This window comes from Amblyomma americanum, chromosome 1 (assembly GCF_052857255.1).
Source record: "Amblyomma americanum isolate KBUSLIRL-KWMA chromosome 1, ASM5285725v1, whole genome shotgun sequence".
Classification (NCBI taxonomy): Eukaryota; Metazoa; Arthropoda; class Arachnida; order Ixodida; family Ixodidae; genus Amblyomma; species Amblyomma americanum.
Window position 1 is genome coordinate 495,507,392 of NC_135497.1, and position 72,089 is coordinate 495,579,480.

Here is a 72,089-nt window from a genome sequence, read left to right on the forward strand (position 1 = left end):
CTGAACCTCCCTCGTCATACACCAAATCAAAAACTAATACAGTTAGGAATTCATAACACCTTAGCGGAAATGATGGAAGCACACCTCACCGCACAATACGAAAGACTATCAGGCACTGAAACGGGACGTTTCATCCTAAAGAAGGCAGGAATACAATATGAAGGAATCCGTGCACACACCTTGCCAATTCCAAGACCGTGCACGAACACTTAATAGTCCATCCTCTGCCCAAAAACATGCATCCACACTATGATACAGACAGAAGAAAGGCTAGGGCACAAAAACTTCACGAAAGATTTTCAGTTCAGAAAGACACGGCGCATGTGGACGTGGCAGAACATGCGGACAGAGACGCCTTTTCCCTGGCAGTTGTAGATCATAGAGGTTCTCCCGTCGTATCGGCGACAATCGATAAAACAAAATTTCCGGAGGAGGCCGAAGAAGCTGCCATAGCTTTAGCAATTACCTCCACCACTGCCAAATACATCATCAGCGACTCTAAAACCGCAATTCGAAATTTTTGCAAAGGAAGGGCCCACTCAGCAGCCATCAATATATTACAAAAAATCTCCAATACCCGCCAGATCACATTGATCTGGGTCCCCCCCATTCAGGTCATCCTGGAAACGAGGCGGCGCACCAATTTGCCCGAGGATTCGTAGTTAACCGGGAGGTGCGTTACCCCGAGCTCAGGTCGGCCAAGGAGAGAATGACGACCTACAAAGAAATTACTACACACTTCAAGAAAGAAAGACAAATCTTCCCAGACCCACATAGATCTCTAAGTAAAACACAACAAATCAGTTGGCGGCAGCTCCAAACACTTTCTTTAATCCGTACATGTACTCTATATGGTTCCCAGAGCAGTTCAGCCCCATCTGTTCTCTCTGTGGGCACAATAAGGCAGACACACCCCACATCCTATACTCAAGTCCTCAAGACAAGGCGTCGAACAGTCTGCAGCTCTCTACCCAATCGCAGTGGGAGGCCGCGCTGCTCAGCTCGGACCCGGAGGTTCGACTCCGAGTCACGGAGCGGGCCGAAGAGGTCGCCGAGCGACATCGTCGGTCGGCCACCTGGCGTCCGGCCTAGAAGAGGTGACCACCGCGGGGAGTTGAAGGTCACCCCAACCCGCGCCAAAGACCTTTTCTTTAATAAAGTTTACCTCCTCCTCCTCAAGTTTAACGAACAAAGTGGACATGATGTCGGAAAATTTCGATAATGTGTAGAGGTATTACGAACTTAGACTAAGTTACTGAGATGCTTCAAAATTGTGCAACTGTTTCCACCCTTAAATTATTTTGGGTCATTGCCAGCCCTTGCACTACAGAATGGATTGTGGAATCGGTTCAGTTTACAAACGTATTCGCGTCAAACCCTGTAGCTGATGCAAAACATTTCGTGGAAGCAGATATGCAGATTGAATTAATGCGATTTCGAGCCAACTTGCGCAAAAAAATTATTTCCGGGATATGTCTTTTTCAATAAAAAGAATACAAAATATACATACACGAAAGGCGCAAATTTTCTGTGCAAGAAATAAAAAACGTCCATACTCATGTCCTGGGATAATACTCAGCCGTACGTACCTCGTACGTACGCTTCGTCTCCGACGCACTTATCAGTAAGTCCGATGAACGTACGGATAAGTATATCCGAAGCCCGATTCTGTTCGTACGTCCGACGGACGTCCAATCTCGCCATTGGACGTTCGGATCTAGTTCGGACGTCCGACGGATATCTGTGGGTTTTTTTTTGGGGGGGGGGGGCAACCGCCCCCTTAGCTGTACAGTCCCTATATATATCTTCCAATAATTTGGCATAAGGCATGCTAAGCCCCGTCGTGGCACCTCGGTGTTTGAAGTATTCTGCTACTGATCTGGAGCAGGTTAACTTTCGGCCATGGCGGTCACATTGCGATGGACAAACAGTGCGCGTGTGCTGCGCAATGTGTAGACACGTTCAAGAACCCCGTGGTGTAAATTAATCCGGAGCCCTCTACAACAGTGTCCCTACAAGCACGTGTCTCACATCGGGTCGTTAGCGCACACAATTAAGTGAATGTGCGAAGGAGGAAAATAAATGAACATATGAAAAACCAAACACTGACTAGATATTGCATACCTTCTGTGTCTTGCAGAAGATAAAAACGTAACATCTAAAACGAAATCAAAATAAATAGTACATATCGCACGCCTTGTGCGTCTAGCAAAAGGTTGCAAGGTAGCATCTAAAAAATTGGCGCACACTTCACACTGGTATGTGCGGGAATGCGAAAGCATGTGCGTATGACACCACCGAGAACGCTGTACGAGAAATGTTTGGTCGCAATTTTCACAAAAATGTAGTAGGCAAAAGTGGCGCCATATTGAGCTCAGCCAGTTGGGGGGGGGGGGGGGGAGGGGGGGTGTATAAGGCGAATGTCATGTATATGACCATCTGCAAAGGCGGTGCTCAGCTTGCTGTGTGAGCCATGCGACCACTTAATAACGGCGTATTTATTTTGACATGACTGGGATTTTCTATGCCGTCTGCGAGTATGCATACCGTCAAGTTTTCTCGTAATGGGACTAGCAATGCGTCCACCTTGAAACACGAAACCAAAGTGGACAACGAATCTTGCACAACCTGTACACCTCACAGAAGTTAATAAGTACAAAAAAAATCATACATAGGCCTCCTGCAGCTAGCAGGAATTAAAAAATGTATACACACCCTGCGCCTTGCAGAAGACAAGCAAAAACATTCATATGTACAGTTTCTGCATCCTCCAAAAAACAGGAAAGAAGAAATGCGTGTTGTGTTGTGTATTGTACTTTATGGCACATGGGCAACTGAGGCCATCATGCGCCAAGAACAATGTATAGGAAAACTCTTTTTTTGAATATTATAGAAATGTAAGAAGCTACCGTGCTCAATAGGCCCTCAAACATTAATATTACCCAGTGAACACATACACAAATTTTATAAATGGCTACAAGTAAAAGCTTTACAGAGGGCCGGGAACCTCAGTAGCCTTCCTTGGCTGCGGAAGGATATCGGGGCAACCAATCAAAATAAAAGCCTCAGCTTTCTTCTCAGGCATGAGAAATTGCCTTAGTTGTACTAAACCTCAAACAAACCAGTGGGTAAAGAATATAGTCTCTTGAGAAATCCCGTTTCGTTAAGAAAGATAAAAACACGTGATATATCAACAATTGCATCATCTCCTAAAAGCAGTGCGGGATGAAAAGGAATGAATTTATTATAAAATTCAGTAAAATACGTTTTTCTTAGTTCTTCCAGTTCCACACAAGAGAATAAAATGTGGTAAACCGTGAGTTCATCTCCACATTCTTGGCAATTGCAGGTCTGTCTTGTTTTGTTAGTAGGAAGTTGTGCGTAAGGTGCGTGTGGCCTATTCGGAGACGGCATAAGATCACTTCCTTGAAACATTCTTGGTGCACACACGACTTAAATTCACCTAAAACTGGTTTTACCAAGTGTAGTTTATTTTTGACCCCATTGTTCCAAGCCGACTGCCATTTTTTTCTTAGTTTGCTTGCTACTAATTTCATGCAATCATTAAACGGCATATTTACTTTCTCTGTTTCTTTGCCACGAGCTTTAGCAGCACACATATCTGCTCTCTCATTGCATTTTATTCCCACATGACTCGAGACCCAGCATAGCTTTATATTTTATCCTTGAGCTGTGGCAGTTACTATGTTGTGTATGATGTCACCAAGCAGAGGGGAGCTTGCATTTTTAGAATGGAGAGCTCTAAGTACGCTTAAGGAGTCTGTGTAAATAATAGCATTTTTGAGGTTCTCACTTAGTATTTTTTCTATGGCCATACATACTGCGTAGCACTCGGCGGTGAAGATGGAGGAACACTGTGGTAGTCTTACTATTTGCTCCTAATTCCATCGCACCACTGCGCTTCCTACGCAACTATCTGTTTTTGATCCATCAGTATAAAATTCTGTAAAACTACTGTTTTTTCTTCAAGGGCACGGAATTCTTGTATTATATGTTGCTGTGGAGTTCGCTTTTTACCGAAATGTGCAAGATTGAGGTCACAGATTGCAGAAAAATTGAACCATGGAGGCAGTTGACCACGTCTTCGAGCAACGCCAGGTAATGCATTAATTACGCCGAGGTTTTTGCACATATCTTCAAAACGCAGGATAAGTGGCCTTATAGCTAATGGTTTGTTATTAATTAGTGTTCTAGATGGGCACTTTGTGGCTATTTGGTGACAGATATGTTTAGGTAGTGAACGGATTTTTAAAACGTACGAGCATGTGAGCATGGTTCTTCTTCTCTCTGTAAGTGATGGTTCGTTGGTTTCCACATAAATACTGTTTATCGGTGACGTCCTGTATGCCCCGGTGGAAAGACGCAAGCCTAAATTGTGTACTGTGTCTATCCGTTTAAGGTACGATTGCCTCGCTGATCCATAAACTATGCTTCCGTAATCTAATGTAGAATGTACTACAGAGCGATTAATCTGTAAAGGACAAGTCCTATGGGAACCCCAATGTTTTCGGGAAAGTATGTTTAGTATATTCAGAGATTTAGAAGCTTTCTTCTTGAGTATGTTTATGTGTGGTAGGAATGTGAGCTTTTTGTCATAAGTTATTCCTAGAAATTTGTGTTCATCTTTAATTGGTAGTGCGACTTATTTAAATACAGGGAGGAATAAGTGTGCAGTCCTCTTCCAAGCGAAAAAAGAACAGCTACTGATTTTTGCGTAGAAAACTTGAAACCGTTTTTGTCTGCCCATGTTAGTTTATTTACTGTCATCTGTATTTGCCCCTCACACGATGTAACGCTAGAGGATGTGCAAGCAATGTGGAGATCGTCGACGTAGACAGAATACATGATAGAATTTGGGATTTTTTTTGCTAGGGAATTCATTTTTACTATAAAAAAGCGTGGTGCTTAAGATGCACCCCTCAGGCACGCCGTTCTCTTGAATGAGTTGTGTTGAGTTGAGTTTAATGGCGCATAAGCGACTAATACCCCTGTCACACGGGACTTCTTCTCGGCCTTTGCCGTAAAGTTGTCTTATTGCACTAAAGGAGGAAAACCGAAAAGGAGCAGCGGCGCTGCTACACGGCAAATCCAAAGGAGCTAGAACGCGGCCTCCGTGAATGCCAAAAGTCACCGCTGTGTGTGAAGGAGCGCTAGTAACATTATGAAATTAAAGCAGACGGTAGCACTTCAGCTAAGAGTGCATTCGTTTATGTTGGAAAAAGTAGCTATCACGATAATAAATGAGCGTTCTGACGGTGAGAAACGGATATTTTGAAACAAAGTTTCTTTTTTTTTTCATCGTTCTCGGCCCGACCACGGTAGGCGCACTTTTCCGTTCGGCTCCTCGTTGTGTTCGAGAAGCGTGCTTTGTTGCTTGTGCCTTTGTGCACACAAGAACACTCAAAACACGCACTCAACAAAGAGCAAACGAAGAAAAAACAGCAAAGCGAGATGCGCAAGCACGTGTGTGTCGATGCGGCTGCTGAAAAGCGTTCAAGTCCTTTCTTAGCAGTGTGGATGTCTTTAGTCATAGCCTCCTCTACGTTTAAGTGCACTGTAACGCAAAATTAACCATTGAATAAGATAAATTAGATATTTTTTACGGTTTCAAAACTAAAAATTGCGTCAATTTTTTTATTCTTTGCGCTCGCTAGCTGGCGCTGCCGTCTGGGTTGCTCCTTTAAGCAACTTTAAGGGCGCTGACGGCCGCCTTTATTGCTACGAAACTTTATCGCAAAGGTCTCGACGCTTTGCCGTGTAGATGCGCGTCACGTGCCTTTGGGGCAAAGGACCTTAATTTCTAAGGCCTTACAAGTGCCCGTGTGACAGGGGTATAAGGCTATCATGCGCCAAGCTCAAGGTATAAGAAATCGTTTTCTGGATAACTTTACAAAGGTATAAAAAATATGGGGGTGTAGAATGCCTAAAAGGTAATACCCTTCTGCCCAGTATTGAGAGCAAAACAAGATATTAAAGGTTTCAAAGGAGGCTGGTTACCCTCATCAGACGTCCTTGGCTCGGCAAGGACTGGAGGCCCCCAACCAATCAAGATAAAAACCTCCCTTTTCTCTAGAATGCAAAAGTGGCTGAGGTGCATCAGGCAAAGTACTGGGTCATGTTTTATATATCTTTAAGAACACCAGCTTCTGTTAAAAATCTAAAAACACATGACATGTCCACAATTGCATTTTCACCTAAAATCAGTGATGGATGAAAAGGGATGCGTTGGTTATAAAACGGAGAGAAGCACTTTTTCCGAAGCTTTTATAGTTTAGAACATGAAATTAAAATGTTACTGACTAAGTTCGTCTCCACATGTACAAACTGGTTTGTCTTATTTTGTTGGCAGGAAGTTGTGAGTAATTCTGATGCACACATGACTTCCATTCACCGAGCACTGGTTTTATTAAGTGTAGCTTGTTATTTAATTCGCTGTCCCAAGAGGACTGGCAAATTTTCCTTGCTTTACATTCTAGTAATTTCATGCAATCTTTATAGGGCACATTTGCATTCTTTATTAGCTTGCCACAAGCTTGAGCCGCACACAAATGTGCTCTTTCATTGCCCTTTATGCCGACATGACTGGGTACCCAACAGAGCCTAATGTTTTGTCCATTTGCTATGGCTGTTGTAATGTTGTGTATAAGGTCCCCAAGCAGCGGAGTCATTGCATTTCTGGAATGAATGACTGTAAGCACACTTAGTGAGGCTGAGTAAATAATACTGTTGGTGAGGTTCTCATTTACTATTTTTTCTACGGCTACACAGATAGCGTAAAATTCCTCAGTGAAGATTGAAGCACACTGTGGAAGTCTTACTATTTTGTACCAATTCCCGTGTACCACTGCACTTCCAACGTAAGCATCTGTTTTAGAACCGTCTGTATAAAAGGCTGCGTAATTACTGTATTTTCGTCAAGAGTGAGGAATTCTTGTATGATATGTTCTTGCGGGATTTGTTTTTTACGAAAGCCTGTAAGTGTGAGATCACAGATCTCCGGAAAGTTGTACCATGGCGGAAGTGGACCTCGTCTTCGAGAAATGCTTGGCAATATGTCTAGTACGCCAAGGTTCTGACATATGTCTTCGAAACGCAAAAGCGGTGGACGGGTAGCTTGTGGTTTATTGTTAAAGAGTACTCTGGATGGGCACTCTGTAGCGATGGGGTAACAAATATGTTTGTGCAGTGAAGTAATTTTTAGAATGTACGAGCATGTGAGCATGGCTCTTCTGTCTGTAAGTGACGGCTCGTTGGTTTCAACATAAAGACTGCTTATAGGTGACGTCCTGTAAGCACCAGTTGAAAGGCGTAAACCTGAATTGTGCACTGGGTCGAGTCGTTTCGAATAAGATGGTCTTGGTGAACCTCATACTATACTGCCATAGTCTAAGCAGGATCGTACCACAGAGCGGTAGATTTTTAGGAGGCTTGCCCTATCAGAACCCCAGTGTTTATGTGAAAGGACTTTGAGTATATTCAGTGATCGGGAAGTTTTCTTTTTTAATGCATTAATATGAGGCAGGAAAGTGAGTTTTTTGTCAAATGTTATACCTAAAAATTTGTGTGCTCATTTTTTACGGGCAACTCGGTGCCGCTCAGATGTAGGGTCGGATCTGCCTGTAATCCTCGTTTTAATGAGAACAGAATTGCCACTGATTTTTGTGGGGAAAACAGGAAACCATTTTTATCCGCCCATGCTGCTAGTTTATCTATTGTCAATTGTATTTGTCTTTCACATGTCGATACATTGGAGGATGTGCACGCTATTTGAAGGTCGTCTACATAGACCGAGTGCATAACGGACCTTGGGATTATTTTCGTAAGAGAGTTCATGTTCACAACGAAGGGAGTTGTGCTTAAAATGCAGCCCTGATGTACTCCGTTTTCCTGAATGAAATTTCTCGAAAAGGTTGTACCCAGGCGGACATGAAATGAACGATTGGATAAGAAGTCTTTTAGGCAGTTCAACATTCTTCCTCGGATGCCAAGCTCGGCAAGGTCTTGAAGAATCCCGAACCGCCAGGCCGTCTCGTATGCCCTTTCTAAATCGAAAAATACAGCGAGACAGTGTTGCTTATGAATGAAAGCTTCTCGAACAGTATTTTCAAGACGGACTAGGTGATCTGTTGTGCAGCATCCCTTTTTAAAACCACACTGATGGGCATCAAGAAGTTCACAGGATTCAAGAAAAAACGTTAATCTTATATTAAGGACACTTTCAAAAGATTTTGAGAGGCAACTAGTCAGGGCTATGGGTCTCTAACTACTAGGGGAGGTTGGGGGTTTTTCAGGTTTAAGGAACGGTACAATAATAGCTTTTTTCCAGGCTTCGGGTATTTTCCCTGATACCCATACTTTGTTAAAGAATCTTAAAAGTGCCTCTACAGCAGGGTTGGAAAGATGGGCAAGCATTTCGTAGTGTATTTGGTCGGGTCCTGGAGCAGTTTTCTTACCGGCAGACAGTAAGTACACTGCTGATTTCTTGGAGTGTAATAAGAGTATTATATTTTTCATTAGTACCTCCACTTGTTGGGAGCCTTCGTTTTTCGGCTATATTTCTGTATTTAATAAATGACTGCGTATAATGTTCTGAACCGGAAACTACAGCGAAGTGCTCCCCCAGTATGTCTGCCTGTTCCTCTAAACCCGTTTGCGTGCCGGGTGTTGTGAGAAGAGGAATTGTGAAAGGTGAGTAGCGGCCATTTAATTTTCGAACTTGCTCACACATTTTTTTTATGTGGTTGAGCTGTTTATAGAAGAGACGTAAGTTTGCCATGATGTTTTCTCGGCCTTGCGCCGGATACGCCTCGCATGTGCTCTCGCCTTTTTGAAACACATAAGATGCTCATGAGTTGGGTATATGCGAAAGACTACCCCAGGCTTTATTCTGTAGTTTTTTTGCCTCCTTGCATTCTCGTGTGTACCAAATTTTGTGGTTTTGGCACACCACTCCTGTGGATTTAGGAATTGATACATGTGCAGCAGAAAGAATGCATGTTGTGAACATTTCCTTTATGTCATCTATGCTGTGGGTCTCTAAAATTATAACCTGTAAACTTGCTTTTTCTTCAAACAATGCCCAATCAGTTAAATGTAGTTTCCAACGCTGCGGTTTTGTTGGAATAATTATTGGCGAGAATGACAGACCTATTAAAACAGGGAGATGATCGCTTCCATATGGATTGTCTAAAACACTCCAGTTAAAATCGCTAAAAACAGACGGTGAACTAAAAGACTAATCTAAAACACTCATTCTTCCCGAGGATGGGGAACAGTATGTGGGTTTACCCGAGTTCAGCAAACAGACATTAGTGGATAGAATAAAATCCTCGATGAGCTGCCCTCTAGCGTCCGTTTTCTCGCTTCCCCAAAAAAGAGAATGTGCATTAAAGTCGCCAACTACCAGGTATGGCTCTGGTAGCCGATTTAAAAGGCCCTCTAAGTCAAGGAGTGTTAATTTCAACTGTGGCTCAATATATACAGAGCACACCGTAATCGTTTTATGTGCAAGCAGCGTGGCTGCTACTGCCTCAAGTCTTGTTTTTAGTTTAAGCTCTCTAGCCGGGACACCGTTTTTGACTATAATTGCCACACCTCCTGACAGCCTGCTCGCCTATTCTCGGTCGTGGCAAAAAACAGCGTAATTCTTAAAAAAATTATTGTTTTGAGGCCCTAAATTTGTCCCTTCTAGACATAACGCAACAGGAGCGTGTGCTCCTAGGATATCTTTTATGTCACTGTAGTTATTCATAAGTCCTCTACAGTTCCAATGCATTATGAAAGCCATCTTAATTTTGTTTTCCTATGTAGTTAAAACTAGATCAAGTTGTTTGTGGCCCTTTGATTCGGGGCCTGTCTTTTTTTTGACCGATCCAGAGAGCTCTGCCGACCACCCGACGTGGATGGCACGGGGCTGCCCTGGGTCGTGTCCATCGCCTCTGCAGAGGCGCTGGACGACCGTGCGGAGGGCACGTGGACATTAGAGTTGGACCTCGACCTGTGGGAGGAGGTCTTGGGGGCCACAGACACGGGGGTCTGCGAGGCCACTTTTTGGGTTGGTGGGGTAGTGTTACCTACTCCACCTGGGGGCGCGGATGGCCCCACCACAGGCTCACTGCGAGTGGCCTGGGCAGGTTCCGAAGCCTGTTGTGGTGCGCCGCGCCCACACATTACATCGCCAAAGATTGTTTTGGCTGTGAAGGAGAATGTGCTTGTTTGTGTGAATCGCCTTCTTGCTTTGAACGAAATGTTTTCAGTAGTTTTGAGTGTGATTATTGCTTTTTCTTTCTTCCAGGACGGACACGCCCTGGAGTATGCAGCATGGTCTCCCTCACAGTTTGCGTAGCGTGGGGCGCCGTCGCAGTCATCAGAAGAGTGATCTTTTGAAGCACATTTTGCGCAAGTTTTACGACCGCGGGAACTCCCTGAGCCGTGGCCGAACCTTTGACAGTTAAAGCATCGTCGAGGGTTAGGAATGTAGGGTCTCAGATTTATATTTAGATAACCAACTTCAATTGAGTCTGGGAGAGAACTATGTGCAAATGTCAAGACTATGTGCTTTGTTGGTATTTCTTTGCCGTCTTTTCTTAATTTTATCCTGTGGACATCAACAACGTTTTGTTCAGCAAGCCCTTCTTTGATTTTTTGTTCAGTGAGGTGCAGAAAATCATTCTCTGAAATTACACCCCGGACTGTATTGAGGGATCGGTGGGCAGATATGGATACAGGGATGTCACCCATGAACACAATGTTGGAAAGTTTTGAGTGTTGGATGCTATCTCGGAGTTCCAGTAAGAGATCTCCACTGGCCATTTTTGTAACCTTCCAGCCAAAGCCCAAGGCACCCGTCAAACATTTTTCTACAATGAATGGGGAGATTATTCTAGCAGATTTCTCATTTTGCTCACTATGAATCACATGAAACTTAGGAAAACTTTGTTTCTTTTTGTCATGACATTTTGAGTTACCTCGGTCCGCCCTCTCTTGTGAGGGCGATCAGTTGCTGAGAGAAGGTTTGCCATAGGATAAGTGTGTTTTTAGGCTACATTGCCAGCCACCCACAAGGGAGCCCAACTTGGGGACGGGACAGGAACTTGCAAACAAGAACTACCCTCGCCAGCTGTACACCTCAACTATAACCCAATATGACGCAACTCAGGGTGGTTGGCCACACAAGGTTAACCCTCGCCGCCAGGAAAAAAGGAAGAAACTAGAAGTTAGTAGGAGACAGGAGAGTTGTGAGAAAGGGGTAGGAAAGTGAAAGATAGAGGGGAGGGTAGGAAAAGGCGACTGCCAATTTCCTCCGGTCGGGTCAGGCCGGAGGTGCCGTCTACAGGAAGCTGGGGCCAAAGTGGTGTGTTGCCTCCGTCGAGGGAGGGGCCTTAAAGGTCCAAACGCTCAGCATCGGCTCATCCACCAGGACCCCCTTTTCCCCGAACACGGCGATGCCACGCACGGCTATACGCGGGTGCTCGGGTCCGTGGTGATGCACTGTTCACCATCATCCCTTGTGGGGATGTCCCTGCGGATGCTCGGGAACCCGCGGTGTCGCCACTCACCGACGCCTGCAAGCTGCAGACGTCCCCCTGCGGGGGGTTCTCTTGATTGAAATTCTTAGAAAGAGTGGCACCCACGCGTACTTGAAATGAACGGTTGGTCAAAAAGTCACTCAAGCATTTTAGCATTCTAACACGGATTCCGCGGTCTCCAAGGTCCCGCAGAATGCCAAACCTCCATGTGGTGCCATAGGCTTTCTCTAAATCGAAAAAGACCGCAAGGCAGTGTTGCTTGTGTACAAATGCTTCTCGGACTCTGTTCTCTAGGCCGACTAGATGGTCGGTTGTAGAGCACGCCTTTTTAAACCCACAAGAAGATCACGGGATTGTAATATGAACATTAATCTAATGCTAAGGACGCTTTCGAAGGATTTGGCAAGTACGCTTGTAAGGCTATATGCCTGTAATTGCCAGGGGAGGTAGGTACCTTTCCCGGCTTAAACAACGGTACAATAATTGCTTTTTTCCATTCATCTGGAATCTCTCCTGATAATCATATTTTGTTAAAAAATTTCAGAAGCGAGTCTACAGCATGTTCGGACAAGTGGGCAAGCATTTCGTAATGGTCTTCATCTGGTCCTGGTGCAGTCTGTTTACCCGAAGAAAGTACACTTAATTTCTTGTAGTGTAAATGGGCTATTATATGCTTCATGAGCACTGCCCTTTATCAGCAGTCTTTCGTTTTCGCCTGTGTTTTTATATTTTAAAAATGATAATGTATAGTTAGAGGAACTAGATACAGTGGAAGAATGTTCACCTAATATGTCTGCTTGTTCTTTTATATTTGTCTGTACACCAGGGGCGGTCAGAAGAGGAACTGTGAACGGAGAGTAGCGACCATCCATTTTGGGAACTGCCTCCCACATTTTTTTCGAAGAAACTTGGCTCTCTATCGAGGAAATGAAACGCTGCCAGGATGATTTTTCAGCATTTCGACGTATGTACCGCGCTTTTGCTCTTGCTTTTTTAAAGTTTATAAACTTCTCCTGTGTGAGGTATCTGCGAAATATACCCCAAGCGTTATTTTGTTGTTTTTTTTTTGCTTCTTTGCAATCTCGTGTCCACCACTTTTTATGGTTGCGTTGTACTATTCCTGAAGATTGGGGAATAGCCAAGCGTGCGGCAGAAAGATTGCAATTTGTGAACTTTTCATTTATTTCTTTTACATTAAGATTTTCTAACGTAATATTTTATAACGTGGGTGCTGTTCTAAAAAGCTGCCAGTCTGCTAAACTGAGCTTCCAACACCGTGGTTTTGTCTGGGTGACTGATGGTGGGGATGACAGGACGATTTCAACATGGAGATGATCGCTTCCGTATGGGTTGTCTAAGACATCCCATTTAAAATCGTTAAAAAGTGCTGGAGAGCTAGAAGACAAATCTAAAACACTCATTTTTCCTGAACTAGGGGAGCAAAAAGTAGGTTTACCGGTTTTCAAAAAACAAATATTGTTGGATAGTATAAAATCCTCAATAACCTGACCTCTGCTATCGGTTTTCTCACTGCCCCAGAAACCAAAGTGTGCATTAAAATCGCCAACTATCAAGTATGGCTCCTGTAACTGTTGTAAAAGGTTCTCAAATTCAGCTGAGGAGGAACTGGAATTAGATGAGGAACAAAACTGGGTTGACAGCCACATGAGACAACTGTGGGAAAAGAAAAAAAGAGGCAGAAACTGAGCTCGCCCAAAAAAGGGGCAACCGTAACCTGAGAAGGAGAATAGCTGCTCTCAACAAGGAAATTGAGAGCCATGCCCAAACACTAAATAGACAACACTGGAACGACATCTGCGATAGACTAGACGGCCAATTAAGCTCCGTTACCACCTGGAAACTATCGCGACACTTCCTGGACCCAGGCAGCACCAAAGCTGAGACCAGGAGAAAAATGTAGACTAACCCACAATTTCCAGGGATCGGAGGGGGAGATCATCAACCAGATAAAAGAGAGGTACATAGGGGAAACAAACACCGAAACATTGCCCGACTATAGCGGCGAAAACAACGAGGAGCTAGGCCAACCAATCTCCATAAGAGAGGTCCAAGCGGCCTTAAACAAGCTACGCGGAAAAACTGCGGCTGGCCCAGATGGGAGCAGCAATAAGATGCTTAGAAATCTTGATGACGACTCCTTCCAGCAACTAACAGCATTCATTCAAAAGTGTTGGGAACAGGGGGAGATACCCGGGGAGTGGAAAACAGCAAATCTAGTCCTCATCCCCAAACCTGGAAAAGAACTCAAACTTGAGAACCTTAGGCCAATATCGTTAACCTCCTGTGTAGGCAAGCTCATGGAGCACGTCATACAGAATAGGCTCAACGGATACTTGGAAGGTAAGGAACTCTGCCCAGACAGCATGGTCGGATTGAGGCAGCAACTGTCCACAAACGATGTCATGCTACAAGTCAAAGAACAAGTATTGGAAAGGAAGACTAGCGACTCGAGAGTCATAGTGGGGCTTGACGTTTGCAAAGCGTTTGACAACGTCAAACACCAAGCGATCCTGTCGCACCTCAATCACCTAAATGTAGGACTCAAGCTATACAACTATATCAAAAGCTTCCTCACGGACCGAACGGTAAACATAGAAATCGGGGGCACAATAAGAAAAAAACATTATGCTAGGCAACAAGGGAACACCGCAGGGATCGGTGCTCTCTCCTATTCTTTTTAACATTGCAATGATCGGGCTGCCAGAACGACTCAGAAAGCTAGAGGGCCTCTGCCACACTCTCTATGCTGATGACCTCACCCCTTGGGTTGACAGAGGGGGGAGAGATGGGCAAATAGAAGACACCTTACAAAGGGCAATATGGGAAACGGAAAGCTATCTGAGACCCATAGGGCTAAAATGCTCACCGGAAAAGTCGGAGATGCTAAGCATGAGCCAGCAGCAGGTTAATATCCAGCTCCTGGTCACCATCACCCCGGTCCCAAGGGTGGACAAGATCAGGATACTGGGTATGTGGATACAACAAAATGGGAGAAACACCGAAACAATAAACAGACTTGAAGCCACGACCAACCAAACATGCAGGCTTCTCAAGAGGATAGAAACAAAAACGCGGGGATGAAGGAGGCGAACCTACTTAGGCTTGTTCATTCTTTCATTATTAGCCGAATCACCTACGCTATCCCGTACGCTATCCCGTACAACTAATGCAGAGAGAGACAAGGTAGACATTCTCATCAGGAAAGGGGTAAAAACTGCCCTAGGTTTACCAGCGTGCACATCAACCGAGACGATCCTCCACCTAGGAGTGTCGAACACACTAGAGGAAATGTGCGAGGCTAAACTCACGGCACAATATGTCAGACTAACTGGCAGCAAAACGGGCAGATCCATCCTTAGGAAACTGGGCTACAAAAACCCAGAATCACGAGAGGGGCTAACCACCATCCCCAAAGAGATTGCCAACAAATTAAGAATACCCCCCATCCCAAGAAACATGCACCCCATACACAACGAGGAACGCAGGATAAGCAGAGTCCAAAGACTCCAAAGCTCCCTCCTCCAAAAACAAGGGGTTGTGTACACCGATGCGGCAGAGTACCCAGAAGGCCACTACGCTGCAGTAGTAGTGAGCGACAAAGGCGAGCTAATCTCAGGCTGTAGCGTAAGACACTCTTCACCAGAGGAGGCAGAGATGGCGGCCATTGCCCTGTCAATCACAAACCCATCCACCAGAATTATCATCACCGATTCTAAAACTGCAATCAAAGCCTATGACAACGGTCAAGTGTCCAAAGAGGCCGGCAAAATTCTGCAAGCAGGCAAGGAGAACGTACCTAACGACCTAGTTAGCATAATAAGGGCACCCGCCCATAGTGGACTCACAGGGAACGAGATCGCCAACGAGGTCGCCCGAGCACTCACACACCGGGCCCCAGCGCAGGCAGAATACTCCCTGTCCAAAAAGCGACACTTAATCACTTAGAGTGAAATTCTAGAACACTACAGAATGGGGAGGAGAACCCTGCCTCCCCCCATACATCTCTCACAAAGAAGGAAGAAGTAATCTGGCGAAAACTGCAGACGGGTACTTTTCCAAACCCGTATGTCCTACACAAATGGCATCCTGAGGTGCACTCTTCAATTTGCAAAAACTGTGAAGACATAGCGACCCTAAATCACATGCTGTGGGCTTGCCCAGCGCTAAATGGTCGACATGAAAACAGAGAGTCATGGAAATCCTCCCTCCATAGCCAGGAAGAACAAGTACAGCGACAAGTCATCGGTGATGCCCAGGCCGCCGCCGGAAGTCAACTGATTCCGGCTGACGTCTAGGGGGGAGGCAGACGGTGAAAGGGGAGCTGCGTCTCACCCATCACCCATACTCTCTGACGGGTGCAAATAAAGTGCTTTCTCTCTTTCTCTCAAATTCATGCTGTCTTACTTCGAGATGTGGTTGAAGATATACGCTACAAAGTGTAATAGTTTTGTAACTAACCACGGTGGCTGCTACGGCTTCGAACCTAGTTTTGAGTTTGATCTCGCTAGTTGCTACGCCGGGTTGCACAATGATGCCTACGCCTCCCGAGAGTCTGCTCGCCCCCTCTCGGTCTCGGCGGAAGACAGTATACTTCTTTAGCACCTTTGTGTGCTGAGGGCCTAGATTGGTTTCCTGCACACATAAAGCAATATGAGAAATTGTGTTCAAAATGTCTTTTATATCGTTATAGTTATTCACGAGACCTCTGCAGTTCCAGTGTATTATAAAAGCCATCTTAATGTTGTGTGCGTGTGTGCAGATAAAATTAGATTAACTTTGATTTGGCCCCTTGATTTGGAGCCTCACATTTTTTTGATCGATCCAAAGACCTCCACCGGCCGTCCGATGTGGACGGCACGGGGCTGCCGTGGGTCGTGTCCATCGTCTCAGCAGAGGCGCTGGACGACAGTGCAGGATGCACGCTGACTTTTGAGTTAGACCTCGACCTGTGGGAAGAGGTCTTGAGGCCCGCTGACCCGGGGGTATGCGCAGCCTGCTTTGGGGTTGGCGGAGTAGTATCAGCTACTCCACCAGGGGGCGCGGATGGCCCTGCCATAGGCCCACTGCGTGCGGCCTGGACAGGTGCCGAAGCCTGGTGTGATGCGCCGCGCCCACGCACCACATCGGCGAAGGTCATTTTCGCAGTGAAGGAGAATCTGTTTGTTTTGGAGTATCGCCTTCTTGCTTCCTTTAAAGAAATGTTTTCAGTGGTTTTCAGACTAATTATTTCTTTTTCTTTTTTCCAGGACGGACAAGCCCTAGAGTATGCAGCATGGTCTCCCTCACAATTTGTGCACCGCGGGGCAGCAGCACATTCTTCTGACTGGTGATCCTTCGAAGAGCATTTCGCGCAAGTTTTGCGGCCGCGACAACTCTGTGAACCGTGGCTGAACCTCTGGCAATTGAAACATCTGCGTGTGTTGGGTATATATGGCCTTACATTTATTTTCAGGTACCCGACTTCAATGCTTTCAGGTAAGAAGCTGGTGTTGAAAGTGAAGATCATGTGTTGCGTATCTATCTCCTTGTTATCCTTCCGGATCTTTATTCGCTAAACATTTATGACATCTTGGTCGGCAAGGCCTTCAAGCATTTATTTTTCAGAGAGGTGAACAAAATCAATTTCTGATATGAAGCCTCGGACTGTGTTCAAAGATCGGTGTGACGTGATGGAGACAGGAATCTCCCCTATCGATACAATGTTTGCAAGTTTCTAGTGCTGAACGGTGACACGTATTTCGAGCAGTAAGTCGCCACTAGCCATTTTTTATACCTTGTACCCAAAGCCCAAGGTATCTGTCAGGCACTTTGCTACCAAGAATGGGGAAATCAGTCTTGCTTGTTGTTCTTCAGCTTTGCAGTGAATGACATGAAATTTTGGGAATGACACTTTTCTTTTTTGAAAAAAATATTCATCGTTCCGCCCTCTTGTTAGAGAGCGATCAGGTTGGAAATGGAGGGGAGCCATAAAAAAAATTTAGTTTTTCAGCCGCGGTGCAGCCACCCACCACGAAGGCCAACAAGGGGATGGGACAGCAACTTACACGCAAGTCCTGCCCACGCCAGCTGTACACCTCAACTATAACCAAATATGACCAAACCCAGAATAGTTCGCCACTCAAGGTTAACCATAGCCGCCCATGAAGAACTGAAAAAAAAACGAGAAACGACGAGGAGACAGGACAGCAGTCAGAAAGAAGATAGGAAAGTAAAAGATGTCGAGCAGGACAGGAAAACGCGACTGCCGATTTCCCCCGGTCGGGTCAGGCCGGAGGTGCCGTCTACAGGAAGCTGGGGCCAAAGTGGTGTGTTGCCTCCGCCGAGGGGCCTTAAAGGTCCAAACGCTCGGCATCGGCTCAACTACCAGGATCCCCTTTTCCTCGGACACGGCGATGCCACGCACGGCGAGGCGCGGGTGCTCGGGTCCGTGGTGATGCACTGTTCATCATCATCCCCTGCGGGGATGTCCCTGCGGATGCTCGGGAACCCGTGGTGTCGCCACTCACCAACGCCTGCAAGTTGCAGACGCTCCCTGCGGGGACATCTCCTGAGTAACTTAGCAAAGCGATGTCATCAGCGAAACGCTGATTACTAAGGTATTCACCATTACCTCTTATCACCAACTGTTCCCTATCCAAGCCTATGAACACTCCTGGACACAGGGAATGAATAGGATTGGCGAGATCATGTCTCCCTGCCCGGCACACTCACTTTATGGAATTTGATTGCTGACTTTGGTTGGTAAAAGCAGCGCCGATCCATAAACGGCATAACAATGTTGCGTCGCGACGTGCTTTCCACCACTATGCTATGCTTTCCACTATGCTATGCTTTCCACTATGCTATGCTTTCCACTATGCTTTCCGGATGGGGATGAGCGACAGTCCTGCCTGTGAAAGCTGCGGTTGTGAGGAGACCATCGCTCATCTTCTCTGTGAGTGCCCTGTATTTGCGAGTGCAAGACATACACTGTGTTGTGCCCTGGACTGCCTCGATCCTCGCCCATTAACAGAGCAAAAGATCCTCGGTCCGTGGCCACAGCAGTCGACTGCTCTCAATGCATACAAGGCACTCTTTGCCTACTTGAGAGCGACTGGATTGACTGACAAATTGTGACAGCGTTGTGCGTGTGTGTGTTATGTATTTTTCCCCTTCTCTCTTCCTCCTTTTAGCCCCCTAATCCCTCTTCCCCAGTGCAGGGTAGCCAACCGGAACCCCTTTATGGTTAACATCCCTATCTTTCCCTCCTCCTCTTTATCTATCTATCTATCTATCTATCTATCTATCTATCTATCTATCTATCTATCTATCTATCTATCTATCTATCTATCTATCTATCTATCTATCTATCTATCTATCTATCTATCTATCTATCTATCTATCTATCTATCTATCTATCTATCTATCTATCTATCTATCTATCTATCTATCTATCCATCCATCCATCCATCCATCCATCCATCCATCCATCCATCCATCCATCCATCCATCCATCCATCCATCCATCCATCCATCCATCCATCCATCCATCCATCCATCCATCCATCCATCCATCCATCCATCCATCCATCCATCCATCCATCCATCCATCCATCCATCCATCCATCCATCCATCCATCCATCCATCCATCCATCCATCCATCCATCCATCCATCCATCCATCCATCCATCCATCCATCCATCCATCCATCCATCCATCCATCCATCCATCCATCCATCCATCCATCCATCCATCCATCCATCCATCCATCCATCCATCCATCCATCCATCCATCCATCCATCCATCCATCCATCCATCCATCCATCCATCCATCTATCTATCTATCTATCTATCTATCTATCTATCTATCTATCTATCTATCTATCTATCTATCTATCTATCTATCTGTCCATCTATCTATCCATCTATCTATCCATCTATCTATTGTTGACTTTATGGAGCGCTATGGTAGCTGTGCACCCTCTATATAAATCGTCCACTATATTTAGCTGAGGCTCCTCTAGAGCCAAGTTGCCGAAATGCCTGCATGACGGCTGAAGTTTTGGTTGAATCAAATGGCTTCCTTTAATCTATACAAGCTACATATAGGGGTTACATAGACCCTGCGCATTTGTCTATCACCTGATTGTTAGTGCAAACAGGATATATCGTGGAATATCTTTTATGAAAGCCTGCCTAATTATTTAGTTAAGTGAAGACTAAGGTTGTCCTGATGCTATTAGTGAACACTTTAGTAGATACCTTAAAAGCTGATCGACATGTAATTGTTCGAGTCCTTGACGTATGCTTTCTTATGAATTAACATGATGTTGGCGTTCTTCCAAGCTTCTGGAACGCTGTAGGTCATAAGGCATTGCGTATACACGGTGGCTAGTTGTTTTGGCACAATCTCGCCTTCGTCCTTCAACAGATCTGCTGTTAACTGATCCTCACCGCCTGCTTTCCCCCTTTCCATTGCTCCTAAAGCTTTCTTTACCGCCTCTGCCGCTCCTGTCGGAATTTAGCATTGCTGCGTGATACTGCTTATCTGGCTTATATCCCGATTACTTTATCTACTGTATAGGTTTGTGTAGAACACTTCGGCTACTTTAGCCATCTTATACATATTACTGATGACATACTATCACGATCGACAGAAACTCGTACAATGCAGCGCCTTCAAGCTGCGCTGTTCGAATTTCTCTTGATCGCATTTCTACTCCAGTGATAACAAAAATACTCTATAGTCGTCCGTAATACATTCCAGGACGACTCTAACGTCTCTTTTGTACCACCGAGGTAAAAGCGCGATGAAATTAAATTCGCTTCTTTCGATCGTAATAGTATATCGGCTTTTGTCTTCAACGCTTTTAGGCCACCTCCGCTCTTTAGTGCATGCTTGATTGACACTTGATAACGACAGAGAATAGTGACGGAAGTGTGGTAACAGAGAACTGCGGGACGTTCTCTAGAAGGCGACCAACCGGCGGAGGCTGCGTGTGTCCTGCCACTCGAGAGTAAAGCCCCAACTCGAACACATCCTAAGCGTACGCTGGAGCCTGTCTGCGCATGCGCGAGCCGGGAGCAGATATTTGCATGTCAGATACCGGCGCCTGCGCACGGGCGCTCACGCGCGCGTCGGAAGCTGGTTCCAGTTTTTCAATTGGAGGGCCGCTTACCGCTCGGTACTTTTCTTCATGGCTTGAAGCTCTTCCAGGTTCCGCAAATTTTTTCGAAAACTTTCAGTTTCCTAACCTCTTGTGCTCACGGCTTTTCGTTCTTTCAGTCGGCTCAGGGGGGACGGGAAGGGTAGGAGTGATGGTTGCAAGAAACCTTCCTGTAAGTTACTTTCCCTGAAGTGTTGCAACTTGACCATTATAAAAGGTGACGACATCTATCCATGCTAGATAACGGCACCAGCGCACGGCGCGTCAAAAGCGGGGTCTGGTTCCAAAGACCAATTCCAAAAACCACTATTTGAAGATTGGGGCCAGAGATCTTACCTGAACAATGTCTTCAATACTGCTCGCTCCGGGAGACTCCACTGCGACATCTTTCACTGGTCTGCGCTTCAGATCTGTGGGCGAAAAAACCAGCATGCTACAGCACATTCCAGCGTTTATGAGCAACGCATTCACCTTGCCTATAATTACTGCCACAAAACTAAGGACGCATGGAAGTTATCGTTACGATCAGGCACTGGCAATGTTATGCCAGCAGCTGCAAGGCCTTCAACCAATCTAGCCGCCGCGGTGGCTCAGTGGTTATGGCGCTAGGCTGCTGACCTGAAAGGCACGGGGTCGATGCCGGCCGCGGTGGTCGATTTTCGATGGAGGCAAAATTCTAGAGGCCCGCGTACTGTGCGATATCAGTGCACGTTAAAGGACCAGAGGTGGTCGGAATTTCCGGAGCACTCCATTACGGCGTCCCTCATAGCTTGATTCGAGTTGGGACTTTAAGCCCAAATCGTATCCGCAGCCTAGTGGTTTGGTCGCCCGCGTAAGCTGCGGGAGGGGGGACGTCCGAAACCCACCGGATGGATACCCACCGGACGGGTACAGGCGCTCCCTAACCTGGCGACTGGTTTGTTCAGGGGATGCTGTCCTGGAAGAGGCTCCGTAGATCCGGCTACGCCGTTCAGGGAGATGCCCTGTTTCGAACACCCGCCTGAAAAAGGCGGCGCAATATGTGTTTATGTGCTTTCCTCGTGTTTGTCTCAGTGGCGTTTAAGTGTTACGTGTTAACCCCTCTTAGCAAGCGCCCTTACGCAAGCGGAATCGCATATATAGGCCGCTTTACCATGCGTTGTCCAGATACCGCTAACAACCTTAGCAGGCACGGCCGGACTGACAGCACAGGTGAAAGCCAGCGCGTTGGATCCTGATAACGTGTCTGCCGAAGGAAGCAATGTAGGTACAACACGGACAGAATGCAGAAGCAGGCGTACATGTGAGCAGAATTTTTCAGCAGCCAACTATCACACACACTATGTGTATGCTGTAAATAGATGACAACCTGTTGTTGCTGCTCCAGCGATACAGTTCAACACATGCACTACCTGGAGCTCCACTGCACCAGGGGATCGTGGATCTTGCAAAGCGCAGCAAACAGATGTTCCTAAACGTATTCCTAAACATGGTTTACGTCCTGGAGAGACGAATATTGGGACAAAACAAAGAGAAAATGTCTCAATAAGCACAAACTTGCACGTTCGGCCAGACACCTGTCAGCGCAGGCTGCGTATATTAGGGCAATGTGGGGCTTACAATCCCCACTGACAAATCACCACAAGAATTGCATGCGCGATGTGCACAGTCACATTTCATGATTCGGCGATCAGGAAACAGCAAGCGCAAGACAAAAAAAACAGAAGAAACCAAATCATAAAGTAATGCAGCTAATAAGCCGCAAATTAGGGCGCGCGATCCTACCAGAACATCAGCGGTTTTAGTGAACATTAGCGTCAGAAATAATTTACTGCTTTCTCAGCTTTGTAAATGCGGCCAATGGAAATATGTGGGTCAAAAAACGAGCATGTCTTCAGCAGCCACACCCCCGCCTATTTAAGAAAGACGATATCTCCCCTCAAAAACTGTCGGACCATGATTCTTCGGTCCTCGGGTCCGTAAGTAGCCCGTCACCGAGTGGAGACGACTAGTAGCAAAGGGATGCTTCTAGCTTTAATCACGCAGTCAAGAATTATGCGCACTCCAACAGCAACCAAAGCGCCTATAGCCACTCGCAGCGTCAAAAACACGAAAGTCTCGGCACACCCAGGTTCGGCTTACCTGACCGCTTTCGCAGCAGCAGGCCTGAAGACGCCCGTTGCTTCCAGCACAAAATGCACACCGCTAGCCCCTCGAAATACGCTTCAGCACCGCGCAGCGACGCCCCCTCCTGTCCAGTACCCGGTGTTAAGTTTGGAGACGCCAACATGCCAAGAATATTCAAGCCACTGGGAATCATCAATCTACAGAGGCTTCAAAGGGCCGTCGATGTGGTTGCAGCGCCACGAGTGCAGGTGGTGGCGTCTACAAGGGTCCTTCCCCCCCCCCCCCCTGCTGTTTACGGGGTGAAACGGCCCTCCGCTGTCTGAGAACGGCTTTGGTGAACCTGTCTTTTGTTCTCAACGCCGGACCCGCCCGGGACATGTTCCTCCCGGAGGGGACGACGGGCGAGCCGGCGAGCGGCGGGACTGCAAATGAGCCGTGGCAAATGCGGCCGGGTTTGACTAAGCCAACGTCGCCGGAATCCTCGTGCTTCGAAAACAACTTCGTCTTAGACTGTGCTTTTCCTTATACGTGGAACCTTCTGCAAACTGCAGTGACAACCTTTCGGTCCCACGCTCCACGTGAAAGCTTCTGCAAACTGCGGTGGAAACCTTTCGTTCCCACGCTACCGCTGTGAAGTGCAGGTGACTGACCTTCGACGCTGCCATGGGACCCCCTTCGGGCTATTCATCACTGAAGCCTGGACAGCGCGGACCATAATCTGCCAGAAGTGGCAAGAGTGTGTGGCTGGGGGCGTCCTGGAAGGCGGACCCGGAAGACTGGACACGTGATCTACATCACAGTGATTCGACGCATTTTTAATGAACTAGATTCCCCAACTAGGGACCTGGGGACAGCGGACCCTATTTAAGCACCGATCTGGCGTGTGATCAGCCAGCTCCCGATTCACTCTTTCGAACTTTGTAAAAATGTAAATAAACCCTTTCAGTCTCTTCTTCACCTCGAAGCCCCTCTCATCTCTTCGTCACCCCCACAACAGCAGTCTGCCGATCCGGAACCCTGGGACACCGACCGTGGCGAGAGACGGCACAGGCAAACCAGGGGCCCGCATCTAACACCGGTCACGTCGCCGGTCGTCTCTGTATCACCTACCCGCCGCCGCGCCATCTAGCAATATCTCTTGCAAGGTCATACATCACCCAGATAAGCGTTCGCTCCGGGGCCCAGAAACCAGCAATTCGTGTGCCGCTGACAATTTCGCAATCACGGTGGTCATGACCGCAGCTCTTTTAGGTCTTTTAGGTCAAAGCCGACACACTGCAGTCGGAAACAACCCACTACGTCGCTTTTCCGCAGCCGAAAAATATAGCACCCTACTCAGACTTCTTTTTTTCGAACATTTTTCAAGTTTCAAGCATTCGAAAAAATTTTCTTAGAAATTTTTCAAAACAAAAGAAGAGTACGAATGGAAGTTTTTTTCGCTCCGGCAAAGCTAGCAAGATTCCGTATGCGCGTCAAGAATCTTCCGCGGGCGCTGTGTTCAGTGTCAGATCTTGTAGGACCGCTCGTACCTCGCCTTGACGACGTTCGAGTCGGGGTGCGGGTTAGCCCTGCTGGTGAACAGATAGTCTGCACACTGCAGTCGTGGTGCCGTGCTAATGTATCTGTTCTGACACCTTTTGAGAAGTTCGTTGGCGCAAAAGTCTTCTTATGCACAAGCTTCGTTATCGCTTTCGTGGGCTCCGATTTTGAGTCTGTTTTGGCCCAGTGGCCCAGTGCGGCCTGCAAGCGTATGCGTTGTTTTAGCATCCTATTTTGTTTTTACGTTCTCCGGCGCCTGATCAATTTTAGACCCTTCCCACTGAGCGAGTATGCTGGGTTCGAGGCCCGTAGCTGATTACTTTTTTTAATCTGTGTAGTCGCCTTGTGAAGGTCTGTCTAGAGCTACTTAATCAAGAGTCATAGAGACGTCCCCTCTAAAGATACAGACAGACATTTTATTATGAGCGTTTTTCAGCAGCAAAATCACTGTGACGAGCACACACTAGGTCAACTGCAAACACCATACAATAACAAAATTAATCGCTGGAAATTAAATTCACAACGAAACTGCTAAAACAAACATCCAAAGAAATCAAAAAACAAAGCATTAAATGTGAAAAATGAAGGCAGTGTGTGCGTGTTATCAAACGTCGAATTATAGGTAACTTGAAAACGAGTTATTTGAAGAATAGCATGCATGTCAGGATAAAATGTGTCGAACAATTTGGCGGATTTTCTCTGAAGCACAGCAAACCAGTGACATCAGCAACTGGTCACCGTCAACGGAACTGCGCACATGCAACTTTCTAGAAACTCTTTGTCACGCACGAGTCGCCTGCAATGAGGATATGCATACTGAGTGCTGCTAAGAGAAAATCATACTCATAGAAACGAGGGCGGCCATTATAACACGAACCATGAATGTGAGCTTGCGGCGAACATTTTATATTGTATTGCTATAGCTGCCAGAGACGCAATTCCAGGCTATACAGATGCGAACTGTGCACGTGGTACCACGACAGGTGGTATTGTCTTGAAGGATCAGTAAACAAGATTTCTGTCTGAGGCTAGACTGACAGGGTAGGCTTACCTGTTAGCAAATATGTCATTTGTGGTGAAAATAATGCTTTCGTAAGGCAGAAAATTGCGTAAAAGCGAGGTGAACGTGGCGCCGCACTGGAAGTTTCGCGCAGCGGCGGCGATTAACGTATTCAAGTGCGAACACTCTTTGTCCGCTTCAATGGGCATTTACCATCGCAATACGAGCAAAGCAGCGTGGCGGGCATAGCCGACAGTGCGTAGGGGTTGTAAACAAAACAGAGGAAAACGGACGATGGAGAGACAAGTTGGTGACAACCACGAGCGCTGAAGCTCTCTTCTCTCAATCTGTTCACTCAGTTTGCATCAAGCCGCTGTATGCAGTAAGTTCAAAACCGCAAGCTCTCAACGACGTTTACGCTGTGTGTGCTTGCTAATTGGCCGGCGGAGTATCGGAGGTAGGAGTCGGCCGGCGCATATAAAAATACCTGAAAGACTTGTCAATCCGCACGGTGGAGCTCAATGCGGGGCATACATCGTTAGGAAGCAGGGGTACGCCGCAGGGCTCGGTCTTGTACCCCTGTGAGGTGCACAAGATATCCTCGGAGGATTCGTGAACGCGGTGCGTCGACAGTGGGGCGCCGGACAGCGGAGCGCTGCGTGTGCCAGCCCAGCGTTGCGCGTGTGCGCGTGCGAAGGGTGTGTTCGAGGCGACGGCAACAAAGACCGTGGCGAGCACGAGGAGCGGAGAGCTGAGGTGTCAAAAAACCGTGGTGTGACATTCCGTGTGTGCTACGAGGATCCACGTTCGACGGCGCGGCGTAGACGGAGACCCGTGACAGCGGCATCATCAATTACCCAGCCATGCTCTTTGAGTGACGACCAGAAAAACCGGACCCGCCGCCGCCCCGGGGAAACAGGCTTTATCCTCCCCAATTTCCGGTTACATTCCAGGACAAGGGAGCTGTCAGCGGGCCAGAGCGCGCCGTACCACAGCCGACGCTATGCGATACCGCGAAGACGACATTCTTTCCCTCCCCCCCCCCTTTGTCGGGGGCTATCGCCGGGAAGGCACCCACAGCTTCCCAGAAGGGCCGCGACGGACACCTGTCATGGCGGACAGGCAGTACTCGCCAAGAATGTGGAAAGACAGGCGCTAGTGAATTAGCTCCGAAGAGAGAGCCTGTGTATACTCTCACTTGAGAGAGAGTGGTGGCGTTTTTGTTGTTTATTTAGTTTGTATTGTTAACAGACTCTGGGTTCGAGGCTAAGCCCAACCCAAAGGGGTGGTCCCCATCTCGCATGTTATTTTGGATTGGAGAATTGATGCTTTGGGCGGGCCACTGGAAATGACCGCCCTTAGTCCTTTGTTAATCAAGTGCTTAAAAGCACATGTAAACGGATGCAGTCCAGTCTGAGCTGGGGCTCCATGCTTAGCATGTAATGTGATGCTACTTAGGCACTAACCTGCCCGGTCGATGAGTAAAGTAGTGCAAAGTTTGTTCTTTTGTAAATTCAGTTCTGCTTTTTTCCAGTTTAACTCTCTGCATATGTATGTTGAAAAATATGCTCTGCTGTCATCATCTACAAGCTCGCCTCCTGTTCATCTTCCAAGCCGAACGACACTAGAGGAAGGGTTTGTGAACCATCCTCGAAGAAACGGACGACTATTGAAATTCTACTGCAAGCACGCTCAGGACGACATCGTTCGCCAAGAGGGCCTTCAGCGCCGAAGCCCGTCGGCGTGCAGCTTCTGCCAGCAACCGCTCGAGCCCAACTCCGGAGCCACTCCATCGCCCCCATGAAGTCGTCGGCACGTAAGCTCGGACGCCCCAGCCTCTGATGTATAACCTTAATGATGTGTAATTACTGAATATACCTGTTTGTTTAAACTGAGCCATACGGTGTCTCTTTGCCTCTCCGTCCCGTGTGGACCTGCGCATTATGGGGGTCATCACACTGGTGTCAGAAGTGGGGTCTCAAAAGCAAATGTCCTCTGAATGCTGTGACATTCATGACTTCAAAATTGTAATCAAAAGGGAATCACGGGACTGATTGTGGGGCTTTTACCCCCATTTGAGAGGCTTGAGGCACTGGAGGGCTTGAAAAAAAAATGACTGTATCTGAGGGAGCTCCCACTCCACAGCCGTCGCTCGGAGCAAGCATGCTGGCATTAGGAAGCGTCATTCCGACGTTTACGGGAGATAAGACAGGGGTTCCAATTTGCGATTTCTTTTCCATGCTAGAAGAGATTGGGAAAATGGGGGTATGGTCCGATGCTCAAATGCTGGGAATGGCGAGGTGTAAGATGGCAGGAGCTGCTCATGATTTTGCCTGGCGAGACGAAAAAGTAAAATCCACAAAATCATTTGCGGAATTTAGGAAGCTCGCGTTTGAGCATTTCGACACTGAACCACGTCACGTGCGGGTACAGAGGTTCCGTGACGCCGGACAGATGGTAGGGGAGGACGTGCGAACATTTGCGTCGCGGCTTCAGCGCCTAGCACGCGATACGTTAAGCAGGGAGGAGGAAGGAGACCAGTTAAGGAAGAAATACGCGGAGGATATACTTAAAGAGGAAATGACCGCTTTGTTCGTGGCTGGTCTGCAAGACCCCGTGCGCCGGTTCGTGCTCTCGCGCAAGCCGAGAAATTTCGACCAAGCCGTGGAGGCCGCATTGGATGAGGAACGAAATGAGGCGTTAACGACAGCCGCAGCGAGAGTACGCGTCATAGAGAGAGCGGTGCTCAACCCTGAGGTTGCTCTCTTGACAGAGCGGTTAGATCGCTTGGAACAGCTGCTAACTCAGCAGGTAGAACGCCAGGTTGAAGCGCGCGCTCAACAGCGCCCATTCGCTGGAAACCGGAGACCGCCACAAAGCTACAGGCGCGGTATGCGAGATTTTGAAGAAATCGTATGCTTCGCTTGCCAGGGTCGCGGACACATCGCCAGGTTCTGCCAAAACGTGCGCCGTGGGGAGCCACAAAGAGAAGCAGGCGAGACACGCCCTAAGCAAGCCGACAGCGGGGCTCCAGATACCGAGTCAAAAAACTAGTTAGTCCTCCCCAGCCTGAGGAGCGTGGGGAGGGAGCAGTAGATGATGAGGTGGTGGTAGTTTGTGTGGCCGACGAGGCATGCCCTGTTGTGCGTTGCAAGTTAAATGGCTGTTGTATGGAATTGTTGATAGATACGGGGTCAAAGGTGACATTGCTTAAGGAGAGCAGTTTTAACACGCTTCGAAGGAAGGGGGACCGCGAGGTGTTGGAAGCGTCTGGTGGTATGGCAACCAAATTTGTAGGCATAACGGGGGATCCTCTTGGCATAAGTGGACTCTACCGGTTACACTTCTCTCTCGGCGGAATTGCATTGGAGCACCCCTGCTACGTATGCCCGGACACGGTGTCTCTGCCAAACGGAGTGTCAGGTATATTAGGGCAGGATTTTTTGAGAAAAGGGAAGGTAGTAGTCTCATTCTCTGAGGAAGAGGTTAATGCGGGCGGCTCAAAAGTTCCGTTTTTGAACAGGAGAGGGGCTGAGATTCGCATTACCGATATTGACACCCGTCAAACAGTGGGATCATTGGAGAAGGTATATTCGCGGGTTGCCGTCCGGCTGGTCGAGGAGGCGGTCGTCCTTCCTTGGTCGGAGCACATTTTGTACGCGTTTGTGCCTTCAGATGTAGATAGCGGCGCCGTGGGAGTGCTTGAGCCGGTCGACTCTCTCAGCAATGGCCTGAAGGCAGCCGCGTGCCTCGTGGCAGTTAATGACGCCCACAGAGTGCCCCTACGGGTGGTTAACTGTAGCCAGCAGCCACTGAGCCTTCCCAAGAACAAAACATTGGCTTTCTTCACCTCTGCGATAGAGCAACGTGAGCCCACCGATACGGTAGTCGCAACTGTAGAGCATGCTAGTCCTTCGGCTGCTCCAAAGGTGTCGTTCGATCTTTCTCACGTAAAATCCAGGGAGAGGGAGGCTCTGGCTGGTTTGCTGAACGACTACTCGGAGGTATTCGCCGCGTCCAACCTGGATTTGGGCTGCTGTGGCGTTATAAAGCACAGGATAGAAACCGGCACTTCATCGCCCGTTTACCAGCGTGCGTACAGGATTCCTTACTCCCAACGTGAGGAGATGGAGCGGCAGGTGCAGGACCTGATTGATCGCGGCATTGTCGAACACTCAAAGTCACCCTGGGGAGCACCAGCACTATTGGTGGAAAAGCCAGATGGCTCGTATCGATTGGTAGTGGACTACCGCAAACTAAATGCCGTAACTCGCATCGATCCATACCCCATCCCCAATATACAGGAGACGCTTTCTCAGCTGGGCTCTGCCAGGTACTTCACGGTAGTGGACATGGCGGCGGGATTCTGGCAGATAGCAATGGATCCGGCAGATGCCGAGAAAACGGCATTCAACACGCCCTCAGGGCACTATGAATGGAAAAGAATGCCGATGGGTCTGGCCAACAGCCCTGCTGTCTGGCAGAGAACCGCTGATGTTATCCTGGCAGGTCTTCTGGGGAGGCTGTGCTTCGTGTATATGGATGACATTATCATATACAGTGGCAGTTTTGATAACCATTTGCGCGATATTGAGCAGGTTTTGGTGCGACTAAGAGCAGCGGGTCTCAAACTGAAGCCCTCTAAGTGCCAATTCCTCAAAAACGAGGTGAAATACCTCGGGCACGTTGTTTCAGCTGACGGCGTGCGACCGGACCCTGAGAAACTAAGGTGTGTCTCGGATTTTCCATCCCCGACTAGCGTCCGCCAGGTCCGGCAGTTTCTCGGCCTGATCGGTTACTACCGAAGGCACATAGAGGAGTTCGCCAAGCTCGCTAAGCCGCTCACCGCCTTAACAGCCAAAAATGTCGCCTTTCGTTGGGACGAAAACGCGGAGAATGCTTTTGGGGCCCTGAAAAGGAAGCTAATGAGTGCACCGCTGTTACGCCACCCGGATTTTAGTTTGCCCTTCGTTATGGCCACAGATGCGTCAAAGTTCGCAGTTGGTGCCGTGCTATCTCAGGTTATCGAGGGCAAAGAACATCCCGTTGCTTTTGCTAGCCGACAGTTGAGCCCCACAGAGCAAAAGTACGGAGCTACGGAAAGGGAGTGCCTCGCCGTTGTCTGGGCAGTAAAGCACTTCAGATGCTACCTTTACGGCCGCAAATTCAAGCTAGTCACAGACTGCCATCCTCTGAAATGGGTGATGAGTGTCAGGGACCCTAGCTCGCGACTCGCTAGATGGAATCTACACCTGCAGGAATACTGCTTTGAAGTTGAGCACAAGTCAGGAAAGACACATCTGAATGCTGATGCACTCAGCCGCACAGCTGACGTGGCAGCTATAGAAGAGTTTGTCCCCGTAGTCGACCCCGCCGAATTACGCACAGAGCAGTGCAAAGATCCTGACCTGAAGCGAATAATCGAAAGCTTAGAGGGCGCACCGTCTCATCCCGAACAGCTAGGTTATTTCATTGACAAAGACGGCACCCTGTGTCGGCGCACGAGGCCAACCAGGAAAGGGAGACCAGAGAAAACCGCTTGGGAGAGAGTCGTCATACCTCGGTCGTGGACAGAAAGGGTTCTTCGCGCGTTTCACGATGCGCCATGCGCCGGTCATTTTGGCGTAGCGAAGACACGCAGGCGTGTGGAGCGTTTGTATTTTTGGAGTGGCATGCGACAGGATGTTAGAGACTACTGTGCGAAGTGTCATTCCTGTCTCGAAAGAAAAACACCCAAGGGACGAAGACCAGCTCCAATTCAGCCGTTCCCTGAGGTTTCGGCTCCCTTCGAGCGGACAGGTATGGACATAATGGGCCCATTGCCCACGACCACTTCCGGAAACAAGTACATTTTAGTATTTGTCGACCACCTTTCAAAATACGCGGAAGCGGTAGCACTCCCAGATCAGAAGGCAGACACGGTTGCAAGAGCATTTGTCGAACAGATCGTGCTCCGACATGGACCCCCGAGGCAACTCTTGACAGATCGGGGAACGAACTTCGTGTCGCAGCTAATGAGGAGAGTTTGCGAGCTGCTTAAGATCGCTAAGAAGCAGACAACACCGTACCATCCGGCTTGCAACGGCGCGGTGGAGCGACTGAACCAAACCGTGGCCGGGTTCCTGTCGCATTTTGTTTCGCGCGACCAGCGGGACTGGGACTTGTGGCTCCCGTATGCAATGTTTGCCTACAATTCCGCAGCACACGAGAGCACGGGCGAATCGCCATTCTTTCTTCTCTACGGCCGAGACCCGGACCAGCCTAGTGAAGTGCCAGAGGGCCCCCGTCGTGTCCCATACGCTTCACTGGACGACTATAAGGTTGAGCTAGAATCGCGCTTGCAAGTGGCGAGGGACATCGCAAAGGAGTCCTTAAAGAAAGCGGCGAAGCGCAGGAAGGAGGTGCACGATCGCAGTGCTAGAGACGCGCCGTTTGATGTGGGGGACAGCGTGTACATTGAAAACTGCCAAAGGCAGATTGGGCTAGCTCGTAAGTTCCAGACGAAGTGGAGAGGACCGTGCGAGGTTGTCGAGAAGCTTTCTCCGGTAAACTTCAGAGTCCGAGACGTGAACCGGGCGTTTGATAAGGATACACGCAAATCGCCTCAAGTCGGCACCGGTTCAGTATTCACGAAATGAGGGAAAGGGAAAGCGCGGATTTTGATGGGGACAGAAGTGAAGCGGAGCGCGCAGATAGTTCGCAAGAAACGCCCTCTCCTGCATTTGTTCGGCAGGCGCCCGAGGTGACGGCCGGAATGCCACCGGATTTACTTCATGCATTGCTAGAAGAAGAAGCGCGCGAGGTTGCCGCGCAGATAACGCCAGGAGAGGCTCCTGCCACGAGCCCTCGCGAGTCCCAAAGCAGACAAAGGGGCACAGACTTACTTAGTATGACTCATGAAGGCCGATATCCGCTGCGAAATCGGAAAGCTAAGTCGGACTAATGGCGTAAACAGAGCGGAGTTGTGAACTGGTTAGAATTGTGTAATGCCGCAGCTCATAACATTGCTATGTGCTTATGTGTTAAGTTATCGGAGTTGGTAGTTAAACCTTTCTGTCATTAAGTAACACCTTCACAGGAGAGCATGCGGAGCGCATGCAGAACCTGCCCTACTTCCTTTCGTTATCTATATTTTTGTCTGTGCCGTGATCATGCTAGAAGTGGGAGCTCCTTTGTAACTGTGGTAAATTTATTTCGTCCAGTTTGGACTAGAAAGGAGAGGCTTGGGTGCTGAGTTTCATGTTTATCTGTAAAAGAAGATCAGTGCTGCCCCTGGAGACGCCAGTATTGACAGCGGAGGCATATGGTGTTGTGCAGTGGTGTTGAGTGCAGCGAAAAGTGTTTTGTCGGACGCACTGTGCGAGGCGATTCAGAAAGACAAGGGGAGCTGCGTGGACTCAAATGTTCGGAGAACATTCTTCTGGAGGGGTGAGCGAGTGTGACATTCCGTGTGTGCTACGAGGATCCACGTTCGACGGCGCGGCGTAGACGGAGACCCGTGACAGCGGCATCATCAATTGCCCAGCCATGCTCTTTGAGTGACGACCAGAAAAACCGGACCCGCCGCCGCCCCGGGGAAACAGGCTTTATCCTCCCCAATTTCCGGTTACATTCCAGGACAAGGGAGCTGTCAGCGGGCCAGAGCGCGCCGTACCACAGCCGACGCTATGCGATACCGCGAAGACGACATTCTTTCCCTCCCCCCCTTTGTCGTGGGCTATCGCCGGGAAGGCACCCACAGCTTCCCAGAAGGGCCGCGACGGACACCTGTCATGGCGGACAGGCAGTACTCGCCAAGAATGTGGAAAGACAGGCGCTAGTGAATTAGCTCCGAAGAGAGAGCCTGTGTATACTCTCACTTGAGAGAGAGTGGTGGCGTTTTTGTTGTTTATTTAGTTTGTATTGTTAACAGACTCTGGGTTCGAGGCTAAGCCCAACCCAAAGGGGTGGTCCCCATCTCGCATGTTATTTTGGATTGGAGAATTGATGCTTTGGGCGGGCCACTGGAAATGACCGCCCTTAGTCCTTTGTTAATCAAGTGCTTAAAAGCACATGTAAACGGATGCAGTCCAGTCTGAGCTGGGGCTCCATGCTTAGCATGTAATGTGATGCTACTTAGGCACTAACCTGCCCGGTCGATGAGTAAAGTAGTGCAAAGTTTGTTCTTTTGTAAATTCAGTTCTGCTTTTTTCCAGTTTAACTCTCTGCATATGTATGTTGAAAAATATGCTCTGCTGTCATCATCTACAAGCTCGCCTCCTGTTCATCTTCCAAGCCGAACGACACTAGAGGAAGGGTTTGTGAACCATCCTCGAAGAAACGGACGACTATTGAAATTCTACTGCAAGCACGCTCAGGACGACATCGTTCGCCAAGAGGGCCTTCAGCGCCGAAGCCCGTCGGCGTGCAGCTTCTGCCAGCAACCGCTCGAGCCCAACTCCGGAGCCACTCCATCGCCCCCATGAAGTCGTCGGCACGTAAGCTCGGACGCCCCAGCCTCTGATGTATAACCTTAATGATGTGTAATTACTGAATATACCTGTTTGTTTAAACTGAGCCATACGGTGTCTCTTTGCCTCTCCGTCCCGTGTGGACCTGCGCATTATGGGGGTCATCACAGTGGTGCAAAAGAAGACAGCGCAGCAGAGATCGGGGTCGTACAAGCGTGGAGGTGGCAGCCGTGGGACGTTAGGCCCTTGCGGCCGTGAACTCCCTTGGATCAACGACGCAAGCCTACTGTGTTTCTTGCAAGCGTGGAGGTGGCAGCCGATGGACTGAGAGTCCGTGCTGCCTAAAGGCACTCCTGGATAGCCTGCTTTAAGACTCCGGCCTTTAGGGCCGCCGTCGACGGGATCTGCCTACGGTTTTCCTGCCGCTGCCAAGTTCTTCGGACTGTTGACTGAAGACCACCGGAGTCTTCCTGCAGTTTTCACCGCTCCTAATACCACTTGGCTCTATTTCGCCGCTTCCGTCGACGAAACTCCAGCGACACGTCGCAGTTCATCAACCAGCATTCCGTCCTGTCTACAAGGCATCCCCGCTTCACCTGGGACGCCTAGTACCTGGTGAACTCTTTCCTTTATTCTGTAGTGTTGTACGCGTGTTGATTTTGCTGTTTTCGTTTCCGTTAATAACTCTTTCCCTTTAAATTATAAATACGGCTTCGTTTTGTTTTGTTTGATGTCTTTGTTCTCTTGTTCTCTTGTTAGAACCTGCACGCGATAGCGTTCCCCTTCGGAAAGTCGGGGACGCGCTACCGACTCGCGACAGCCCTTCCTTTTCAATACCGCGATTCATGGCTACGCTCCCTGGAAAGCTGGACCGCATACAGGGAGTCAGACACATACTGTACGCAGATGACGTCGCGATCTGGACGAGTCGACGATCGAACGGGCAAATTGAAGCTGCGCTACATGGAGCGGCGGATGTGGTGGATGCGCATACTTGCGGTGCGGGCGTTGAGTGTTCACTGCAGAAGTCGGAACTTAATGTTTATCCTAAGAACAGTAAGCCAAGGCAATTAACACCGAGCAGAATTTCCCTCAATGTTCGGGGAACGAGATCCCCAGAGATTATACCATATGCGGGTTGGAAATGTATATTGCGGGGAACAAACAGCAACGATATGCTGAAAATTCCCGCGGTTGTGTAGTCACGTGTTATAGGCCCATTTATGACGCGCAGCTGGGGACGTCAATTTTTGAATAAAAGTTCACGCAGCGGCACATGATGCAAGTGTCTGTTGAATAACGAAGCTGAATCGCGAATGCAAGCAAAACAAATGTAAAATAAACTTATAAGAGCGACGTCGAGTGCAACACAAGAATGGAATACTCAGTAATTGAATTTCAGTAATTTTATTGCAACGCCAGGGTGAGGTGGCCTAGAAGTGCTGGAGTACTTGAACACAGACATAAGGTGTCATTATGCGAGCGACACTTAAGGCTTTGATGCCAGCGAGCCCCGGAGGCCGCTTGGCCCAGAGGCCATCGGCGGAAAAACCCACAACCGCGGCAATGGCCTCTTTTGTCGAATAGTTCCTTCGTGTGTTCCTGCGTCTTACAACTAATTCAGCGAAATTTGTTGCACAGTTAATCAAAACTAGCGCCATTTTTGCATTGCTGAAAACAGTAGATGCAGAGCCGCCTTGAAGTGCCAGTTTACTGCGCTTTAACTTGCGCACCTCATACGTGTTCCGTTAATAGGCTGGGGTGTAACCTCCACAGAACTAAGTCACAGCCTGACCGATTAGCTGCTACTCTGCACTTACGTCAAGAGAATAGATTTCACGGCGAAGTATAGGCGTAGGAAAGGTGCGCCAATGTGGCGATTGAGTTTAGGAGAGTTGCTGGGCTACGGTGCCCGCATTCGGCGCAGAATAGGGCTTACTGGCTATCAATAGGTAAGACTTTTGTGCAACATTTCACGTAACACGAGTGGTAGTGACTTTACTGGCTTATGCAGTTTACAGCTCTTTACTGGCTTATGCAGATTACAGCACGAGTACACCAGAACGGAGCTAGTTACTCAGGAATCTTATTTCAAAAGCAACCATCACTGAACGGGAACGTGTGGAATAAGGTTCAAGCAAACTTTCTCGTCTCCTGAGTGCTGAGGTGTGGATGCTGGGCGCCATCTATAAATAAGGAAGTTTCGTTTGGTTATGCGGTTTAACGTCCCAAAGCGACTCAGGCAATGAGGGACGCCGTCGAGGAGGGTTCCGGAAAATTTTTGCCATCACGGGTTCGAACTTTAACGTGCACATTACGCGTCATTCGGTTCAGTAGCCGAACACCATAGCCTCTAAGGCTTACTAATAAAGAATAATGAGTGAAAACAAATGCGATATTTATTCATGTGTGTGTCTGTACGAATCCCGTTATTCATTAACATGGATGGCCAAATCCTGGCGGCATGACAGGCAAGCAGCGCTTGTAGCAATGGCGCCTAGAAGGAAAATGCAGCCGTGTAATTCTGGTTCTCTGCAGCCGTGTAATTCTGGTTCTCAGAGAACATCCAGTCTGGCAGCCAGTGGGAGGTCGCTGTTAAGGTTGACCGTCAGCAGGTTCATGAATCAGTGCTGTGATCTTCACTGCAAAGCCATTGAGTAGCTGCAAGGAGGAGACGGGCAAAGAAAAGGAAAAGACCATCTGTAAACCAGGCTTTCTGAAGGCCGAAACTAAGCATTACACTATTGTGTACCTCGCATAATTTATTACCCTCTAGTCGCGCACGGTTTATATAGCAAGAAAAAATTTCCAGGCTATTTTTTGCTGCACCTAGATTACCACTATTGCATCAAATGCAGAAGGTTATTCCTTTATTGAGCGCCTAGCTGGCACCTTTACGTTGCACTTCTCTAAAAGGAGGTGTCATACAGGCACACGTATTCTCGTAGGCTATCACCTGAGCTTTTCGATAGAAGGCTGCTCTTTTGCTATGCGGGGGAGCTTAGAGCTGTTTTGATGAGCTCGACTGCCACTGAAGCACGTATCTTAGGCTACTAGCTATGTAAAGGGACATTGGCGGGTTTCAAGTTTAAAGCGTAAGCAGAATGGCTGAGTAGGGACAATATTTTTCTAGCAATTTCATTTAAAGTGACTAAATATCAGTGTCATTAAGTAAACAGCAGGTGGCGAGGCAAACGGTCATTTGCAGGCACAGCCGCCATGTGCGCGGTGCCGCCGCCAGCCACATTTATAGGGCGGCCGGCCGATCTTATGTCTACCAAAACCGTCAGGCATATTAAACGCGTGACCGTTCCCCGTTATTCGTCATTGTCGGCCCGCGAGGTGCGAAATGGGCGCAGAACCTGTTTAAACAAGCAAATAGCGAAATTAACAGTTTTGTCACAGAAAGCGTGATGTCGTCTCCCGTAGCCTGCGGCACTGGGAAGAGCAAAAAGTGAACGAGGACCAAACGAACGCAAAATGAAAAAGATCGTTAGAAATTGCGGTTCGAGTGGTATATGGGCGTCTGTACTGGTCAACTTGTTCCTCTGACCAGTTAGGGAGAGGGAGAATGGCCGGATAAGAGAGGTCGGAGGATGAGGATTGCATAAACAGTAGTCATGATTGAACCCTGTATAATGAATTGCGTACATTATCACACTTCACGAGAAGGAGCCAGACTTTCAAGCCGCATCGTACTTATTACGCCAGCTCCTCTGCTTAAGATTTACGGATATGAAGTTGTCACTTTTTTTGGGCAAATCAGGGCAGCACTAGCAATGACGGATACATTTGAGATTACGGTGAAGGCATTCATACCGCACTAGCAATGCCCTGAATTGGCAGTTTCTTTATAAAAAGCGGATGCCGTGATAAAACATTTTCGCGATGTTTTTTGTTTTAAAGATCAGCGCCGAAAATTCCTTGCGCAAGGGTACCAAGTCCATAACCTACCGTCTATGCTATTGAACTGATACACAGGATTTCGCACAAACCTTCTTTTTCACAGAGAACAGTCTTACTCTATGTCATGCCTCCTTTGTATATGTGATGGAGAGGAAGGTAAGATGCACAGGTGTAGAACCGTTAAAAAAGTTCGGCGAAGCGCCTCACCAGCTGCACGGGTCCGACGTCGATCATGTTGCAGAGCACGGCGATGCCGACTCCCGATGTTGGCAGCACGAGCGATGTGGATGCAGCCACCGCCACAGGGATAGCGAAGTAGAGGGGGTTGCAGGGCGTCGTCACCGCCTGTGCATTTCAACACTGTTAATGGATCACTCAGACACAGAAGGCATTGGCAGTTTGCAGGCACAGAAATGCATCACGATTGAGTTGCAAAGTTGGGCTGGTATGAATGGTTGAGCAAAAAGGGTTCAGCTTAAATTATGGAAAACGCAGAGAGCCATGTCAAGGAAAATGATAGGTGTAGCGTTAAGAGACCGGAAGAGGGCAGAGTGGGTCACAGAACTAACCGGGTTAATGACATTTTAGTCGAAATCAAGAAGAAGAAATGGGGTTGAGTAGGACATGTAAAGAAAATGCAAGGTAACCGTTCTTCATTAGGGACAGTGCATTTGATTCCAAGAAAATACAACCATAACAGGGCACGGCAGGTGAAGTGGGCGGATGAAGTAAAGTTTACGGGGTAGGGTGGCCGCAGCCGGTGCAGGATATCGTTAATTGGACAGATAAGGGAGAGGATGATGTCCTACAGTGGACGTAGCCAGGCGCTGGATGATAATGAATTGTGCAACGCGGGAAAAGATTAGGCTGTAACCAAGCGAAAGTGTTTCAACGCCTAATGACAAATCTACACAGGTGCGCCCAAAATTGGAAGGATCACAAGAGCGCCGAAGAACTTGAACTTCGAAGATCGGTAAATTCACATGTATACAGATATGGCGCTCGTGCCACATACTTTACACTAGTTGTACGAGCTTGAAGTTTGTTTATTCAGATGCGTGAGCGAAATAACCCGAAGTTTACCTAGACGCATGACCGATTGCAGTGTTGGGGTATTTGTTCAGCCCCCTACAAATGAACACATACCAAGGGATCCGGTAGCAAAGGTAACAACCTAAATATTATCACAGTAATATAAATCCGTTATATGTAATGTTTACGTCGGCAACTTCTCTGATATGTTCGGCATATATTACTTAGGTGTGAAGTGAGTGTCTTCAGTGCTTCAATTTGTACCTGTAATAATTTCTTGCTGGCTATCGTTTTTGTAAGTCGCCTGAAATCCCCGGAACTTGTAAGCTGCTTACAAAATGCTTCCATAGAAATTCTATGATGATTATAAGTCCTGCAACTGTTTTACACCTTTATTATGATTTTCCAGTGTCAAGCTTTCTTTCTCTCACTTAGTAACATTCCTGCAATATCACGCGATCAGCTTCGACATGGACGTGACTACCCATGGGCTGCAGATTTGTCCTTTTTCCGAAGCATAATAACTGTCGCTAGTCGCACGATGCATCCCGTGGCGGGAGTGGACCAATCACAGATGCTCTAAAGAATTAAATTAGAAGCGCAAGGCTATATTCTTTGGAGTATAGTGTGTGCCAAATACTCACAACGTCGACGGCGACTGGCAGCAGCAAGGAGAGGGCTGAGAGAGTTGCTGACCAACTCGGTGACTATCGAGGCGGACACGGCCAGGATGGACTGCTTGACCAGCAGTCCCGCCGTGCTGCGTTTCAAGTGCGCCGTCAGCCACAGTCCGAAGCCGGTCTCCTGCGAGAGGAGACGAAACCCGTCAGCACCTGATGGATAGTGGGTTGGAGGCCGCTGAAAGAGGGTGTTCGTATGAATCTAATTGTTTGAAACTTGTGTACGTGCTAGATACCGCAATGAAGACTTTCAAATGGAACGACAACTGCAAAGATAATTTGGAAAGAGTGAACAAGCGGTGATTCAATGGCGATTCAAGAAAGATGTGCCGCAAGGTAAACCCTAACTCACTGCACCGGGACTGAGCTGAGTGGTGCACGCGTACAGAGTAAACATGGATCTAAAGAAATTGTGCTTTGAGACGTAAACACAGGGTCAATGGGGCAATGTTAGTCATGTCCCGTCTAGCGTCTATGGCGTCATATATAGTAATTAGTTTTGTTAAACGGCTAGTAGATGCCGCTAAGCGTCACCTTAATGCGTGTTGAAAAAACAGCCGGAACTCACGAGATGCGAACTTCCGTAAAACTTTCTGATTGACTTTTGTACAGTGGCTGTTCCGCCAAAAAGGAACGAAATTCTTTGGAGTCGTGCAGAAACGTGGCTGTGAATTACTGCGACAATGTACGAATTTGTGTTCTTAATTAACCCTTTGTGAACGCAGTCGCCGCGCACTGCGGCGTGATGTAACCCGACGCCACGACACTAGCAATTCTACCTCTGCATGGCTGTACGTAGACGCCGCCGCGACGCCGCCGCATCCCTTCTGATCTGCGTGTTAAATTCGTGAAGGCAGTCGCCGCCGTAGAATGGTCCACGCTCCGCCTTAAGGGTATGAAGCCATAACTAATGGGTTAATGCGTATATAAGCAGAACTGGTCGTTCTCTACTTAATATTCACATATCCTTGGAAGTCCTCATACCACTTCTGGCGCAGTGGTGCAGCGGTTAAGCGCTCGCCGCTGCCCTGGGGTGGCATGTACTGCCAGCATTCTGACTTGTACGATTCAAGGTTATACCGAGCAACTTCGCGCCACCATTCATTAATTCATCCGCCGCCTGCCAGTTTGCATGAGGATGCCATCTTTTAACGCGACAGCGTTAAATGCCTTGTTCACCAGGAAACACGGTGTCGGCGTTGTCGGCATCGGCATTCTGAGAGAAAAATCACGATCGCAACTCTGGCAAGCGCCCAGAGAGTAACCTAGGAGGCGGGTGGGCCACCTAGACCACCTGACTTTGTGGGGTTATCACAACCTACCCACCGGATAGTGAGCAAACTGCCCACAGAAGCATGTGGCAGTTAATGATTGGTCACGAGAGGTTGGTTGGAAGAGAAATCTGGGTCTGACAAGCAGCTGGACCAATGGCAGCACCTGCCATCGGAGGGCAGAGGCATCTCACTTAGCCGCAGCGCCACTGCGCCATCAGTGAATGGCCAATTCTGCTAATGTGGTCATTAACCATTAAGGCCATCGCGTCATACCCCTATGGTTGAAGCTTAAGTGTCTCCTACATTTTTTTTTCCTGGATCATCAGGTTAAGCAGTAGCATAGTGAATGAGAATCATCTGGTCAACTGAGATATGGAAAGTTGCCGTCCTGGTTAGTTCAGCTGGTAGAGCACCGCTGATGTGAACCGGAGCTCCCGGGTTTGAACCCCGAACCAGGACGTATTTTTCTTTAACCGCGAAGTTTCTGCACAGCTTTCCTTCGTAGCTGTACAGCTACGCTTGACTGGATGCCAATGAGTAATTACTCCCTTATTAGAGATTGAAAAATCTGCTCTAACCTTGACGACGAGCGAGATGGTGCCGCTGCCGGCGACGGTGATGATGACGCCCCAGGGCAGACTCCGCACGAGGCCGCCGACGCCCCCGATGGCCCCGAGATGGCTCCAGGGCACGGAGTAGGCCAGCACAAGGCACAGCATGCTAAGGGGTGCCTGACGAAGGATTATGCGAGGCCTCGGTGAGCTCTCCGCTCGAATCCTAAACCTTTGTCATTCAGCGATAGAATGGCACTGCAACTTTTATTTTTACTAACAAAGTACAGGTTGTCTACGCAAGCAAGTATTCGTTCCCTCTTGCTCTGTTCATTTGATTTGTTTCCAAAGCTGCAGGGCTTAGACCCTTCCTTGTCATTTACAATAGCAATCATTCTGGCAATATTACCTCTACTTGCGATTATTTGATTATGAGTGTGTTTTTAATACCCAAACTTTAACAGCATTGACCTCAATACACTGCTACATTTCCCGAATTGAAATGTGGTGCTAACAACGGTTAATGTCTGTTAATATAGATAACACTTATTTGATCTCTTTCCATTTCAGGTAATAACACATATCTACTCGATAAGTTCATCCTTGATTCCAAACATACACTTCTTACGCCCGAGGCGGATAATCAGTCGCTGCGTCTTCTAATAAGTTTCAGCTTACTTTATGGTCTCTTCTTCGTGCGCCTTACGCGAATGTCCGCCACATCGCACAGACGGGCAGATGCTCTCCGCTGGATCGCGTGCGACTGCGCCTTGTTCCAACGCTCGCGTACGGTAGAAAGGGGCTCCGCTGGCGTGGAGAAAACTACTCGAAACTTTAGGAGGCAGCCGCAGACTGCAGACAAAAACTGCAGTCCGCGCCCACGCGCGTATACATCGTTGTAGACAACTTGAGCGCGTCGCCTTCGGTGCGGTCTATGCTGTCGTGAAGTGTACACGCAAGTTGCGAGTGATCCTAACATTCATGCTTGTATAAGAGACATGCGCTAACGTGTTTCATTCGTCACATCCTAGTGAAACATCGCATGCGCATTTCTCATCAAACGGCGCACTGTGCTGTCAAATATCGCCTGTGTTTCGATTGATTGCGCTATATGCTTGCAGACTACTCTCATGATTGAGACGTGGTCACAGCAATTTTTACATTCGTGTACGGCACTCTGAGCTGTAAGCGGAAAAGAATCGGGGTACGTTCTGTTCAACCGCAGCCTGCCGTTTCTGTCGGCAAGAATTGTAGGCATAATCTGAACGAACGTACATAAGCAAGTTGAACGTTGCTCTCCTGGAAATGTGTTTACGCTTAATGCAAATTCGCCTGCATATGACATGCTACACCTTCTTCCTATAGAGAAGGAGCACGAGCGAAAGTTGCTAAACTCCGGCCTAGCGTGCCTGTTTATACCACGTGCTGCACACACGATGACCCACGCTGGAAAATTGTCCGCAATTAACCAAATGAAAGGTGGTGATGCATGCATGTGGTGCTTCTGAGATATTTTTCCGCGTATCTCAAAGCATAACCGCCTATCCGCTGCCCACTGAAACCACCGAAGACCAAGCGCTCGAATCGCGCTTCACAAACTGAACACTTGTATTCATCCGCATGTCTGCATGTGAAGGTACTAAAAGAAAACACATGGATTTTGCAATTTCAGAACCCCCGCAGCCTGCACAACGTAGACGATTCGAAGGCAGAAGAGGGAACGAACCTTTCACTCGCCACCCATAGCAAGCACAACAGAGCATGAATGCCGCTGTGAGGTCGCGATCCCGGACATGATGCATACAAAGGCCGAACGCAGCCTGAACACACAAAATGATCTTCTCATTCTTGTTTACCTTGGCCTGGCTGCTTTTCTCGTATAGGTAATCGCCCATTAACATGCGAAGTAAACACATAAGAATGTTAACAGTGGCAGTTTTACTAATCATCACGTGGCGGCGTCACGAGTACGTTGCTTTTAAGCGGATTTATGGCTTATAAAATCTAAGTTTTCGTTTAGCAAACTCAACAGTCTAGCCAGACTTAGTATTATCGCTTATCATCCCTTTGCCGCCAAAAGCTCCACATGTGCTATGAAGGACGCCTTAGAGGAGGACAACAGAATAATGTCGATCACATGGAGGTCGTTATCATGCACTGGCATCGCACAGTAAACAGCCGCAACAGCATTCTACCTACATGGAAATTCAGCAGTCACTTCAAATATTCCCTCAAGAGCCGAGCACAACAAAACAGCCAGCCCTGCGGGCAGCAGCTCTCCCGCTGTTGAGTTTATGGGTGACTAAGTGGATTATACTTATCAGCCGACAGATAATTGCGCCGCTTACAGTTCGTCAACGCTGGTCTTGACGCCCACACGCTTGTCGGCGACGGCGAAGATTACGATCCAGGAGCCGAACAGCAGGAGCCGCAGGCATTCCACGGGCCTAAAGCATGACGAAGGAGAAATAACTGCGGTGAGGCCTTTTTATTGATTGCTCAGTGGAGATAATTTCTCATATCCGGGCAAGTCAGCTAGATGAAAAATGAACATCAAAAGAAGGAAGCGTCATTCACTCCACGTCATATAAGGTTCACTGGGCCGACTAATTCAGATCCTATACAGGGTGCTTCACATAAGAGTTTACGCGATTTTTAAAAATAGGCTTTTTGAGTAAGAAAACCGCTTTTATTGGCACAGCATTGGCAGCGGTGCGGTACATAAGAATACAGCTAAGACTTGCTAACTAGCCAGCCGGTTAAGTAATATTGAGTAGTTAACTTCATAACTACTACTGCTAGGCTCCTTAATTATTGAGAGGCTTGTCATCATCATCATCACAATCAGCAGCAGCAGCACCCCGACTACGCCCCTGCACGGCAAAGGCCTCTTCCATGTCTCTGCAATTAATGTCCTTTGCCAGCTGCGGCCACCGTATCCCCGCAAACTTCTTAATCTCATCCGCCCACCTAACTTTCTGCCGCCCCGTGTATTTACAATCTCGAGAACGAGGTTACGAAAATGAGCCCAAAAAGTTTTGTTTATTTCCACCTGTTACGTGCACTACAGTGGTTGCTTTGCCTGCAAGCTTCTTGAAAGCGCATGTATTTTGGCGCGATATAACCAGAATTTGTTGGGCGCTGAAGACAACCGCCCTTTCGAAATTCTAAAAACTGATACGGATATTACATACAGTGGGCGACAGGCTTCTGAATAATTAAGGAGCCTATCAGTAATAGTTAAAAGGTAACTACTCAATATTAGTTAATCAGCCTGCTAGTTAGCACGTCTTAGCTCTATTCTGATTTACTACACCGGCGTTAATTATTGCTGTGCCAAAAAAAGCGGCCTTCTAACTGAAGCCTATGTTTAAAAATTGTGTAGTCTTAGATGAAACATCCTGTATTCTACGAACAAGGCAAGAAAATCTGGGTGCATCTGTGAGGGCGGAGCACAGGGTTGCTGAACTCGAATGATGTCGACGTTCGAGTTGTCCACAAAAACGACAAATACGATGTATCAAAAAGCATCAGTTTAAAATTTCGAAGTTACGAAACAAACATTAGCCGATGAATTTTTCGTCCTTAAAACTGAAGGGCAATCGAGCGGGGTAAAATTTGAACTATTAATCCTTACTGCTATTCTTTAGATTCACGTAAAAAATTCGGTGGCCACTTTTGCTTCGCCTACAGGGTAAGGAGCGATAGCTTTATAGGCGTAGCGTGCAGTTAGTTGATGTAATTAAGAATACAAGTAAAGCGAAGATCTACCATATGCAATTCGATTACAGAGCCGCCGCGGTGGCTGAGTGGTTACGGTGCTCGGCTGCTGGCCCGAAAGACGCGGGTTCAATCCCGGTCGCGGCTGTCGAATTTCGATGGAGGCGAAATTCTAGAGGCCCGTGTACTGTGCGATGTCAGTGCACGTTAAAGAACCCCAGGTGGTCGAAATTCCCGGAGCCCTTCACTACGGAGTCTCTTATAGCCTGAGTCACTTTGGGACGTTAAATCCCCATAAACCATAAACCAATTCGATTACTCAGAAGAATGCGAAGCAAAAAGTATGAATGCGCAGCGAACACAGGCAACGACTAACTGCAATTCAGCCAAGACAGAAAACTGATTCATTCTGTTAAGGTCACTGCGAACTTAGTTCTGGCGGCTGCCGCCTGTTGGCGCCACAGGAGGAATAAATTGCGACAAACTGCCACGCCAGCAGACCAAGCAGGGATTTTAAAGCGATAACATTTTGGCTCACGGCCAACGCACCGTCAACACCGACGAAGCCTATTTTTGTGCATAACGGGGCCTTAAAAATATCGTTTTAAAAGATGCCTTCAAATACAAAATATCTGTTGAGTACGAAGAATTATTTAGAAAAACGAACAGTAGGCAAACATTGCAGTCTATAAATTTTTTTCACCAAAATTAAGTCAGTATCCTCCTTGCATCCGACATAAGCAAACCTATACGACCCAGCACAATACACAAAAAACGTAACATGCGCAGAAGTGCATACAATTGATTAGATATTTTAACGATTGCCTCATGTACTGCGGTAAACCAAAAGTGTAACAAATTAAAACATGTGAATGACCCATGACTGGCAGGTAGAGATAAAATGGCCGGTATTAAAGCCTTAATAACGAGGGCGTCAGGAGACCGGAAGAAATTCCCCGATTATAGAAAGATCAAGCCTCTTTCAATCCTCCCCAGCCACGTGCCGAATCAATGAAAACTGAGAAAATTAGTTGAGCATCGCGATGAGAATCCGTTGTACGGACGGCGAGAAGCGATTACGCCCGCGCAGTTTCTGCGTACTGGAAAAAAAAACGCGAACGTAAGGGATCAATGACCAGCGACACGCCATTACAGTATTTGTCAGCGATGGACTGCTGCATTAGGACGGGTGGCACATGCGTGGCCATATCCGCCAGGACCACAGGGCGGCTATGTTCAGAAAGCGAAACTATTTCTGACCTGACGACAGGGGTCTTCGTGTGGTCGTCACGGATGCCACTATGCACTGATCACAGGAGCATGTTACAATGCGCCATGCAATGGGCGCATTTTTTTACTCTACCGCTTGCCTGGCCGGTGAAGCCATAATTCCCCCCTCCACCCCCACCCCCTCCCCTTTAGGAAGCCCTATGCAAAATACAGCAAGTAGGCTATCTGGCGCGTCTTAGTTGTCCAAAGCTATGTGGCGCAGCACAGGTTTGAAAGCGAATAAACGAGGGTTATTAGCGGAGGCAATAGGTGTGTAGCACATTATAGAAGACAAAAAACGCGCTATCGCGCTGCGACTGCTCGTAGCGTGTGGTTGGCCATCGCGGTCTCATCCCGTGAGATATGTGGAAAAGCCGGCTAATAGAATTTCGCACTAGGTCCAACTATTAGTGCCCGAATATTACCGGTCCAAGCGATAAAAGGCAAAGAGGGCATATACCTAATAAGCTTTGTGCGGTTATCCTGGCTCCGAAAATCTGTCCAAATTCTTTATTCTGGCACGGTCACACTAACATCACTGCTAAATGTTAAGAATTTTTCGAGTATTTGATTAATCTCAAACACTAATTTCTTTTTCAACATTTCCGAGTAACATAATAGTAGTAATACTAGTTGTAAAAACTTTTATTCAAACAGAGGAATTTGGGGCACACCCCTGGGCCCTCGCACGGCCCCACTACACTCAAGGTTTGATGTGCCTACAGTTCAAGATCTCGGCAGCCCGTTCCATGGGGGGCTTGCGCTGTACCTGTCCTCGGAGCGTAGCAGGGTCTGCCATACCTCTCAGGTGGTAAGCTGCTCCAGACCGCACGGTGAATGATCCGACAGACATTGCAATAGGATATGGGCGGGGCTGGCAGTGGGGTGGTTGCAGAGGGTGCAGGAGGGGTTGGTGCGGGCTTGGTGGTAGCAGGATCTAATATAAGGTCCATAAAGTTTGCTGAGAATTAGTCTGAGGAGGAGTGGGGTGTTGGACCGAGCTCTCTCGGCTCGGTAAGCCTGACCATCACTGAACATGTGGATACGCTCCCAGGAACACTCAGCACGAGGGACGTCTTACCCTGTGTATCAGATCTCGGGCTAAGCCGACCACCCCACGTCCTTCCTCCGTACACAGGCCAACTAACCTCCACCCCCAATTTCGACATTACGGAGTCGAAAGTCATAGCGGCCCTCCTGACTCTCCGTACTCCCTCCGCTCCTGGTGTTGACAAAATCTCAACTCCATGCTCCGCAACCTGGATGGACGTCGGTCACCCATATGACGGACTACTTTAACAAATGATGGACGGAGGACACCCTGCTCCTGTCTTGGCGTCACGCTGTGGTTATATTCATCCCCGAAGCAAACAAGCCACTCGCGCTATTCTACCTTAGCCCAACCTCTCTCACTTCGTGTCTCGGGAATCTTTCTGAACACGTCGTGCTGGCGGTACTCAGTCAACAGATGACGGACGAAGACCTCTACCCCCAAAGCATAATGGGCTTCCGTCTCTATTTGTTGGCGCAAAATACGATATTACTGCTAACCACCGACATCTTTGAGCCGGTCATCCCGAGCCACACAAACAGCACCCTGGCTTTGGATTTGTCCACATTCATTGATCACGTTGACCTTCAGGCGATCATGACTGCCTTCTCTCGTCATTCACATTGGCGTGCGTACGTACCCTATATATTACCTTTTCTTACCAACCCCACGGCTGAGGTCCACTTTGGCCACACGCAACACCTCCTTACTCCCTCAATAGGAGTCGATCCACTCGGGGCTCAATTCTCTCCTCTTTCCTTTTCAGCACGACCATGATCATCCCCCTCGCCGAAAAGCAACTGGCCACAATACCACACCTCCGGCACACCCTCTATGCCGATCACATCACGCTGCTGTGGACCACCCACGAGAGTGATGGTGACACAGAGGACACTACAAACCGCCGCCACATTCACACAATGACACGCCCGAGGCATCGGACCCTCGTGCTCGCCAGATAAATTCAAAAACGGAAAGTTCAGATCTATGTCACACACAGTCCACACTGCATGTACGCGGAGAGCCTAAGCTCTAGCGCTTAGTTTCGCTCAATGCACGGCAGGCATAAATGTTATAAATTCTTCTGTAGTCTTTCGCTTTGAGGCTTGATGTTTTAAACGAGTCACCCCTGTTGTATTACTGGAGCAACCGTTCATCAGATCATCTTATTCATCGTGGTGGAAGTAATTTCACCTTCTGTCCATTCTAACCATACTCGGCGGCCCCACGAAACTTTAAGATGGCCCCTCGAAATGCTACGAAGACGAAGAAGCCGGAAGTGGTGCGGCACAGAGAGATCCTGCTGTTCCCGCAGCCAGTAAAAATACGCACCCGATCTGCCCCATGCCTCGGCGTTTCCGCTGTAGATACATCTGGATGCTGGCGTCGGCGCTCTTGCTCAGCTCCCCGTCGTTGCGATAATGAGTGGAACAGGCTAAACACTAAGAGTCACTACGTAAGGAATGGCGTAAGATTGCGTTTGCATTGCGCAGTTTTTGTACGTCTTTAGCATACCGGAGACGTACTAGCATAGACGTATACCGGTTTACCGAACCCCTCCTGCGCACGCGCAGTGGCCCCGCCTGACGCCAACAATTCCACTGCGCGTGCGCAGGAGTAGTATTAGTAATTGGTGTAATAAAAAGGAAGGAAAAGATCTTTGCTACACCCGACATCTGCCATCGATACTGAAGCACCTGAGCTGGGGTAGTGGAAATAAAGGATAGCAGGCAGAAATAGAGAAATGAAATGAAAGAGGTGCGCAGGAGGGGTCCGGTAAACCGGTATACGCCTCCGCTAGTACGTCTCCGGTACGCTAAAAACGCCTTTTGTCTACAGTCGCGTTTCTGAAACTGACGCCTCTAGCAGTCATTTCCCTTCTCGTTTTCCCGTTCACGCGGGCGATCCCGCTTTCTAGGCTGGAGCGTCTCCCTTGCCCCCGTCCAAGCGCCGGCGCCTGCGGCATTCTGCGCCTTTCCCGGGCCCCCACAAGCTTGGGTTTTTTCACCTCCTTCCGGCGCCCCTGCCACTTTTGCGGGGCATGCTTGATCAGTTCAATGTTTTTCAGTGTGTGAATAAAATTGACGGCCAAGTTGTCGCCATTCGGACCCCAAATGAGCATTGACCCACGACACCCGACTATTCGTGGTGCCGTGCAGTCCCTTGCTCAAGCGCCTCCGAGGTCCCACAAAGGGAATATGCCGCCGGAGATAGCGACCTTCCGGAGATGGGCAGAGCACTGTAACACTTCTGTCTTGCAGATTCGATTCCGTTTTCAGACTGCGCCTGGCTCACGAGTCACAACAAGTAGCGCACCAGGCTTTCGGTCTGTCTCATAGCTGACCCAACTGGATTTGCTCGCAATAATAAAGCACTCTTCAATTCTCTTTGCTTCACTATCCGTGGAATACCCAGACGCGATAAGTTACCGTAACCCACAGCGGTTGCTCAGTGGCTTAAGTTATAGGCTGCTGCTCCCGATATCATGGGATCGAATGTCGGCCGCGGCGACCCCGTTTTGATAGAATATAATTACGAAAATGCTAATGCGCTGTGCGATGTCACCGTACTTTAAGGAGCCCCAGGTGGCATCAACTTATCCGGTGTACTCCCCTCTGGAGCCCCTTTAGCCCACGAGTCGCTTCAGGACGTTAAACCAAGTCCAGGATTTTTGGCGGGGGGATTCTTGGAAATTTATCGGTTAGGCAGCTGTGGAATATTGTAAGGTACTGTTATAAAAATACTGACGTTATTTGCCATTCTTCCGATGCACAGCAAAATTATTCTTTTAAAGTTTGTACATCGCTCGCACCGAGTAGTAAAGGCTAGCATAAGCTATCAATGGGGAACGTTTTTGACGCTAGAAGACACGTTAATAGCCAAATATGCAAGCATGCTGAGGGGGGAGATGTACTGATATATTGATTGTTATGGTGGAATGTTATATAAATAAAATGCTTTCATAAACAACCTCTTGTTAAAAATTTCCCTTGTCTAGAATTTCTTGGTATGCTCCACAATTTACTATCTGCACGTTTTGAGAAGTTGCCTTAGGTTAAACAAATAAGTTCTTGGCTCCCACTTCTGCCTTTGCCACTTGGCAGATGGCGCAAGACGCGCTACTTTTATCAGACACAGGGGATGCGTGCCTTGTAATGCAGTTAGCAGGCTAAGCGGTTAAGACGATGCGTCATGTGATACACAATTTCACTGGAACGCAAGAACATATTTACACCGAGTAAACAGTCCATGTTTCTTTAAGAACATGTAAATACTCCCGTGCAGATACAATGCAGTGATGCGGTGGTGCGGTGATACAATGGGCACAAGCTTTACCCTGGTTTGGTGCTCGGCTTATCTGGGGTGAAATGCTTGGGAAATTGGTCTTTGACCCCACCTTGAGTAAAAGAAATACCTTGCGCCATGGCGCTCTTTGGCCACAGGTGCCGTTCCGCCATAAAAATGCATCATCATCATAGTCGCCCCTGCAGATACATATTTAACGTTCGACATCTGCACAAAAGTGCATGAGGAGTCGCGACATCTTTGGGTTAAGTCACCGAACCGCATGAGTATTTGCACGTCTAATAAAACGCTGAGCGGTACTCTCTAAGAAGCGATTATATCTGTGATGTTTCTGTGCACTGCTTACTTAATATTAAGAGCAGAACTTTTTCACCGAAAGATAAACGTCAAGATCTAATATCGCGATGTTAATATATTTCGGTTCTTTTCCTATATGAAAGGTTAGCTACGCATCCACAGCATCGAGAGTGAGGCGGCACAGGTTTCAACCCGTAAGGCGACATAACAGGCCACTCACAAATAGCGCAAGACGCAGGTTCGAATCTGCAGCCAAGCCAACAGCCATGAGACGTACTCCATGGGCAGCAGCATCGCCGTCCATACCAGGGTGTTGGTGACCTCCGCCTTGAAGGGGCTGCAAAGCCACCAACAGAATAACAGTAAAGCCCAGCCTCAGGACCTAGCGCTCCAAGTGTTCGGGCACAGAAACGCTATTCGGCCGAATGAATGAAACAAATTCAGGACAACGTCCATGCAGGGTCGCAAGGGCTAGCGGTCTAAGCGCTTCAATGGGAGGCACTGGGTCCATCTCTTTCGTTATTGCGGTACGGACTATGTCAACGCATTGTTTTTATTGTTCAAAGCAAAGCGCCACCTGATGGCAGCCAATGGAACTTGAAATGCTTGTCCCGAAATTATAGTAATGACTAAGAATCTTGATGGGGTAGAGTCTGTGGCACACTGCTATATCCGCAGCTATGCCTAAGGTGACTTACGGGCGAAAGTACTGCGTGAAGAAGACGCTCGCGCGGTTCCGGTTCAGGCTGATGGCTGAGGCAAGCGTGCAGGTGAGCACAGCGGCTCTGGCCAGCTGCTCGTGTATCGTGCAGAGCTTCCTGCGAACAGAAAAAGCGCTCTGCAGCCCTTAATAACCCTTTCACGCGGACCATGAGGAGACCTAGAGGCGCCATCTATGAGGTTCGACCTATTTTCGGAATGTCGCTGGCGTGGGTGAAATTGTCACTGGCGAGCACGCTCAGTGGATCTGAACGAGAATGCGAAAAGTCGAACCGAGCAACTGAGCACAATACAGGGTGTTCAAAATTATATTTCCTTACATTTTTTTAGGAAGTCTCAGTGAGCAGTGCACGAATGCAGCTCTCGCAAGTAAGTCGAGCGACCAGGCGGACACTAAGCGAGCGGATGATTGTCATCCGCTCACTTGATTGTCATGTTGGATGATTGTCATGTTGGCCGGCCGCCTAATTAATAAGAAATGAATAAAGATCTTAGTCATTTATTTAGCTTGCATGTTTGCGCTGAAGACGTAGAGGCGGTCGCGGTACTGTGCCTTTCTGTAATACGTGGTAAAATGTTAGCACGCACACATTCCGAGATATTCGACTGTGTCTTCCACCCGTTATTCGTAATTGTGCATGCAAGGTGGAGACGGTTGACGCCAAGCTTTTACTGTCATGACGCAGCTGTTGCGTTTCCAGTTTCGTTTGCCAATGGCTTTGGTCATTAAGCGAAGCGGTTAGCTGTGCAGCCCAGAGTAAAGGCCACCAATATCGACGAAACGCCGCACACAACTATCGGGTCGCACTGGGGAGGAGTTTGGCGCCAACCGCTACCGGCTTGGATGCGTTAATACGCGGATTAAGTTGAAAAGAAAAGCTCAATATACTAGATATTTCAGGGAAGACTTTCAAAAATTACAACAAAATTTGGCTAAATCGCGCCAAAATACATGGGCATTGGAAAAGCATGCAGTCAAAACAACCTTTCCAGTGCACGTAACTAGTTAAAAGAGGCAAATTTTGCCGAGCCACCGCGCCAAAGGTAATCGCGTTTTCGAAATTCTAAAAACTTATATGGCTAATACTAACGACCGGCTACAAATCTCTCAATTGCAGCTAGGCACCTAGATGTATTAGTTATAAAGTTAATTTTTAAAAATTAGTCAACCAGTTTAGCTAAACGCAAGCTGAAACGGTTTTCAAATTGCATGAAACGATGTGGTTGGGAAGAAGGGACATTGAAAATCATGTGTGTACATTTTTTCTCGATTCTGTTCGCAAAATGAGCCCCAATCGGTTGCTAAAAACCCACCGCCGACACGCCCTCTTCGCTTGCGGAAGCGCCGAATGGGGAGACGGAAATGGCGGAAGTGACGCCAATCACGGGAAGTCTGCCGGCCGTCCTGCTTTGCTTGCTGCTTTTCGGCCCGCGCTTTGATGAACGACGGATCCATAATTTGCAGTCTTTCGCCGCTCCGTTTCTCTGCACATTCCTTCTTCATCTTCATCCCTGGACGAGGATTCACCCTCTCCCTTTCTCAACCCCCCCTCCCCACTCGACACGGTACGTGCGCACATCTGTTGCAGCTCAGTTTCGCCAGCGCGCCGAGCCGCGCCGCCGGCAGCAGCAGCTGCTCCGCACCACGTGACCACGGCGCTGCCACGGAGCTCGAGGGGTGCCACGCTGAAGGCTCGAAGAGCTGGCGCAGTGTAGCTCTAGCTACAAAACAGCAGCATAATCTCGCCACCTAGGAACGAAGGACGGACACAGGTTGCATTGCAGAACGGCCTTTCTGAACCGCCTTTCATCTATTTGTCTTTCAGAGTCCTGCCTTCCAGCATACCAGGGTAACGTATTCATCGGTGAAAATGTGTACCGGCCCTAGAGTTGTGGTTCCACAGCTTGAAAAAGCCGTGTTGTTCGGCTGCGTTCTTCACAATTCTGCGACCTCGCTTTTCATGCCACAGCGAGCAGTTAAAGATTACATAAGAGCTCTGCCGCTTAATGTTGTGTGATTTGACTGAAGATTTCTTCATCTCCCTCTTTCAGTAGCACGATATACTGATTTTTACCTATTTAAGCATACTGCAGGCACTTACCGAACCCATGCTGGAATGCTACACAAATAATAGGACTGAACAAGACTCTATTGAGCAAAGTAAATGATCTTCACCCCAAGTAAAGGAAAAAAGATGGAATAAAACATAACGCTCTCTTTGAATAATGCGAACCAAATCTAACTCGGTGGAGCTTAGAGTTATTTGAAGCAACGGATACTACTGAGAAATTGCAAGCGAAAGCCTTCATTCTGATAGCCGCTTCTGGCGTGATTTCTGTGATTGCGATTGACTTTTTGTCTTCATATGGGTGGAAAAACGGAGATAAAATAGTAGCGTTACACTCAAGGCAGAACTTGCCCCGCTGACTCCTCGAAAAGCTGGCGTAGTGAAGTTTTACGCTTCAAAAACGAAGAAAGTTCGTTTATTGCATTGCATGTGCAACAACAGGTCGTGTAAACTGGGGAAAACAAATCTTTCTAAATAAATAAATCTGGAAGGCACCGTTCCACTCCTCGCCCGTCTGTCTACTGTCGGCCTGGTCTTGCTGGTAATTTCGTGTCCATAGAAATTCGATCGAAACGTCCGGGATCGAACTAGCATCATTCGGGTCAGAAGCAGAAGGCCTTAGCTGCCGAGCAACCGCGGCGGCTGGATTGCTTGATGACCTTGCAGCTGTTCGCATAACCTTACCAGAATTTGATCGTACTGACGACTTCCATGCGTCTGTAGTGTTGCAGTAATAAATATAGGCAAGGACACTGCGTTTCTCATCAACGAGGGAATGTGCTGTAGCATACTGGTTTTCTCGCCCACAGATCTCAGCCCGGTCAGCGATGTCAATAAGGTCAAAGTGGACTCCCCCGCAGCGGACAGTATTGGAGACATTGTTCAGGTAAAATCTCAAATAATGGCTCTTGGAATTGGACTCTGGATCCGCACCCAGTTTGTGACGCGCGCGTGGGCGGCAGTGCGCTGGCGCCGATATGTAGCATGGAGAGACCTAGTCACCTTTCATCCGCTCATCGGCACCAACCCTTCGACACGTAGCAACGATGGTAAGAGTGTTCCTGCATACACTAACTTTTTCCAGGTCTCGATTTAGCGATATTCACTATCACGTGGACATCACAAGCCGAGTTGCAATGAGGCGCACCTTAATGTTGTTATTTATAGATCTACTTAGCTTAAGAAGCACACAGACATGCCTGCTAGCATATCAGACGAAAAGGTCCCGCACGACGCAAGCGGAACCAACCGCAGCGCAAAAGCGGCTGTCGACGCGTGGCTCTGAAAGCGTGTACGCTTATCAAGCGGCGCATGGAAGGCACACATGCGGGACATGTGAAGAAGCGACCGATGGGTACGTAACCCTCGCTTTAAAGCGCACATAACGGAAGGTACGAGGCCAATTGCGTGGAAAGCACCGTTGAATGCAGGAGCGTAGTGGATCCCTTATATGCGAGTTCGTCCGGGCATTGGGGGCCAAATTTTTATGCCTTGCGGAACTGGCTTCCATTGTTTTTCTTAGGCTTACCTGTTTTGTTGCACTCGCGCAGACAGGAGCGTTTTAGATTTTGTTTGAATTGCTGCAATAAATGCATCTTGTCGGACCTGCGTCACTTGTCGAGTGACTTGCCGTTCCTAAACCCACTTGATCAGAAGGCATAGCCTCCAATCGTAAGATTTAAAAAATAAAAAACATCATACAAAAAAATTCACTCCACTCGCAGGCAGCGGAAAGCCCTGCTGGGCAATGGATTTTTAAAATAGCGCATTTTTGAAACCAGCAGACGGCACATGAAATGTTCTATCTCAACCACTCGAGGCTTTAAAAAGGGCTGTTCTAGTTAAAACACTGTTCGAGTTAAAGGACCCTGAAGCACGCCGAGTGATGAACGGCGCTGTAACGAACGCTAGCGCAGCTGATCCCTGGGGGATTCAATATGGCGGTGCCATTGAAGTTGTCTCCACCCTGAACGGTGGCGCTGGCATCGAGACACCATAGAAACCGTCATTCACATAAGGAATTTGAAGATTCCTCCTAATCTATATGAGAAGGAAGTTTCTGAAACGACAGTGTAGAGAAGCCCAGAAAGCTTTCCAGTGAATCACAAATTTTCCCGACTCTAGGACGCCATGGTCGCATCCCCTCAGCACAAGTAGACACAAGCTCATTCATAAAAATAGTGGCTCTGCCCTTTTGTGTTCACGGCAGAGGTCGGAATGCGAGGAGCAAGTAGAGGCAAGCACAGTGCCTAAAAAGGTTTCTAAACAGAACACCATGGAGAAAGTGACTCATCGCCCTAATTCTTTGGGTTGGCAGAGTGTGGAGTGAAAACGCCGTCTGTGAACAAAGATTTTTGGCAGCGAAATTTTTTTTCTGGAAGGCAACTGTCCTGCAATTCTGCAAGCTGGTGCATGCCTAGGAGGTTACTGTAAAAATGTCCATTATTTCTTTTATGCTTGTGGTGAAACCCGTCCTGAGCTAGCGACTTGACAAACGCTCCAACAGTAGCGGGCTTCCCGAATGATGTAATAATATTTGCTTTCAATAAAATTAAGAAAAATTTTTCATAAGCATGACACACAGGGACCTTCCAGTAGAGATAAAGAGTAGAATGAGGTAATACCGCGCATCCAGCAACTATTCCACAGGCTCAAGAAAGTTGGCAATAGTTATCACGTTTAAGTGTGTTCGGCTCCCAATAAGGTCTGCTAAATTTGAAAGAACAGCCAAGTGGAACACGAGTAGCGTTTTGTGCCACACTGTTAACAAAAATACACCCAAAAGGGAGCAAATGGCTTATCCTATAGCGCGCACCCAAAAGAAGGTTTTATTTGCTCCATATGAATGGAGTATTTGATTTACTCCCTTATACAAGGGAGGTATTTGGGAGTACATGGGAGTTTTTTTACTACCCAGAGAAAATGAGCCGAAAAATAGCGTCCTGTTTATTTATCCTCATTCAGGCTCATTCTTACAGCAGTGCCAGCGCAGAAACGGACAGTATCTGCAGGGTCCGCCGGCAACGCAACTTGGGAAACTGCGTTGCCCTAATGTGACCTGGCGTCGCGCGTTCTTTTCGCCATCTGGAAGCTCAGCGGCGCCGTATGCGGAGACGGCAGGAGTCGTCTGCTTGTCGTCTGCTTTCGCTGTACGAGCTTGTTTGTTTTCCTACTTTCGTAGATAAAGGGATATAGCATTAGAATAAAGTTAAAAACTGAAAAGGACTCGCGGAGTAGTTTTCATGGTCATGCATCACACTATATTTGACTAAATACCAGAGCAGAGAAAGTTGAAAATGAAAACACCCCTGAAGGTAGTTGGTATGGCAGTGCTTGGCATCATATTCCCTTCTTTAAGGCTTAGGATTTCAATATGACTCAGGAGAAATGTAGCCTCATCAGCTCAATCAAGAGCTCAGCGTTGAAACTAAGTTCTATCAAAGTTCTATGTTATGAAACGCACTATAATCTGTTCCAACACACTGCGAGAATCACACTGAAAAAAGCTGTGAGAATTAGGCCTAAGAAGGAGCTCTAACTGGGCGGCGACACTAACAAAGGAAGTTCACGTATGGTAGAACACTGCAAGCTTCACAAGAGAAGTTCAAGTATGCAGCTTACTGTAGCGGCAAACGGCGACAAGCCGATATCTTGTACCGTGGCAGGCGCCCGTGAAGGAGCAGGAGTGAGCTGAGATCCAGCGACGACGGTAACCAGGGGTCGTCACACACCGCCATTATCAGACGACTGGCCACATGCAGACGAGACTTTAGGTGGCGCGGTGGATGGCGCAAAATGGCGTTTTTATTTACTCCTTCGGGGACTTGGGGTTTAAACGACAACCCTCCTTTATACCCCATTATTTAATGCAGGGAGTAAAATAGGTCATTTAGAACATTTTTACAACACACTGATGGAGTAAATGTTTCCGCATATGGAGTGTAAAGAGTGGCGCCAACCATTTAAACTCCCAGTAAAGTAGGAAAAATCTGTGCTATAGTTCAGATAAGAGCCAGATAAAAAACTAAGGGTGCCAAGCGAAACACGAGTTGCGTTTTGTGCCATGTGCAGAAGAAATGGTCTATGAAACTACTATGAAATGGCAAACTGGGGAAGTGAATAAGCACGCGTTTTTGTCAACAAAAGTCTTTGAAACGTGCTCCGTCATCCAATTTGACCCTCGTATATTGTGCTGCTGTTAAGAAGCGGCGCTGAGCTAGCGCCGCGCGTCGTTGTCACATGATGAAGACTGGCTTCAGATCTAAGAATAGGATGAAAATGCTATTGGGTGCAACCTTTATGCGCCGGTTCCTCATCGATTCTGCTATGCAGCGCATGGAGCCTTTCAAGGTACCTTCCAATGCTGCAGGGGGAAATGCGTGACACAAGCGAGTGCTTCGTTTTCAAGAACACCAAGTTCCCTCACATCCTCAATGACTACCAAGATTGTTGTCCGGTTCTTTTGGAAAAAACAATTTTTGTACAACAACCTTGACAGCAGCTCACCGAACGACGAAACGAACGTCATTGGAACGAAACAACGGGGCTATATGGTTATGTTTACGGCTCTATTGGTATTGTTAGAGACGAGGGGTCCTTGAGTGAGCTGACTCTTTCAGCGCCGCTGGTCCCTTCTCCGAATGACGTTGTCGGACTTGGTTATGAAGGAAACTGTACAGGGGGTTTATTTTACATTATTTACAAAATTTTGGAACCCATTGGAGGGTGATGGGGGAAGGTCGGAGGATCTGAGATGATCTGAGGATGATCGAGGATTCTCTTCGCGGCACTCGTCGTCCGGTTTAAAAAGGGTCCGGTCCCCAGGATTCCCCAGGTTTGAGGAAGTCTTCGCCAGGTTGGGCGTGGCCAAACTTGCGTTGTCGTACACACACACACACACACCACTTCACATAGGGACACGACCCCGTCACATGCCTCGCCGGAGAAAGAGGGTGCCGCTGGACAATCGCCCCCACCAGAGAGAGCGTTGTCTTCGCGTCCAAACGACAGTTCTCACGCTCCAGCCGGACACGTCTTCAGGGAAGTCCGAATGGGCGAGGCGCTGGCGAGCAGGCATAGTTGAAGGGGTGAGTCACCCCTTGCTCGGTTCTGGCGGTCGCTAACTGCCTCCGTGCTGTACTATCTTCCGGGAACAAGGTTTACAAACGGCAGTGGAATCCTCCGTCTCGAATCCAATAAACCTCGCGAGGACCGGCCGTGGGAACCCAGATGCCTATCGCCGTGCAGGGACCCCGGCTGCAGGTGTCCTGGCCGAATACGCAGCTGAATCAGACCACCGGGTGTCGCCAGAAACCTTACAGTATGTTGGTATGCACATTGGATTTTCGCTGATGGCTATGGCGAACCCAGAGGACATCATGCCATTCACGTATCAAGACTTCGCCAACGGGATTCCGCAACTAATTTCGAAACTAAATCGGCCTTGTGCTACTTCCCGTTGACGGCTCAACATTGGGACAGCGACGCTGCAAACAAAGCTTGAGCCTACATCTGGACATTTGGTGAGACCTTCAACGAGGAGCATCAACAACGCATGTCTAACCATCGGTCGTACGCGGTATCCATCTACGCGCCAATGTGGAGTGACATCGCTTTTGGCAACGGATTCTGCGACGGTATCGGGACAGATTCATGCGTCACAAGATATTATGCCGCCATCAATCCCTTCTGTGCAGAAAAGCGCTTACTTTTGAAGGACAAGTGGACCACGGCAACCCGCACGGCCCGTCTCGAAGGCGGTGTCATTAAGGGCTTGTTTGCAACCATCTGGATGGAAGTCGACGAGCTGGAGAAGTAAGGGCGCAGTTAGGATATGGGATCGAAGACGGTAATGATTACCAGTTACCAGTCATGATGGCAAATCCACCCGACGCGTTTGTGAATGAGGAGGCCGACAGCTACGTAGAAAGGCAAAGGTAGGACCACTACGTTTTCACACCCATTTTTCCTGCATATAAAACTGCTGTGCATATTCTACGACTTCGTCAGAAAAGTCACCCTCAACCGCCAGGCTCTTCGGCATTATTATACAGAAGCCGTGACGCGCATCGCAGAGATTGGCTCATTGCGCGCCAACGTCGTTCTCGGCTCGACGGACGAACAGAGGCGGGAATGCTACAATAATATTGTGAACATGGTTGTTTCAGAGCACGACCTGTTTGCAGATAAATTTAAGTACATCGTTCTGATTCATGCTGTTACTGCGCAGCACGGCGGTGATTTTGAGGCAATCAAGTTTGCCGAAACCAACAACAAAGCGTTTTCCATGCCAACGGATGCTCACAAAAAAGCCCTAACTTGCCGTGGCGGTGAATCAAGACTGAATCAAGACGATATGGAGAACAAGATTACAGAAATGACAAGAACCGTAGCGGAAATTCGCATGGAAAGATTATTAACTGCTTCGATCGCCGTAGAAGGGGACGCAGATGACAACAGGAAAATGACTACATCCATAAGCTCCCCGGTAATTTCCGCATGCATCGAATGACTTTTCATCAAGGTGCACTCCTACAGAAGGGAACTCCTGAACAATTTCAAAAGAAGTAATAATATAGCTGAAGTATTATTAGGTGAAATGTTGCCCGTTTGCAGCAGTTACACTGATGAGGATGATGACGACGGGTGCGGCGAAGACGTCAAACTTAGCGATCTGGTTTATGGTTGTTTAACATCCCAAAGTGAATGAGGCTATGAGAGACGACGTAGTGAAGGGCTCCGGAAATTTTGACCACCTGGGGTTCTTTAACGTGCACTGACATCGCACAGCACACGGGCCTCTAGAATTTCGCCTCCATCGAAATTCAACCGCCGTGGCCGGGATCGAACCCGCGCCTTTCGAGTCAGCAGTCGAGCGATATAACCACTGAGCCACCGCGGCGGGCTAATCTTGGCAATCTGTCAGACGAAGATTTGTTAACCGCACTGAACAGCAACGAGAGAGCGACGCAGAGAGAACACGGTGATCGAAGACTACGGGCGAGCATACGACACGTTGATGTGCCTTTTCGTTTCAAACAAAGCAGTCATGCAAGGATCTGCCGGAAGTATGACTGAACCACACTGCACAACACGGACCCGGAGGATGTTTTCATTTCACTGCTGCTGCCCCCAGAAAGAAAAGATGATTTTCGAGTACGCGCTATAAAGCGACGATGCCACGCGCCGCATATGGATCGGTCTGATGTCCGAGTACGCTCGACTGGCAGAGACGTGCAACAAAAAAAGAATCTAAACCCATCCGCTGGGCTGTAAAACACGTTCACGAGCGCAATAGCACGGACAAGGACGATAATGATGAAGATGACAGTTGATGATGCCAGGGTGAGATATCTATTGCATCTAAGACAACAACACGATGATTGCCGGCAAAGACGTCATCTTGGATTGCTCTTCCATTTCCGCACACAGTTATTATCTACTGAACAATTTCGGTAAAAAACACCATGACGTATGTCTATGAGCGCCAGGCAAGCAATGAGTGTGCCTATACGAATACAGGGCGGGTGAGAACCGCCGCTAGTCATCTACCCAGTGTGATCCCCGCGCCTTCGACTGCAACTGCAACGACCCGGGTGTTCGCCCCATCTATGTTGTTTGTAAACGCAAAATTATCATGGATGTTGCCGCAACACGCGCGAGCGACTATGAAAAAGTGTCCGGTTACAGCGCAGGTCACGATGACGATGAAGGTGTGATCCTTTAATAATGGAGTGAGGCTAGCCTGTTTGCTGTTGTGCAAAAAGAGGGTTTAGACTTCAGTGGCGTCGAGGACGTTATACCAATACCATCACGATGATGGAATCACGATGATGGTTAGCAAGTCAATGATGCCACACTTGTGTAGTCGCTCCGCATATTTATCTTTTTCTCCAATTTCTCTTAAATCACACAACGGTAACGCGATTAGTTAACTAGGCAACCCGCCAATGACGTAATCGGGTATTATTTGCAGCTTTTCAGCTCTTCGTCATCCGTTTCTTTGATTACACTAATTATGTATGAAGTGGGTGCTGTTTAATAATATTAATTGGTTTTTTGGGGAAAGGAAATGGCGCAGTATCTGTCTCATATATCGTTGGACACCTGAACCGCGCCGTAAGGGAAGGGATAAAGGAGGGACTGAAAGAAGAAAGGAAGGAGAGGTGCCGTAGTGGAGGGCTCCGGAAGAATTTAGACCACCTGGGGATCTTTAACGTGCACTGACATCTCACAGCACACGGGCGCCTTAGCGTTTTTCCTCCTTAAAAACGCAGCCGCCGCGGTCGGGTTCGAACCCGGGTGCACAATGCCGTTTTTGCTGTACAATATTGTTTCAGGAAAACGCTCATTTCCACTCATGAACGCACCTTTGGTGTCGTGTAAAAGCAGTTCTGTTTTACAATCTTGAGGTGTTTCTTGAAAAAATTGCTGGCGGTTTAGCTCTGGTTAACTCTGCTCGACAGCGAAAATCTGCGTCTCTCTGGCTAAGTTTGTGGTCGAGTGACTGGCGGTTTCCATCGATAGCCATACTGGCACACAGTAGTACCCATTTTTTTATTTGTTAAACATCTTTCTTTCTTCGAGACGACATTTAAGGCACTCACACAAGACAGTATATATTTAATATAGCTTCGGTGATATTTACAACTATATTGCTCGACACCTCGACATGATGAGTGACAGTATTACATAGACAATACCCGCACTCTTTGCCCCATCGTGCAATATGTTCCGGCGAAGCGCTAAAGAAATCGTATTCTGTATGTGAGGGTCCTGAAGGTACTTCACCAGGACCTTTTAGTATCATCCACTTCCCCTGCACGCACTCTGGTTGCGGCACCATCGGCACGAGTGCAGGCCAGTCTCGCGGTTCGCGTGGCCCACGGACCCCCAGAACCTGTGCGCCGACGAGTACCATTCGGGGCAGCGCCTCTAAATGCCTCTGATAATCGAGTGCAACGTTGTCTGAAACGAAGAGAGCCTGCTTCCCATCAGCGCCAAGTTCTGCAACCTGCTGGTGCATAGGGACAAGGCTGCATACACGCCAAAGCAGGCCGTCAAAATAGAATGGTTGGTGTCGGAGACCGCTCAGTGCCTTCCATACGCAACCTCCAGGTAGAAATAAAGAAAACCCAGAACATCGTAACGTACCACGCGGGGCTGAACGCGAAAAACAACGCCACGGGGATGTTCAGTCACTCCTACAAGTTGCCGCAATCTCCGAAGCGTGGTGATTACGCGAGCAATTATTGAGCGATGACAGGCGGGCTGAGAACATTCCTTGAGCATGTGCTGGCGATGTACTCGAGTGAGATTGCGCAATCTTATGCAATCTTATGATGAGGCATACACTGAGAAGTTGGGGACCGAAAACAATCATATGCACTTTGGAAGCGTTCACTGAAAACCACATCCCTGTGCTAAGAAACAGATGGTTCTAAAACAATTGGCCTCCGGCGAGTGCAAGCTCACGTGCAGTAAGATACTCGGCCGAAACCTTTGTCCAACACTCTGCTATAGATTGTATCTTATCTGGCAGTTACCCATGCGCATAAATTGACCCGGAACTGATGAATAGGGTTTTAGTTCCCATGTGATACCGCTTGATCTGGGTAAGCATGAATGGGTGACATGCTGAGTATGTTTAACGGCCACGAGCAAGGCTAAAGTAAATCCGATTCATTTCACTTGGCTTCAGCCAAAAAATTACCGTCACCCTCAGTCCGGCGGAGGGGGGGGGGGGGGGTAACCATCCATGAATGTAGTTCTTTGTACTACAGTAAAGACGTGTGTAAAGAAGGTAACACCTCGTTCTGGTGTGGTTTAAAGGGGTTTAACGGCAGAAAGCCGTTAGGGACGCCGTAGTGAAGGGCTCAGCAAATTTCGACCACCTGGGGTTCTTTAACGTGCACTGACATCACACAGTACACGGGCCTTTAGAATTCTACCGCCGAGGACGGGATCGAGCCCGCGTCTTTTGGGCCAGCAGCCGACCGCCACAACCACTCAGCCACCACACCTCGTTCTCAGGACGTGTAGTTCCTTCAAATTCAGAGCTGTATAAGACGCAAGGTTTATTTCACCAGGACGGGCACAAAGCGCAAATGAAGCGTTAGCTGCAGATATTCCTTGTAATAATAAGGCAAGGAGCACGCATGCGACAACTTGAATACAGTATGTGGTGCATGTAAGGATTTTGCGCATTCAAGTTTTCCCTCGTCCACAGAAAAACGGCAGATGAAAAATTATAACTGCGCAAGCAAGCAGCAGTCGACAAGAGACCAGAGCTGATAAAAACCCAGTCGCAGAACTAGACTAAAGAATATGACCTAACAAAATGCGCGCCGGTAACTCTCGCGACAGCGAGCACACGCATCGCCGCAGATAACTTCGACGCCCGCGATCGCACTGACTGCGCAGATTTCGTTGCGGCCGAAGATTCAGATCCGCCGGGCTGCTGACGGATGCTCGCGGCCGAATTGTTTCCGAAGCGTCGCTGGGCGGTTTCTTTCCAGCAAAGCCGAAACGTGACGCGGAGCCAGGGCGAAGAATTTGCGGTTGGTGACGCACTTCGCGAGTTCCGTTTCAACACTCGCGGTGCTGCGTGCCGGGCTTTTCGCCCTGGGTATTATTTAGTTTGAAATAAATTGTCTTTGTCCAGGATCCGTTGCCCTGTTATTATAGGAATATGCCTCAACAACACCTATTCAGTGCTTGAATTTTCTATTGGCAGCAGCCAAAACCACTATTACTACTTTAGTTACAGAACACTAGCAAGCTTTGCTTTAGCGGCGACCGCTGTTTTACTGAGCCAACCCCCGAGAAGGGCTTCAGTGTAATCCGCCGACTCTGCTACTGCGACAACCGAGCCATCGCGTGTCCTAAGATAGAGCTAGAGGCAACCAGGTGGGCAAAGCAGCTTAGAATGACGGGGAACGCCGGGAGTGGCATAGCAGGTGGCTGGAGCCAGAGTTGCCGCGATGCGATAACCTATACGCGGCCTGAGATGGAATAAAGTGGAGGAAGTGCTACGGCCGCACTAGCACTGCCCAGCGGCAGCGCTCAACAGCATGAGAGTAGTCACCGCAGAGAAGACTCATGCGTCAAAGCAATACAAAAAAAGTTACATAATATCGGTTCTCTTCACTGTACGTAATAGCACAGCACAGTTCGATTGTGTATAATGTCGCTGCTTTGTGCTGCATAAACAAAAATGCATTGCAGCTCAGCACAGCGCGCAGTAAAACGACTGTCGGCGGAATATCACGAGCTAAGCAGCCAAGCTTAGCACTGCCAGCATATTTTTGTTATTTCTGTATAACTGAAGAAAAGTACTGTGCACCATGCAGCTCACTGCCACCACTTGTGGATGCGTATTCGATGTGGACGGAGTTAAAGCCAATGCAGTCGGCAACATTAACAACACTGGACGCCCTGCGGAACACCTGCGTCCTGTTCTTCATTGCACGAACATTGGCGCTATCCAAACGGACCACACTTTTTCACCCTAAATGTAGTAAAGTTCTTCGTGAAAGAAAGAACAAGCCAAAACGCCAGTGCCCAAATACCGATTGCCTTATGGTAATTAGGATAGTTTTCCGCAGGTTCGCAAGGTCTGAGGAAGCAGGGCGGCTGCCCTACCGCTTGTGGTTATGCAAAAGCTGCATCAGGCCTGCAAGACATTGCAGAACAGCTATTCTGAGAACCGAATATAAAAGCGTTGTGTATGCTGGGTGTTGTGGCACATCAGTAGCTAAGGCTACCATGCGCCAATCAGCCCTTGAAAAGCGCCACTTCGATCTTCAGAGTTGCACTCGGTTCTTCGGCGAATATCGTGTGTGTGATTTTCAATGATTTCATAATACTTGCCGTACAAAATAAATCGACATCTTTAAGTATATTGCATCCATATGGGACTGCCATTTTCCGCGTTGTAAATTGTAGTCCCTGTTTCACATTCCTCTAACACGTCTCGCATACTACAAACACGTCACGTTTGACCTGCCATACTTGGCCAACCTGCTAACTTTCCGCTATTCTAAGCACTCTCGTGAAGTGCGAAATTGTCTACGTAGGCAGTCGCAGAACGAGGATCACACATATTAGCTATTAAACATTGGCACCGTCAACAATAGCATCGATCCACGCGTATGGGAAAAATTAAGAGGCCGAAAGAAACAGTCTAGCTAGATCGTTAGGCTCGAAAATTGACCCTCCGAAGACAGTTACGAAAGCGGCCAGAGCAGTCGCCCTACTGTTCGAAGTGCTGGGATGAAAGCCTGAAGGAGCTCGGCACAGAACCTGCGAAAACGTTAGTCCGAAGGGCTCGGCGGTTGTGGGCGTTGTAGTGAACACCATGAAAAATGCAGCTGTTAGCCATTCGCTATTTTTGCTGGCTCCTGTGGATATGCGCTTTCTTCACGCATGTAACACAAAGCTGCATCATGACGACACCCAACTTGGTCCGGTCAGAGGCTGAAGAAATTGGCGATCTTCAACCGGGAGTCACCTAGGGCCGTCACCCTGACCATAGAGGATCGTGCAGCGCGCCTGCGCACTCTTCGAAGATATCTCCCTAAGAGCAGGCAAGTCTGACGGGGTTCGCCTGCCGATAAACTTCGGGAAACTGAGCGCTGACAGTGCCGCTCTCGGAGCGGACGTTAACACAAGGAGGTTCACAAGGATAAAAGGAGGAGGTCCTGCTGCTAATCAGTGAGAGGAGCCACTACCTGCGATTGCAGATCGCAGAGCCGTTGTTCGCGACCAAACAGACCATCAATATAATATGACGGCTTTTTTTTGGTAAAGAATAATGCTATTTACGGGTGGCCTTGAGAGATAAATAATGGGCAGAACGTAGTCATGGTGCTGAGCGCGAAGGGCAACGCCACATGAATGGTCAGTCACTCGTAAAAGTTGCCGATTCTCGGCCAGTAGTAGAAGGCAGCCGTCACTTATGGTGCTTCGATTGCCATGTGATCACCTATCTTCGTCCTCCCCACAGCTCCTTAATTCGATGGTGCCGGCGGTTACTACAACCAAGAAAGATCCTAGACACCATCGTGGCTATACCCGCTAACACAAACCGAAGGCAGAGGCCTGTGAGCTGGTGACGCGCGCTCGTAGCTTCCACTGCATGGCCAAAACATGGCCGAACTCCTGTCCTGTGTAGGTGATGGCAGACTGCTGTAGTTGGCCCGCTGGGCGGGTGGCTATCACGGCGCCCGTATCTAAAACGATCAAGGAACCCATTAATGGAGAGGGGCTCGTGCCATCCAGGTTTCATGCTGCCTCGCACACTAGGTGGGACGACACGGAGGTTGGCATAATAATTGATCTGGAGCCGGACTTGGCCCCTGGAGAACGCTTCGATAACATCGCTATTGCGGCTCTTCACCCGATTAGGTCAGCAGTCGCCATTCGTGGCCTAAGGAAGACAGACAACTACAGACACAGGCTTGAAGCGGAGAGGGAGCGTCGTCGTCGTTCAGGGGTTCGCCCCTCTGTGGTGGCCCGGCTTCCAACAGCCTCTCTGCCCCCCATCACCCCTCCCTCCCATTTGCCACCAAGAGGCGATGAGGAATCCGCCGCTGACCCTCCTTCCCAAGATCTTGTGGAGGTCATAGACTGCTTGGCAAGATACAATCTCCACGAAACAGGTTTAGCCACCAATATTTGCTCCGGTCCTCTTGCTTCCTCTAATTTTTCTTATATGATCGTTTAAAATAAGCCTCAAGCCCTATAGAGCGCCGAAGAAGGTAGAGCCGGTTGTCCGGCGTCCAAATGAGTCGGCTAAAAGTTTCCACCGCCGGCTTCACAAGTACCATCAACAACTTTTTACAAAGGCCCAAAAACTTTACTGGACGAGCTCAGCAAGTCCATGTTGATGGCCGGAAAATGTGTTTAGCCGTGATTCACGAACAATATTCATTCCAAAACCTGACATCCCAGCTTCGGCTGCAGATTTGAGGCCTATAACAATCGGTTCGGTTCGGGTTCGACTTTTTTTCTAGGTTTTTATTGGGACGTTTCACTTCATGCCGATTTCATCCTCTGCAGAGCGGGTTTGCTGATGACTGCTCCGCACAATACAACCTGCTCCTGCTACAGGGCCTTATGAAATGGAGCAATACAAACAAAAATATACTTCCATGCCGCCTCACTTGATCTCCGCAAAGCGTTCGACACCGTTAGTCATCATGCGCTATTTTCAGCCCTGCAGGAGGGGGGTGCGTGCCTGACGTACCCTGAGGTTGTAAAAGATATTGATTCAATGCAGAGGACCACATTTTCATATGCGGCGGTCACGGAAGGTATCCGTGTGTTCATGCAGCGGGGAATCAAGCAGGGGACCCATTGTCTCCCTTCCTATTCAATCTGGCGCTTGATCCACTGCTGCTTGAGCTGAACGAATCCCGTCTGGGGCTCCACATCAAAGATACTAACATGGCTACATTAGCCTATGCTGACTACATCGTACTTGTCGCCAGCAGCCTCGCCGAGCTACGGACAAATTTGGATGTTCCAGTTAGGCACTTCCCTAAGCAGGGCCTTAAGCTGAATCCAGCCAAGACTCAGTATTTCGGGTGGCATTACGATGCCCACTGGTTGAAGTGGTTTGACCGCCGCATCCTCGAGCTCCGGCTCGAGAGCGCGGTGGTCAAACCTAAGGCTCGTAATGAGCCTATCCGCTATCTGGGCGTCGATCTTTTTGTAAACACGCCAACCTGGGTTTCAACCGACGTCATTAATCACCAATTGGCAGTTTTGAAATTCGCGCGGTTGAAACCATTGCAAAAACTCTACTATCTCACCAGTGTTCTGGTTACAAAATTGTTATTTGCAACATCCAGCACTCTCGTTGCTAAGGCCTGCGGGACATATTTGGATCGCCACGTCCGCATCGAGGCCAAAAGGCTACTGTACTTGCCACTGTCTTTTTCGAACACCATGCTTCCTCTTCCATATAACCAGGGGAGGGGGGGGGGGGGAGGTTGGTCATGTTACACCTCGCCCGATTAGGACCAGAGGTACAGCTAAAAGCTTCTGCCACGTTGCAGCGGTTAGGGTCAGAACAGGTAGACACCACTGTGGAAGAGTGCCTAAGGGACGAGAGAGAGACCATCTATACCAACACCTAGACGTCTGTCACGACGCAGCTGGCGTACGTCGTGGTAAGGCGTGAGGAGGGCCGCCGAAGGGGAGCAGGGGAACGCGCCGACAAAAGGGAGAGGCTCTCAGGGCGGCGTCGCGCGCGAGTGTCGGGAGCCTCGGCCTAAGCGAGGGGGAATGGTCCGATCGGACGCATGTGTCGTAAATGGTTTATCTTCCGCTCGTTGTGGCATGTTTCTAGTTAGCCACAGCAGCTTGCTCGATGGGCCAGCGCCGGAGGCGAGCGGGCATCCGGGCACCCTAGGCCAGAGCGGCTAGCAGGACGCATGTGTCATAAATGGTTTCTCCCCCTTCGTTGTGGCATTTTTCTAGTTAGCCACGGCAGCTTGCAGCGAGCCGTGTGTTCGGTATTTTGTGCTTTTCTTTTGTGTTGCAAGGCGTGTGTTTTATATTGTGTGCTTTTCTTTTGTGTGGTGGTATGTTGCTTCCGAAATGTGGCGGGAAAGTCACCTATTGGCTGAGGGTGTAGTTTGGGCGGGAGGACAAGGAGATGTGCGTGCGCTAAGGAGCGCGCGGGAGGTTGGTTGGTGGCAGCCGGACTGATCGGTCGTGTGCGGCCGGTGGTGGTCCCGGGGTCGCAGAGTTGGAGAAGCGAGTTGCTTGAGCGGCGGCCGGGCGGGTTGGCCGTGTGGTGGCCGACGGTGGTCCGGAGTCGCGAGAGTGTTGGAGTTTTGTCTTTTTTTAGTTAAAGTGGAGAGGACGAAATCTGTCGGCATATGTAAATAAGTTGTAAATACTGTAATAAATAATTTTTTGAGGAAAGCCTTTCCATGTGCCAACGTCGGAAGACCTGCACGCCTGTCTCAAAATCACCACTCGCGAAGTACGTCCCGTCCCCACCCCGGGTCACTCACGAGGCCCGCCCTCTACCACTCCACGTCAACATCTGGATGCAACAACACAACCACAAGAGAGAGGGAAAATAAATATCGTGACTACGTCCCACACGGTGTCTCAGATATTGCAGATGTGAACAAGGCCTTGAAGACCTCCAGACGGTCTACACTAAAAGACTGGCAGGACCGCTACATTCATAAAGACTTGGGTTCTTTTAGGAGAGAGCCACTTGTAAAAAAGTGGCTCAAAGCCGGGTTCAAAATTCCTAAAGGACTGGGACAAGATAAGACCATTGAGACTGAGGGCAAATCTTTATCCCACCAGGTCCTTATCAAACAAACAATCATCTGATCTATCAAACAGGTTGTGCAGACGCTGCAAATTCCAACGAGAAAATGCAACCCACATTGTCGGCAAATGTACTTCTGTCCATCTCTCGAGAATTGCTCGTCACAACTTCATCTTGCATGCCATTGCCTCTAAGCTCCGAGTAATTCATCCCGGTGCCCAGGTGTCAACTGAATACCTAATCACAGACCGTGCGGGGACTTGGCTCAAGCCCGATAATGTTCTGAAGCTGCCCCATTGCACGTACATTATAGATGTGGCAGTCACCTGGGATTGCACCACCGAGATATTGGAGCGCATGTGCAAACACATCGTACTGTCGTACATCGACAGCTGAACCAGTCCACATTTAAAAACAAGCTGAGCGATGTGATGTGGCCACCAAGCGAAATATCTATCCAATGTACAGTCATGCGAAGTCATGTGGGAAGAAGGTTGCTTATCTCGCCAGTAACTCCCGGAGACACGATCAGCTCAGCCGAGTCCGTCAAAACGACTGCTAATTTGATTTTTTCGTAAGCCTTTTATTTTCTCTTAATGCACATATCGTAGCCTTTATACAAGCGTTGCACGCCTCACACTTCTCCCACTATACCGGTAGGCCAAAATGTGTGATACGTTTATGGCAAGTGAAATTCGAAACCAATTTAAAAGCAACTCGACGGCCCCCGACGAAGCCAGGCGATCGATACACGAGCGGTTCGGCATCGTCCTCCGTCCGGCCCAGCAGATCCCGCCACGAGCACCTCTTCAGCGGGCACAGCGGCCGGCGAGCACTGGACCGATGTTCATCATCATCATCATCATCATCATCATCATCATCATCATCATCAGCCTTACTACACCCACTGCAGGGCAAAGGCCTCTCCCATGTCTCTCCAATTAACCATATCCTTTGCCATCTGCATCCACCCTTTGCCTGCAAACTTCTTAATCTCATCCGCCCACCTAACCTTCTGCCGCCCCCTGCTACGCATACTTTTTCTTGGAACCCACTCCGTTACCCTTAAAGACCAGCGGTTATCCTGCCTTCGCATTACATGCCCTGCCCAAGCCCATTTCTTTCTCTTGATTTCGACTAGGATGTCATTAACCCGTGTTTGTTCCCTCACCCACTCTGCCCGCTTCCGATCTCTTAACGTTACACCTATCATTTTCTTTCCATGGCTCGCTGCGTTGTCCTTAACCTAAGCTGAACTCTTTTCGTTAGCCTCCACGTTTCTGCCCCGTAGGTGAGTGCCGGTAAGACCATGCTGTTGTACACTTTCCTCTTGAGGGAAATTGGTAAACTGCCACTCATGATCTGCGAGAATTTGCCATATGCGCTCCACCCCATTCTTATCCTTCTAGTTATCTCCCTCTCATGATCAGGATCAGCTGTCACTACCTGCCCTAAGTAGACGTATTCCGGCACAATTTCTAGGCTCTCGCTGCCAATTGTGAACTGTTGTTCCCTTGCTAGGCTGTTGAACATTATCTTGGTTTCCTGCATGTTAATTTTTAGACCCATCGATCTGCTCTGCCTGTCTAACTCGTTGATCATGATTTGCAGTTCACCTCCTGAGTGACTCAGCAAGGCAATGCCATCAGCAAATCGCAGATTATTTAGGTATTCTCCATTTATTCTTATTCCCAACTGTTCCCAATTCAGGCCTCGAAATACCTCCTGCAAACATGCGGTAAACAGCATTGGCGAGATCGTGTCTCCTTGCCTGACGGCCTTTCTTAATGGAATTTTATTGCTGACTTTATGGAGGACTGTAGTAGCTGTGCAGTTGCTATATATATCTTCCAGTATTTTGACATAAGGCTCTTCTACCCCCTGATTACGCAATGCCTGTATGACTGCTGAGGTTTCCACTGAGTCGAATGCATTCGACTCAGTGGACCGATGTTGACGATTCGTAATGGCATTGTCATATCATTGTCTCTTTATTAGGACGTCTTTAGGGGTAAAGGGAGGTCCTTTTCGTGTGGGAAAGGAGACTGAGGAATATGGCCACTTGGCCATGGACATGTCGTACGATGTCCAGATGACGGCC